General features: G+C 29.0%; 4 protein-coding genes, 1 long non-coding RNA gene and 1 other non-coding gene across 10 annotated transcripts; 4 read left to right on the forward strand and 2 right to left on the reverse strand.

The window, feature by feature from the left end:
* The first annotated feature begins 17,325 nt into the window (after positions 1 to 17,325).
* On the forward strand, positions 17,326 to 19,593 carry LOC114169855 (UDP-glycosyltransferase 74B1-like). Its single transcript, XM_028055187.2, has 2 exons — positions 17,326 to 18,039; positions 18,678 to 19,593. The coding sequence occupies exons 1-2, from the start codon at positions 17,392 to 17,394 to the stop codon at positions 19,425 to 19,427; spliced, it is 1,398 nt and encodes a 465-aa protein (XP_027910988.1). The 5' UTR covers positions 17,326 to 17,391; the 3' UTR covers positions 19,428 to 19,593.
* Positions 19,594 to 22,366: 2,773 nt separating this feature from the next.
* On the forward strand, positions 22,367 to 24,109 carry LOC114168379 (uncharacterized). The gene is made up of 3 exons (XR_003600668.2): positions 22,367 to 22,502; positions 22,622 to 22,685; positions 23,839 to 24,109. It is a non-coding gene; the product is annotated as an uncharacterized LOC114168379 (long non-coding RNA).
* A 1,947-nt stretch (positions 24,110 to 26,056) lies between these two features.
* LOC114173622 (putative disease resistance protein RGA4) lies at positions 26,057 to 31,306 on the reverse strand. 5 transcript variants are annotated; one of them, XM_085669927.1, is made up of 4 exons: positions 30,944 to 31,206; positions 30,590 to 30,639; positions 28,077 to 30,474; positions 27,638 to 27,988 (listed from the first exon to the last, which is right to left on the reverse strand). In XM_085669927.1, exons 1-3 carry the CDS (start codon positions 30,946 to 30,948, stop codon positions 28,097 to 28,099), a joined length of 2,433 nt encoding a protein of 810 aa, XP_085526053.1. In that variant the 5' UTR covers positions 30,949 to 31,206; the 3' UTR covers positions 27,638 to 27,988; positions 28,077 to 28,096. The 5 variants fall into 5 exon arrangements, 3 of the variants coding, with proteins under 3 accessions (XP_085526053.1, XP_085526052.1, XP_027913912.1); XM_085669926.1 differs by having other exon boundaries at positions 30,590 to 30,654; positions 30,944 to 31,077; XR_003602531.2 differs by adding an exon at positions 26,057 to 26,313 and having other exon boundaries at positions 27,874 to 27,988; positions 28,077 to 31,306.
* A 6,431-nt stretch (positions 31,307 to 37,737) lies between these two features.
* Positions 37,738 to 40,815, reverse strand: LOC114168170 (RNA-binding (RRM/RBD/RNP motifs) family protein). The gene is made up of 4 exons (XM_028052912.2): positions 40,251 to 40,815; positions 38,935 to 39,142; positions 38,087 to 38,590; positions 37,738 to 38,004 (listed from the first exon to the last, which is right to left on the reverse strand). Exons 1-4 carry the CDS (start codon positions 40,777 to 40,779, stop codon positions 37,920 to 37,922), a joined length of 1,326 nt encoding a protein of 441 aa, XP_027908713.1. The 5' UTR covers positions 40,780 to 40,815; the 3' UTR covers positions 37,738 to 37,919.
* Positions 40,816 to 40,890: 75 nt separating this feature from the next.
* TRNAV-AAC (transfer RNA valine (anticodon AAC)) lies at positions 40,891 to 40,964 on the forward strand. Its single transcript has one exon. It is a non-coding gene; the product is annotated as a tRNA-Val (tRNA).
* A 20,904-nt stretch (positions 40,965 to 61,868) lies between these two features.
* CYCD1;1 (CYCLIN D1;1) lies at positions 61,869 to 65,678 on the forward strand. The gene is made up of 6 exons (XM_028058329.2): positions 61,869 to 62,279; positions 62,469 to 62,555; positions 63,421 to 63,519; positions 63,738 to 63,939; positions 64,218 to 64,348; positions 64,434 to 65,678. Exons 1-6 carry the CDS (start codon positions 62,025 to 62,027, stop codon positions 64,662 to 64,664), a joined length of 1,005 nt encoding a protein of 334 aa, XP_027914130.1. The 5' UTR covers positions 61,869 to 62,024; the 3' UTR covers positions 64,665 to 65,678.
* The last annotated feature ends 6,411 nt before the right edge of the window (positions 65,679 to 72,089 follow it).

Raw genomic sequence — 72,089 nt, forward strand, 5'->3', positions numbered from 1 at the left:
AGAAACAACTTTTGTGTGAATTTTAAATCTCCTCATAATTTGTTATCTACGAAGAGTTTGCAAGGAAACAAAATCTGCAAAAATAAATCTACCTAGAACTTATTTATTGTGATTTTTTAATATATCAAAATATATATATATATATATATATATATATATATATATATATATATATATATATATATAAAACTTTTAATAATGATATATAAAGTTGAATAAGTAGCTTTGTTGTCTTATCATTGATTTGCTTATAGGCAAAATAGATATATATTTAAAATTAATAATGTTTTAGTGTATTTAAAAATCTAATATAGTCAGAGTTAACACTAAGAGTAGATTATATACTATCACTCTCAATCTATTAACTTTTATTATACCAAAGTAGTATAAACTTCCAAAGCAGAACATCATAAATTAAATTTTTAAGCAGCAAAAGGCTATAACCTGATATGAGATAAAGAACTAATATTTATAAAATCCATTAATTCTGAGTCATCCCGTCAAAGGATGGGCAGGTTGGTCAAGGATTTGTTCGTCATTTTTTTTTTTTTAATTTTGTATATGGACGTATATATTAAAAGTGTGGTATAAATATTTTTTAAGTCTTAATTAATTAATATTTTTAATAAAATAAATTAAAACAGTTATTATTTGCATATAATTTAAAAAGAAAAAAAATAGACATTAAACCCTTCCTTAATTATCTTTTTTTCTCATAAATCTCTTCAAAATTTTCGAAGATCGAATTCAATTTTTTATCGTAAATCACCGTCTTCTTTTCTTCTCAAATCATGCAATCCAAACAGAAATCAATACATATTTGTGAACAGAATTTCTCTTTACAAAAACATAATATACTTATTACACATGACATGGCAAAATGTTGACAAAAGATCCTCCATATAAATTTAAACAATATACTTATAAAATTCCTTCATCCCATCTTTTTTTACTTTCATCAAAATCTACTTTCTTTAATAATCAATAAATATAAATATTAAACATCAAGTATAAAAAGAAATATATATATATATATATATATATATATATATATATATATATATATATATATATATATATATAATTAAAATATAAAAGAGAGGTTAATAATTATATCTAACTCTAATAAATGACAATTTAACTATCATAGATTAAATAACATAAGAATTCAACAAAAACATAAAGAAGAAATAAATATAGAACTATGAAAAAGTTCTTAGGACGGATATGTTCATAAGTTTTTTTTTTTTTATTTATGTTTCATGTTCGAACTTCCAAAAATTTATTCATATTTAAGATCTGAAGTTAATGAATAAATATATTACATGAGTGTTATCAGAACTTGAACTTAGTATGTTAAAGACTTTTAAATCATGTTTTATTGCTCTCTCCTAACCTCCTTGTTGGATTGGGCTTAATTTGAGACTTATTGATTACAAAAATTTGCTCTAGCTTTTTTTTTTTTATGGGATGGTTGAGCAATCTGTACTTCATACATCCACATATTATTATAAAATTTTTTAAAGAAATTGAGGGCATTACTTCAAAGTCCCATGTTGTTTATAAGTTAAAACCGAGGAAAGTTTACATTTAAGTTTGAAATGAAACAGCAACCGAATTGAATGGAAAGTCCAAAAGAAATTAAATTCTTAATTAGAAAAAATGTCATAACCTAATAAATAAACAGACAAGACTTATAGAACAATTGACGTGATGTAAGCAATGACAACATGAGAAGTTGACATACACACCTCAGTAGTATGTCGTCAGTTACGTTACGTAATATCATTTTGGTCAACTCTTCTTCATTTTATGTGTTTTGTTTTTTTTGTCTAACCACATGTGGTAGCATTGTACTAAGATCAAATATTTATAAATTCATGTAAAACTAAGACTGGTCTATATAGATGACATTAAATATTAACTTTTAATAGTCTTCATTAATAAGTATAAAGGTATGATATAATAACTTGAAATGTGCTAATATTCATTATTTATTTCATTTGTTATCTTAAAGTTTATATCATATGAAGGGATTATATCATACATAAATTTAATCATTCTACATTTTAAAAACTTTTGTCAAACAAATTTATTGAATTAAACAACCTTTTTAAACTAAAATGAATTAAAACGTAACTTATATACCTTATAAAACACAACCTAATTGAACAAAATGAAGTTTCGTGTTCGAAAAGTGCAAAAGTAGTGCAAGTTAACATTTTCAAATTTTGGAAACATTTTGAAATTTAACATTTTGTGTCTTTGACTTGTACACTGCAAAAGGTTGTGTGTTAGATGAGATTATATATTCCAAAAACTAAACTTCTAACATTTCACGTACACAATTCAACAATCTGGCACTATTTTTCGTCCTCAAAATACCAAAAAATGTTATAAATAATTTTTTTATGACTAAAAGAACAATTTAATATTAATAATCACAGCCAAACTTATATAAATATGATACAAAAAATCCTGTTAATATAATTGATGAATAAAACTAAGATATAACTTACTCTAGAAAGACTCATCACTAGCAACGTTTAGTTAGATCACAGATCTAATTTGACCGATTCAATATAATTTAAATTTAATGTTTTTTTTAAATAACATCACGCATAATATTTAACTACAAAATCAAGTTGGCTGAGAGTAAATAATTAAAAACGAATATATAATAATAAGATAGAGTTATTTGTTCGAGAAAAGAGAACTTTAAACATTATTATAAAAAGATAAGGTAGTGACAGTTAAAATTTACTTTTCAAACACAAATTTTGTTCTTTTATACTAACTAACGTCATCAACATTACAATATTACTTTAAATGAAACGAAATATCTATAAAACTATAACTTCTTTTTTATTCATCCGACATTAACCATTTATTCATCGTAGTGGTACGGCAAGTGAATATCTTTTTCAACGTGCAGATTCAGTCGGTTGCAGATTTATTTTTTTCCACACTTACTTAAAAAAATTAAAGAATTAAGATTTTTAAAATTGTGATGTAAGCAGTGACGATGCTGAAAAGTTGACAAACCGTCCTACACATAGTAATATGCATACGTCACTGCTATGTCGTCAGCTCTGTTACCTCATCTTCAACGTCATCACCTCTCTCTTCTATTTTATGGAGAGTCAATTTTATACGGATGACATTGGAAATTAGCTTTTAGTTTTAATAATAAATATGAAGTCAAGATAATTACTTGAAATGTGATAATTTTATGTCTTAAATCATTATTTATTCTACGTTTAAATTTATTTCAAATAATTTGTCTTCTTAATATTTATATCACATATGAATGGGACTATGTCCTATATAATTTTAATCATTCTACGTCATCAAAATATGACATTTGATGGTTTCGTTTGATTTTCCTCTGTTATTTGACGGATATATAGATATCTTGTGATTGTAGTATTTGGTTCTACTTTTATAAATATATTATAATTTAATTTGATGAAAAGAATTTATCTAATTTAAATAGATATTTTTGAATTTGAATGAAATAAATTTTTTAAATAAGATTAATAAATAATACAATAAAATCATAAAAGAAGAATTGCAATAAAATAGTGAAAATTAACATGAGAACAAAAATAATTTAAAATAACACTTAAGAAAATAGAAGTCGATAAAAAAATATCTATTTTGGATAAGCAAAAGGTTCAAGTTTAACTTATATTTGTCGTTAAACGTATTGAAATTACGTGTTAAATATAAATAAGTAAAATAACAGGTGTATTTATCAAAGAGTTTTATTAAATTGAACAGCCTTTTAAGCTGAAACAAATTAAAAGGCAACTTTTATATATGCTGAAACAAATTAAAAAGTAACTTATATATATATATATATATATATATATATATATATATATATATATATATATATATATATATGTGAGGATAAAATTTATTTTTCATAAATTAGTGAGGTGATTATGTTTATTTATTTTTTAACAAGACTGTTGAGATTATGTTTATTTATTTTTACCACTTTTCTGACTATTTTTTAGTTAAAATATTATTATTATTATTATTATTATTATTATTATTATTATTATTATTATTATTAGCGTAACTGTCACGTTTGTATATACATATTTTTTAAATATATGTGATATTATATTAGTAGGTGACGATAATTATAAAATAATATATAAAATAAAATTATGTTTGTTAAAAATAAAGTTAAATATATCAGAAAAGATGAAAGAATAATTATTGATAAATTAAGAAGGGGATTTTATATAAAAATTTATAAAAATAACAGTCAAATTTTAAAAATTTAATAAATAATAATATTTTAAAGAATAAAATTAATATTTTAAAATATAAATACAAAAGAAGAAATCTCTGTTATAAATTATTATAAATTATTATTATTATTATTATTATTATTATTATTATTATTATTTAGATACGTCGACAACAAGTTCCTGCTACCCATTACCCAAGTGAACATGTTCCTACCAGAACTCTATCCAACTTTTACGAAAAATAATTGCGTTGATAAAGAAGGAAAATAATTGCGTTGAGAATAGATATATAATATAACTATTGTGCTGGTAAGATCCGACCTTTTTTAAGTTTAAATACTAACATTTATATTATATAGAAAATAAATATTATTTTCAAAATAAATTACAAATGAATTTAAAAATTTTCAGAAAATTTTATTTTTTTATTTGTTTAATTATATTTTAAATCATGATAAATTATAAAAAATTTAATTAAATTCTAATAAATTTTTGTGATTTATTAAATACTTACTAAATTTAATTTTTTTTAATTGAGTTTCCTATTAATTTATTTCATTATTTGGGTGATGTCGTAGTTAGATGATTGGTGTGAGATGATTGGTGTGTGATTATTATTTTATAATGTCATTTTGTTAAGTCGTCATGATATTTTATTATTTTATCATTTTAAAATTTCATAATTTATAATTTATGATTTTATAATTTTATAAATTTATAATTGTATATTTTTATATTTTATAATTTTAATATTTTAATTACAAATAGTATAATTATAAAGTTATGATTTTATGATTTTAATACAAAATTTAAAAATATATCGTAATTTTATATTTCATTCTAAAAACATAATATCATAAAAACTAAATACTAATCATAATATTCAAATCCAAGCACTATACGATCCAGGATGGATCTTCTACTAGGGGGGAATTTTTCTCCTTTGATTTTAAACACAATATATATATATATATATATATATATATATATATATATATATATTAAAAATATATTAATAATTTAAAATTATATTTATAAATTATTATATTATTTATATTAATTTTAGAAAAAAATTCTTAAAATCTATAAAACAATGTGCAGTCACACTTTTTTTTTCTTTTCTTTTTCATTTCCTTGTTTTGTATCTTTATATCTTTTATATTTTTTTCTTTCTATCTTAATTTTTACACTCAATCTTTTAACATTTTAAAAAATCAAATTGTATCGATGAAATTAATAAATTAAGGAACATTTTAGACCAATCAATTTATTCTCGTGAGTAAGTTCATTTTTTATATTTATTTGAATCAATACGTTTTTCTCATGCATATGATAAATTTATTTAATATGTCCCACTAAACGGTGATAAATTTATTTTTTCTAAATAGGTGAGAGACGTAAAAGTTATATTATTTTGAATTCTATTATCATATAGGCTTATTTTGAGTAGATAAAATGAATAGAGAAAAATAAATAATTTTTTTAATTAAAAAAAACAATTTATGTATAAATATTCTAATTTGGTACCCCCAAGATTTTTTTGTCTATGTTCTGCCATGGTGTACAATGATATTTTTGTGATTCCAAATCTCTAAACCTCATAATCAAATGTCTTTCACGACCTTCACACAATTCCAACTACACCTTTGTTGTATAATATTATATATGTTAGTAAGGTCTTATATATGAAGACTCTATAAGTGGTATCGGGTTTTTATGGTGCTATGTTTTTTAAAATATAATATAAAATTATAATATTTTTTCAATTTTTAATTCAAATCTTAAAATCATAGTTTTATAATTATACAATTTTGAATTAAAATAATAAAATTAAACAATTATAAATTTATAAAATTTAAAAAATATAAAATCCAAAATTTTAAAATTTTAAAATAATAAAATAATAAAATGATATATGATGACAAATAACGAGGTGATATGACAAAATAATAATAACATTATTAAAATTAATTGATGGGTTAAATATGTTTTTAGTCCTTTAAATTTCAGTGAATTTTGAAATTAGTTCATTTCGAAACTTTAGACCAATTTAATCCTTCATCTTTCGAAACACGTGGATTGAGTTCTTTTGATCTAATTTTGTTAAGTTTATTTGATATTTCAAATGCGATTCATAATAGTATTTGACTTAACCTTAAAGCAAAAATGTGTCAAACAGTATAAACAACTCAAATACAATCCTGAGATGCGTACGAAACATCAAATAAACCTAATAAAATTTGATTAAAATGATGGACTAAATTCACGTATTCCGAAAGATGAATAACTAAATTGGTCCAAAATTTTAAAATGGACTAATTTCAAAATTCACTGAATGTTAAAGGACCAAAAACATATTTAACCCTTAATTAATTAATTTATATTTTTTCTCTTTAATCTCTCCAATCCATTATTAAATTAATTGACAAGTTAAAAAATATAGGAAAAAAATGAATTAATCAACAAATTGAAACAAACAGACAAATAACAATCATTACATCATATTAACCAAAATAAAATAAATTTTTTAAAAGTAAAATTTAATTAAAAAATACAAATATACGAAAAACTAAAAATTTAACTAATATATATAATTCTTAAGTTTGACGATATTAAAATTCCAAGAAAACATTCACTAAAATATGAAAAGCTAATAACAAATTATGTAAAGAAGCCTATATTTTATAGTTTATAAAAGGAATAAGCAAAGCCTTTTTCCCCCTCAAAAGTCAAAAGTAGCCGCAATACAAACACAGAGTTTGCCGCAATAAAAACATAGTAAAAGCCGGAATAGAAACAGGGAAAAAGAGAAAATAAAAAATGTAAAGTAGGTTGTTGTAGTTGTGAAGTTCCCATTCTTTCATTGATTGAGCAATGTAAAGAAGCAGACCCACGTTCAAGGGTTTGCATCAAACAAGTGTGACAATTGTCTATCACCGTCACACTTAATTTATCTTTATATCAGTCATGCAAACGAATATGATTCCTACGAAATAGGACGATTTCTAAAGCAATTATTCATCACACAAAAATTTGACTCCCCACATTTTCATCGTATCTTTTTCGTACATTACCACTATGTATTTTCACAAAAATCATGTCTTCCTACATGTGTCTCTAGCATCTGAAAAATAAATAAATCATTTGATGTTATAAATGAATAATAATAATAATTAAATGCACAATATAAATATTTTATTATATGAATATTTAATGAGTTAAGTGCAATTATAAACACAGTAAAAAGATACGGCAGAGGAAACCGATTATAAATTTTTGGATTAAATATGTTTTTTACTTGTGAAAATTAGAATTAATTTATTTTTGAAATTTTTATCAATTTAGTCTTTATTTTCAAAAATTTAGTAAATTTAGTCCTTTTAACAAATTTTTGTTAAGTTAATTTGATGTTTTAAACGCTTTTTTCAACTAACATGAACGCAAAAATGAGTCAAATGATGTAAACAACTTAAATATTATCATAAAAAGTGTTTGAAATATCAAATAAACTTAAAATATTATGATTAAAAGGACTAAATACATATATTTCTAAACTTAGAAAACTAAATTGATCTAAAATTTTAAAAAAACACTAATTTTAATTCTCACTAAAAATTAACAGACAAAAACATATTTAACTCTAAATTTTTATACAATTTATTTCTACAGCAACAAAAACTGTATATCAGAGGGTCTAGAGCATAAATACACGGTCACTCCAAATCAGTCATAATCATGTGAACACAATAACATAAAGATATGTATAATATTTGTTAATGTGCCTAAAACTTCCATTTGATATTTTAAATTTGTGCATTGATGAAAGCTAATAATTTACAATCAAATCAATATAATCAAAACAGAAATAATAAACTAAAAAAAATCTTAGAAAAAGAAAATGAACATTTGTCAAACGAAAGAAAATGAAACTCCACCAACTATGAAAGTTATTGAGAACATATACTATTTATCTGAAGCGAGGAAAAATATTATTTCTTTCAAAAATAAGTCTATTAAAAGAAATTAAAATGTTTCGTCGAAAATAATAAAAAATTGCATAGCACTCGAATATCTTCTTCTGAATATAATAACCAACTAAATTAAAAATATCATATTAAATCCCCCTTTATTAATAAATTATATATCATCTCATTACTATTTTCTTTGGTTCAGTCACGTTCCTCTGCTCCCTAACCCACATACTAATACCTTAATGAATATTAAAGTCCAGATGATCCACGAGTACTTTTATCACTTTTATTTTATTTTATATAAATTCATTTATATATATAATTTGTCAATATTTAGTTTATGACACTACATGTTGATCAGTTTTGTTTTTTTTTTTCTATGTATGCTGTACAATACATTTCGTAAATTATATGGTTTCGTAAATTGAGAAAATGTCGACCAACATATTAAACAGCCTAATCAATTTAGTAGGTGCAAACATGTCGAGAAGTAATAACTAAAATTAAGAACTTTCCGACATACTAATAAATAAGGATAACATATGACTAAGTTACTTAAATCATAACACGTGTTTAAATAACAATCAAAATAGGATTAAGGATATTGACTCATCTTCAAATATGCGTGCAAAAAGTTCATTAAAAATAATATAAATATATTGCATTAATTATGATTCTTAGATACTAAGTTGAACGCCAAAATATATTCACATGAACATGTGTTAATAATTTTAGATTTCCAGTTTCTGAATTTTATTAGATTAGTATTAGCTCTTATTTCTTAATAGCGATGCTAGCTAGAATAATATTTTTTTACTCTTATCTTTTATTTAACGTAATTTAGTGTAGATTATTAATTTTTTTAAAATAAAATATAGTGGTACATTAACCAATAATTCACTTCACACTGAGTGACATTAGTGAGTAGAGGATGATAATTAAAAAATAAGAGTCATAATATCATTATCCAATAATATATTATCACAATCACTATATTTCCATTTTTTATAATAGTAAAATCTTGACAAATTGTTCAACTGTTTTTTATATTTTTAATTAATACATACTATATAAATATTTCATTCACATTTTAATTATACGTGCACGCGTTTTATTGTTGACAATTAAACAAAAATTTGAATCATATTTAATTTTAAAACAGCACTAAACTTTAAACTAAATAAAAACATTGAATAGAAGAATCGAAGTTCCTAGTAAAATGTTTTATAAAGAAAAAAGAAAAAAAATAAAAATAAATAAATAAATAAATATATATATATATATATATATATATATATATATTTCCAAGTTGATAGCTAATATTTTAGATTAATTGATGTTATAATTGATTGCTGGTATCTTGGGAAAATTATGTGATTGATGATATCTTGAGAATTTATGTGATTGACCGATAATCATGTAATTCATTTAAGTAGTTAATATTCTTAAGCAGATTGGTAGATAGAAATTAATGAAAAGATTAGAAGATCATGATCAGGCTTATGAGAAATTAAAAGGCCAAATTCAAAACTTACACAATCTAGTCTTAACATTGTCGCCTCCTGACCATCATGCCCTTCAACAAACTCAGTCCAACCTAACACTGTCCCAGCAGTAGCCCGCAGCAGTCCAGCCCAGCCCAGTCCAGCCTGTAGTAGTCCAGCCCGCACCAGTCCATCCCGCACCAATCCAGTCTAATCCAACTACTGAGGACTATTCTGATGACTACTTAGACTATTGAGACCATATGTCAGAGTTATTAAGGATTAGTTTTTAGTTTGATTGAGTAATAAGAATTTGATACTTTTACTTTGTGTTTACATACATGTACATATTATGTTTAATTAATATCGTGATATATGTTTACGTTTAATGTTAGAGTTGAACTAGATATGTATTTGTTTATAATGGATCAGATTTTATAATTGACATGTCTGTTTCTGAATGTTTGTGATTTGTAAGTCTGGTTTATTATGTGTGGTTTAGCAAACATGCAAAATAGGCTTTGCATTCTAATTAATATACACTAATGACATTACTGACGGACATATCCGTTGGTAGTAGTCGTAATTGCCATACCGACAGATCTGACATCTGTCGGTAATATAAGTAATTACCGACAGATTAATTTGTCAGTAATTACCGACGAATATCAGATTCGTCGATAATATTTACAGACAAGTTTGTTACCGACAGAATTTTAGCCGTCGAAAATCTGTCAGAAATTACAATTTACCGACTGATCATGTCATCGGTAATACACGATTTTCTTGTAGTGATTAAAGTTCAAAAGATACAAGATCTATGTTAAAATTTTATTATTATGTGTATTATTTTTTCTTTTCATTATTTTGATCAAGTGATGTATTATAACTTTTATTAGTGTAGAATTTAAAAAATTGAAGTAAACAAACATTTAAAATATATTTTAGTTTGAATATTTGTTTTCGTTTTATATATTTTTTTAAATATTTTTAAATTTTATTAACTAGATTTCATTAATGTTTGCAAATTTGATAAATATTTTGGTTCTCATGAAATCTTATTTGGTATTATAATCTAAAATGTAAATAATTATAATTTATCTCAAAGTATTTAATATCGAATAAACAATCATCTTTACGGTAATTTTTTTATAAAAATTAATTAAAATTAATATTGAAATAATAGAAGAACAATTGAATATGAATACAAAATTATATCTATAAGAATGAGGATGGAATAAAAATTTTATATTTATTAAATTTGAATATGTAAATAAAAATAATTTTTTTCTTAAAAAAAAAAAATGGAATAACAAAATTTATTTCCGTGTCGTGCTCATCCTTATTCTCCATTGTCACAAACTTTTGGGGGTTTGAAACAGTTAAAAGACGGTGGTTTAAAGAAAAGGGAAAAATGAGATACACGTAATAAGTTGAAAGTAACCATTCGGTGGGCCTTGCAAAAGTGAATTAGAAAATTAGATACGATCATTACTAGCTCTTTCAACACCCTAAAATATTCAAATTCAAACTAATAAACGAATAAATTATTTCAAGCACCGGATCTTTCAACGTAAACAATGCATCTTACTTTATCCATAATATTATATTGACAACAAACATCTACTTTTTCAATATTTTATTTGAAAAGACATTAATTTCTCACAATAGTTGTTTTTAAGGTCAAAGTACGTATATAAAATGAATTTGACTACTCAAAACCGTATCAGAAAGAAAAATAATTTTTTAACTATTAAATTTTAATTACTTTTTTTTATAATTTTAGGTTACATCTTTTAAGTGGTTTTTCGTTTTTCTATTTTTTTCATTTTTAATATTTCAAAATCATTTAGAAAATAACACATCATATTATAAGAGAAAGTTGTCAAAATTTAATAATCAAAATATCATTGTCCATTTCAAAAAAAGTGAATTTAATATTTATTATTGACAAACAGGAACAATTTAGGGATGAAGTATTTCTTATAAGTTAGATGAACTTCTTGATGGGTTATATGTTTTTATATGGTTATAGTCATTGAAATTATGGTTATATATATATATATATATATATATATATATATATATATATATATATATATATATATATATATATATATATATAACATTAGTTCTATCTATATAAGATATTTGACACCATTTTTATTTCAAAATTTTAAGACAATAGTATTATGGGTTTTTATTCTTATATAATGTTTAATTTTGTTTATTTTATCTGAGACTTTTATATAGTGTTTAAGTTTGTCCCGAACCATCGATTATATAGTGTTTAACTTTGTCCCAAACCATCAGCTCTAATACCACTAATGGATTATATTTTTTCATATATGGTTATAGTCATTGAGAATGTGGTTCTATATTTATATGACATTGATCTTACATATATAAGGTATTTGACACCACTTTAACCCCAAAATTTTAAGACAATAATGTTATGACCTTTATTCTTATATAGTGTTTAACTTTTATTTATTGGATCTAATGTGAGATTTTTGACTCACACTTGATCTATTCCCAACACTCCTCTTGTCAAATATTTAATATATTTACTTTGATATTTCTCTATGCTTATAAGTGATTGTTAATTAAATTCAAAGCTAAACTTAAATTCCAAATTAATGAGTCCTAGTTTAAGTTTTTTTTTTCATAAATTCTCAATTTTATATTTTTCATATTTTTATAAATGGCTGTAGTCATCAAAAAGCTTGATTTTTGAAAAAATAATTTGTATTTTTATTAAATATTTTACAGTAGTATTTTATCTCATGTTCTTGTTATTTTATATTTATCTTCCTTTCTCAACATTATCAAATTATTTCAAGTTAACATACATCAAATTGATGAGCAGATACACAACAAATCTATTTCATTTATTTTTTGGAATTACAAAATTTAAATATAACATATATAACAACGGATATAAAACTCAAGTCAATGAAAACAATTAAAAATTATTTAAATTTAAATTCAACAACCTTTTAAAATGAAAATAAAAAATTAGAAGAGCCAAATTAGAGATAGTAAATATATAAAAAGTGAAGAGACAAATTTTTTTTTCATAATAATTTTAGCAAAAATAAGACCAAATTAGTTATATATATATATATATATATATATATATATATATATATATATATATATATATATATATATATATATATATATATATATATATATATATATATATATATATATATATAACTCTTATTTATTAGCTTTCTCCCCGGTTATTGACGGTTATTTCTTCAACATCTTTATCATGCTTTCCATTTATTCTTTACAAGAACGTGTTCATAAATCAGCTTAATCTTAGTTAGTCAACAGTTTTTGTTTTTTTTTTTTCATAAATCGATTATATATGCTTGTCGACTTTCATGTCAATTATATAATATAAAACTTCTTGGAAGAGAATGTGGTTGAAAACTTTTCTAACATCTAATCAAATATTTGGAGAAAAATAAAAAATAGGTTTACTAGCATTTGCTATCTTACATTTGTAGATTCAATATTTTTTTTTCTTTATTTTTATCATTGTAATCCCTATTCTTTTTTCAAAAAATTCAATGTAATTTCATATTTGTTTTAAAGAACTCAATGTGATTCGGTTAAACGAATGCTAAGACCATTTATTGATTTTACTTATAGGATTTAACGATCAATATATAAAAAAAAGAGCGAATAATTATATAAAAAAACACAAAATTGAAATTCGTTTATTTTTAAAATTTTAATATATTTTGGTCTTCAAGTTTTAAAAATAAATAGATATAGTCATTTCAACCTAATTATATTTATTTTGTTTTGACATGTCAAACATGTTTGCTAAGTGGAATGTGTCAATCAATGTAAACAACTCAAATATTAACCTGAAACACATTGACATGTCAACAAAAAAGATAATATAATTTGGTTAAAAGGACTATATCTATTATTTTTAAAGATTGATGACCAAAATTTATCAAAGTTTCAATCAGAGATGAATTCCAATTTTTTGTCAAAATTTAGGGATTAAAAACATATTTAACTCATACTTTTAGTCTCACTTCAAATGGAAACTAAAAATAGGTTAAATTAAGCCCTTCCTTCCCATTTTTGTAGAACAATTTCAAATAAGTCCCTTTATTTTTATGTGTCTCGACTTGGTCCTTATTTTGCAAGATTTGATACAATCAAACCTTTTGTGTTAGTAATATACTAAGAATATTAAATATGTGTCATGTGTAAGTTTGTTTTTTTTTCTAAAGTAAAAATTTGTCATATGTCAAGTTAGCATTGTGTCATGTGACAATGTCACGTGTCGCTGTCACGCCAAATGTCATTGTCTTAATCTCAATTTGATCTATGTATTTGTAATTTTGATTCAATTCGTTTTTTTCTTTTTAAAATTCAACAATTTTGTCATTTTCAAACTTAAGACCAAAATTATTTTTTATATAAATGATATACTAATAATTTTATTAAATTAATATTTTTATTAAATATTTTTAACAAGATTAAGCTTATTTAAACTTATATTTTACATTAAAACTTTATTTTCTTTTAAGTTGTAGTTTACATTGAACTCTATTTGTATTGATATTTTATTACATCATAGTGTAATATATATTGTTTTAATTTATATTTTAAATAATTATATATTTTTAAAATATGTAAAATTCAATAATTTCTATACAAAGGTTAAAGTTAGTTTAAAAATATTATAAGTTCAAATATAAAATTTTAAAACAATTTTATAACAATTTAAAACAAATAAATTTAAAATTTTAAAATAATTTTAAATAAAGTTCAATATAAAATATACATTTAAGTAAACTTAATTTTCTTAAAAATACTTTAATAAAAATGTAAACTTTAATACAAATATTAATATAACATTTATATAAAAATTAAATTTGATATCAATTTGGAAGGAGTAAAATTACTCAAATTTTAAAAAAATTGGGACTTAAATTAATTAAAATAACAAATTTAGGAACCAATTTGAGATTAAGATCATGATACTTGGCATCACAGTAACAAGTAGCACATCTATTGCCAATGCTACAATACTAATTTAACATGACAAATTTTTATTTTCCTTAAAAAAATGTGAACTAATATGTGACACATATATAATATTGTTAGTATAATACTAACGAGAGGACCTTATTGTATCAAATTTCTCGAAATTGAAACCAAAATGAGATGCATAAAAATAAAAGAACCTATTTATTTAAGATTTTCTTTCAAAATTATGAACAAAAGAATAATTTAACTATAAAAATGATATATATAAAAAACTTAACATTGGAAATATGTATAAAATATAACTTAGTTGTACATTTATTTTAAGTTAGAAAAAACAAAATTAAACAAAGTCTATATAGTTCTTATGAATAATAAAAAAGATATTATCCTAAATATTTGTAAGTAAAATATACCGGTGATACTAAATAAATATATTTGATAGTTAGACATAATGAGTGTATTTTAATTATTCACTTATTGGTAAGGTGTGTATACTAATTATTGTTAATAAATTTTAGTTTGATATATTTTTTTTATAAAATCAAGTAATCAAAATGAAATCATTAAAAATATTAAATTATTTAGAATTTAATTTGTATAGATTTATATTTATTATTTATATTTTTAAAATTGAAATTATTTTTAAAAATATTATCTTTTAAAACATATTTTATGATACAAAAAGATCAAAGTTATTTATATTAATATTTTATTATGTAATATTATTTAAATTGTGTTTTAAAATCATTTTTTTATCAAAGAATTATTTTGAAATAAATTATTTAAAATTAAAAATAGATAAAAAGTATTCATACATATTTGTAAATATAAAATAATTCATCAATATATTTTCATAAATACTTAAAGATAAGGGAACCCATAACAAAGCAAGTTATTTTAGCTTTTAACCACCTCCGCCGTGATTAGTTGACATCCGTAGTTCTGTTACCAGCAAATCTATGTTTATTATCTTGTTTTTCGTTCTTGTCGGCAATTACTGTATGTGATCGAGTTTATAGTTAAAAAGAAAAAGTACATATCATGAGAAGTTACAAATGTAAATTCAAATAATTTATATTATACAAATGTAATATTTTTGGAATTATATAATTGAAAAATAATTTTATATTTAAAAACAAAGTGAAAACAAGGTGAATGGTAGAAATTAAAAATAAAAGTTTAAATATGTTTATTATCAAGAACTTTAACATAAAATTAGAATTTTTTGTTATTTGAAATTTTGATATAATTTATTCTTTAAAATTTAAAAATACTTGACATAGTCCTTCTAATTCAATTGCATTAATTTATTTGATGTTTGATGTGTTTTAATTTAAATTGTGACAGATTTTGACCAAAATTTTTGATAAAATCAAAATAATATACTCAAAATTTATATATTTAATTATTGTTACTAATTCAATAAAAATAAATACATAATTTAATATAACTATAACTATAAAAGAATTTATAGATATCCAAAAGGTTATTTACAGTTCGGTTAGATCCTTGAATTCGTTAATAATTGAATTATAACTAAATTTTTCAATTTTTTTTCAATGTAAATAACCATAATATTTATCTTCCATTTCATTCAAAAGTCTTCACAAACTTTCATTTCATATTTCATAATTATAACGAACGACTATATTTGTCTTCTCTATGTCTTCACAATAGTTTCTATTCTTTTGTTACTTAAAAAAATGAATTTATTATTTTGTTCTTCATCAATATAACTATCTAAAAAGAAGCTTAAGATTAAAAAATAATTTATGATATTTTAATAAAAAATTAAAAGACATAATTATTACAAAAATTATAATAATCAAGTCATAATCAAAATTCGGTTATAAAAAAATATATAATACATTATTTCTTTTTTTTTTATATTTATAAAAAATAAATATATAAAAGGTCATAAATTAAAAAAAAATACTAAATATGAAATTAATATCTTACTGTTAAGTAAGACAAGAAAGTATTATTTTGAGTTTTCTTAAGAATGAAAGGAAAAAAATGAAATATAAAAATAAAAATAATAAATTTATGTTTTATTTATTTTTTCAGCCAAAAAAAGTACTACCGAGAAACTCAAAAAATAATAATAAATTATATCCTCATAAATGCTTTTTATTATATTTAATTTTATCTTTTATTATTTATCAACAATTAAATATTATATTTTATAAAAGAAATAAAAAATATATCTAATTTAACTTTTATTAACTTTCAATATATTACCTAATTTAAAAAATACATATAATTTAAAAAGTTTCAAAATAGATACAAATTAAAAAAAAAATCAAAATGTTTAGGAACCATGACATCCCTTTACCCTTATATCCTCTGTCACTGTCACTCACTCAACTCAAGTATTAATTTCAAACACCGTTTAACACCAAAAAATAAAAAATTACAACATTTAAATCAGGAGATATAAATTCTTTAATTTTAAACTTAAGAAGAAACCTAAAAACATTTAATAAAAAAAAAAACATGGTTTATCGTGTAATTACAAACCCAGCCGACTTAGAAATCCGTGTCCCCCTGCGTGGCTATAAATACTGCTATTGAAGAAAACAAAACCACAGCATTCCATCTCATACAACAAGAACAAAAATAATAAACAAAAAACAAAAGATGGTTCAGCAGAGTCAGAGCAACGTGCACGTTCTTGTTCTGCCATACCCAGCCCAAGGCCACATCAACCCTCTCCTGCAATTCGCGAAGCGGTTAGCCTCGAAGGGCGTAAAAGCCACCGTTGCCACCACCCACTACACCGCCAACTCCATTGCCGCCCCAAACATCACCGTCGAACCCATCTCCGACGGGTTCGACCGAGCCGGCTTCGCCGAGGCCAACAACGACGTTCAACTCTTCCTCTCCTCCTTCAGAACCAACGGTTCCAGAACCCTGTCCCAGCTCATACAGAAGTACCACCAAACTCCCTCCCCCGTCACCTGCATTGTGTATGACTCGTTCTTCCCGTGGGCTCTCGATGTGGCCAAGGAGCATGGCGTTTATGGGGCACCGTTTTTCACCAATTCAGCGGCGGTGTGCAGCATTTTCTGTCGCATACACCGTGGCTTCCTTGAGGTTCCTGTTGCCGCGGAAGACCTTCCTCTGTGTGTTCCTGGGCTTCCTCCCTTGGATTCTCGTGCTCTCCCCAGTTTCGTGAGGTTCCCACAGAGCTACCCCGCTTACATGGCCATGAAGTTGAATCAGTTCTCTAACTTGGACAAAGCAGATTGGATGTTCGTCAACACCTTTGAAACATTAGAAAGCGAGGTACAGGCTCAATTCATTTACTTTTGGTTTGGTGACCTAAATGTTTACGTGGGCGAAGTTGTTTTTCTTTACCTGTTTATTAGGCTATTTTGGTCAACTGGGACACCTAATAAATCGTGAAAGTTGTCACTTTAGGTAGATATTTGACACTGGGTCATGTACTTTGTCGTTATGATTTATCTGATCTAAAAGAATCAAGGATGAAAACTTTTTAAATTTGGGTAAACACTGTACTTCAGTCCCTAAACATACGGACAGACATAAATCAGAGTTAATCATTTATTCTTTTAAATTTAGACGGAATCTACAATTTAAAAATAAGACGAAGACAAAAAGTGGAACCGAACCAAACTTCAAGTACAAAAATAAAGATAGAAAGACAGAAGAAAAAGGTGGAAAAGGACCCACTAAATAAGATGAGTTCCAAAAATTGAAGAGCATTTTGTATCATATTTTCTGACTCTGCATAGATAATTGTATTACATGTCTTTTTGTTTGTTGTTGGCACGGTTTAATGGTTTATCAAACTTTTTTCGTTAACAATCTTGAGTTCTTGACTTTTCTTGTTTTAGTATATTTTGCGTTGTCTGATTCATCTTGAGATTATGACATTGTTGATGATGGTTTCCTTGTGGAAGGTGGTGGAGGCCATGGCGGAGCACTTTCCGGCGAAGATGATAGGGCCAATGGTCCCTTCTGCATACTTGGACGGGAGGATTAAAGGGGACAAAGGGTATGGAGCAAGTCTATGGAAGCCACTGAATGAAGAGTGCAGAAATTGGTTGGAAGAAAAGGCTCCTCGGTCTGTGGTGTACATCTCCTTTGGAAGCATGGTTTCATTGACAGCAGAACAGGTGGAAGAGGTGGCTTGGGGGTTGAAGGAGAGTGGTGTGAATTTCTTGTGGGTTTTAAGAGAATCTGAGCAGGGTAAATTGCCTTGTGGATACAGAGATTTGGTAAAAGATAAGGGTCTGATTGTGACATGGTGCAACCAACTTGAATTGCTGGCTCACCAAGCCACTGGTTGCTTTGTGACTCATTGTGGCTGGAATTCCACACTTGAAAGCCTTAGCCTTGGTGTTCCTGTGTTGTGTTTGCCACAATGGTCTGATCAGTTGCCTGATGCTAAATATCTGGATGAAATCTGGGAGGTGGGGTTGTGGCCCAAGGAGGATGAGAATGGAATTGTTAGGAAGCAAGAATTTGTGAATAGTTTGAAGGTTGTGATGGAGGGTGAAAGAAGTGAAGAGATAAGAAGGAATGCCAGCAAATGGAAGAACTTGGCTAGGGAAGCAGTTGGTGAAGGAGGAAGCTCCGATAAGCATATTAATCAATTTGTGAATTATTTGATGAGTGCAGATAAGAATGGAAGTTTGAATGTACATTGAGTGGTGGATGCATGTGTTTTGGGCTCATCTGTCTTCATTTTTCAATGTGAAAAATGAGTGACATCTTCGGTTAATTTCCTTCTTTTTAGGCAGTAATACCTTTCTTTTCTAGTTTATCATGTATCTGTTTCAAATTCTTGATCATAAAGATGCATCAGTTCTCATATGGGAATCCAGAATAAAAGAATATGCTAATTCGTTTCATTTGTTACAGGAAAAAGCAACAATGAATCTTACAGTAATCCACATAACACAAAAAATATATAGAAAAATGACGCGAGCCAACTGATTAAATGATAATAAAATAATGTCGATCTTGTAATTCCTCAGCACATTACTCAGACTGTATTCACAGTATTGATGAATCTGGGTCATAGAAAGAGGGTTATGTACAAACGATTGTGAAATCAATCATACGTGTTAATTTCTGCTTGTTGAACATGAATATACATATATCTGAGAAACAGATGAACGTACGTAGAGGTAAAGCTCTTAAAACTCCTTTTCTCTAGATATTATAAAGTCCTTTTATCGACATGATGGTGCCTTAAAGCTTTGAGTGACGATCTGAGGTCCTTTAGCTATTGTGATTGAGAGTTTGCCATCAAAAAATTGAAAGTTCTGACAAGATAAGCAACCTTCCATCGGTCGGTAAATCTATGAAACATCATGTGACTAAGCATTATGTGCTACGATACTATTCTGTGAATATTTTTGTGAAACTTTCAAAATAGAGGTGCATAATTACTGGTATAAAATAAAGGTGCATGTTGTGTAGTTATACTGGTCATCCATACAGGTGGATGGTTTAGTTTAGCTGTAGTTTCTGTGAGACGTGACATAATTCCTTAAAAAGTTTGTTATCGGTGTATCAAGATGATTCTTAAGACATTGAATCAACGTACTTTCTAATAAGATTAAAGGAAAAGAATAGTAAAAATTCCATGCTCTCGCTCAAAGAAAGTAAATTAAAAAAGAAGTGACTTTAAAATGACATATTTTGTTTTGATCTGTCTCCTTTGGACTGTAAAATCAGGTCTAAAATTTGTATATGTGCAAATTGTGCTCTGAGATATTATCAAAGAATAAAGATTTACTTATGTATCTTGTTCTTTTTCTTTTTCATTGATGATGACACTATAAAATTCTCCATTATAAACGGCTACAGTAGAACTGAGGATACGTAAAGTTCGATCGTCAAGGTGATTGAAAAGACTATAATGTGTTCCCTGAAAAACTTAAGCATACTCAGCAATGCTTATCAGTTGCGTAATACACAAGACAGAAATTGCTTTTTGAAAATATGAAATTATAAATGTTGAAAGCAATATAAAGATAGAAGAGAAAATACTCTATGTTCAATAACGTCCATTCCAGTGAACTTGACGAAAGAGATCAACTTTTGATGTATTCATAAATAAGATGGAAATATTGAGTTCACGTCTATAAGAGAAAAAAGAGAGAAAAAATATATAATATATTTGAAGTGTTAAGCTTATATATAAATATTAAGAGTAATAAAAAATCATATAAGAAACTATCAATTCTTTGGTTTTGGTAGTTTAAATAATAGATGAACAGATGCAGAGTCCTTTGTATTAATGTATTCACTTCACACATATTCATAAATATATTTAGGTTAAATTACTCTTTTATCTCTCTATTTGTTAAATAATATCAGTTTGGTTATCAAATTTTTTGGTTGTCTCAATGTGGTCCTCATTTTTTTTAAAATGATTTAATTTAGTTCTTACTGTTAGTTTGACCAGATGGTGTTAAAGTCAATGTCATGTGTCAATTTCTGTTTTTTTTTTTTTTTGAATTTTTTTAGTAATTTTTTACACATGTCACTTCACTATTGTGCCACGTGTTAAAATGACTCAATTTGGTCCCTATATTTGTTTTTAGTGTCAATTTAATCCCAATTTTTGTAAAAATGAAATAATATTGTCTCTCACACTAAATTTACTTTTTTTATAAATCTTATGGTGATATTCTTACTAAAATTAACATTTTTATTAAATATTTTTATAAATATTTTAAATTAACTTTAAATTCTATACAAAACATTAGACTTTGGTTTTGTTTTGAATTTGAAATTTAGTTCGTAAACTTATGTGTGACAAGTTATTTGATTTTTAATCTTCACTAAGTTTGTATAATATGATATACTTCATGTCTTTATATATGATGACAAAATTGTTAATTTTTGAAATTAAGTTTGGGGTTTAACTTTGTTTAATAATAAAACTAAAAAAAAATTGTTTAAAAATATTTCTAAAATATTTAATAAAAATGCCAATTTTATTAAGAATGTCATCATAAGTTGTATACAAAAATTGAATTGAGTGTCAATTTAAGGAGGGACAATATTCTTCATTTTTACAAAAATTAGGACTAAACTGAAACTATAAACAAATATAAGGACCAAATTGAATCATTTTGACACGTGGCACAACTGTGAAGTGATACGTGTAAAAAATTAAAAAATATTTATAAAATTTTAAAAAAAAATTTAAAATTTTAAAAATTCAAAAAAACCAAAAATTGACACGTGGCGTTGATTACCATATGGCCAAAATTAACGGCAAAGACCAAATTGAATCATTTTTAAGAAAATGAGAACCAAATTGAAACAACGAAAAACTTGAAGACCAAACTGATATTACTTGACAAATAGAGGGACCAAAAGAGTAATTTAACCATATATTTATTATTAGATGACACTTTAGTTATAACATTAGTAGAGTCATCTATTTTAACACTATTAAACACATCATTCTGTAGAATATCTTCCATATTCTTTTTACACAATGATTCAGAGTCAAACCTTACAATTCCGCATTGTAAGCCCCCTTTTCTGTCTTAAAAACGTTTTGGGCCTGACCTTCTTAGATAGGTCCAAGGGCAGCCTACCAAATTCTCTAGAATCCCCTCCCCCTTTCCAACTTCTCACTCTCATTCTGCCTCATTTTCAGAAACTGATCCCTTCCCCCTCACAATGTTGAAGCAGAGAACTCTGCTAGGGCATAAGCTCATTTTCCCTCCGAGCTAGCTGAGCTCATTTTCCTCCAAGTAAGTTAAGCTCAACCTTTCCTTTCTTCCTTATCCCCACTCAGTTGCCTTGGTGCAGTCTTGGGTTTGCCCTTAGAGACTCATTCTCGCCCTTACGTTCGTACTTTACAATTGTTTAGTTCGTCATTGGAGCTGTGGTGCTCTTCTTTGGGTGTCAGTGTTGATTGGCTAGCATTTGTCCAGGTAAGGGAAGCTAAGGTTTCATGTTTTTAAGATATTTTGTTTATTTTGTTTTTGTCTGTTTTATGTTCTTGGTGCTTGAATTATGCTGGAGTTGGTGTGAAAATATCTTGTATTTTTTGGGTTGGTGTTTAAGGCTGCATTCGTGAGTAGGGGGAGGAACCTGCTATTTTCGCCTAAACGAGCAAGTTTCGTCTAGGTGAGAATAGCAGAAACTCTTGCAGGTTCCTACTCAAGTTGTGGCTCAAGTGACAAACTCTAGTTTTAAGTGAGGGAAGTCTCGCTCAGGTGAGGAGGTCTCGCTTATGCGAGAACTCGCAGAAACCTATAGTGCTCCCTATCTGCAATCTCGCCTAGGCGAGAGATTTTAGCTTAAGCAAGAGGCTCATGTCGTCTAAGCGAGAGCTCTTTTAGCTTGAGCGAGATTGACAACAGATTGATTTTGAACCATTTGATTGCTTCCACGATTGATTGGTTTACTTTTAAAGCTTAAAGTATGATACTATGCATGTTTTATGGGATGTAATGAGACTGAAATTGATGTGTTGGTATAAAATGAAACATGACTTGGTTGGTTGGTTGTGCATTGACATGAGATTTTAATGCTTGAGATGGCATGTGGAATGATATTGGTATAAGAGTTCCATGGGAAACTCTTGGTGATGGTGTGATTAGTGTATACCTTGATATAAGAGATGTCTAGATAAAGGAAGGTATCCTGACCTCTAAAAATCATTCACAGTCACGTAAAGTAGAATGATTGTGAATGATTTATGTGGTGAGAGTGGCAGGAGGTCACAGTCTTTGGTAGAATAATGGCATTAGACAATCATGGGATTAACCATGGGGTGTGGTTGGGTGATAACCCCTTGTGTCTAAACTATGTAGAGTTTAGAAACCAGCACATGTGCATACTTCCTTTAGAATTATATATCAAGAGTATAATCTGGATAATTGAGTTAGAAGGTCTTGCATTTGTTTGCTATCGAATAGTTTGGGTGCCTACTGTTTTGCATGTTTATGATCTGTTTCAATTATCTGCTTGCAATAACATGTCCAAAATTTCTTTTACTATAGTTTACCCTTTTTGCTTGTGTCTGTTTTCTTGTGTGGTTTCTCCTTTTTGCAATAATCACCAATTATTTAGTGTGAGCAGATGTGAAAATCCCTAGTGGTCATCTGGATGATGAGAACGCTGCAGTTTAGTATGCATGAGTTGGATCCTGCTCTATGGAGCATCTTTTGGGGCATTGTCGCCTGTGTAATTTCTTACTCTATGAGCAGTCTTTTGTAAATAGTTGCACTCTTATGTTTTGTTTATTGACATCATGGTATGCCTTAGTTCCTTTCCGAGTATGTTTATAAATGACTGTATCAGGGAATCCTTTTATGCTCTATTTTATATTATACTTATATGATATTTTATTTAATAGAATTATTCTATTTAAATGGGATGTCACACTCGTCTTAACTTCAAATCATAGGAGAAAAATCTTTTGTCATTAATCTTTATTCTCAATCAAAAAATTAATTAACTATATGGAACATTTGAACGTAGATTATGGTTGAGAGAATTAGTAAGCATATTTATCCTATGAAACTATTTTCATAATTTTGATTATCCTAAACTCAAAATCTCTAATAAAGTGTAGTTTAAATAACAATGTGTTTTGTTCTCTTCTAGTATATCAGATGATCAATTTTGACTATCATAATAAATAATCACACAATTTAATTCATGCACAATATTTAGCTCGTCCTTTAGAACCTTATTTATAATTAGGTAAAAGATAAAACCACCACTAATTGTAAATTGTTTTTCCAAAATAATTTAGTCTGGAACAATGTAAACACGTACACAAAAATAGATTTTATTGTATCAACATTCTATCACTACTAATAATTCTCATGTTACATGAAATTTTTCTTGCAAATTTGTTAAAAAGAATTGGAAGAAAAGACTTTTTCCCGATATTTTTTCTAAGAATCTTGATTGACATGTAATCTATTCGTCCTACAAAATTATAAAATTTGTAAATATTTCTTACAAAATTTATTATGAAAAGTGTTTTATACAAAATATTTTGTAAAAAAATTGGCTATAATTACCTGCAAATTTTTTTTCATAACAAAATTTTATAAGTATTTTTTTTAAAAATAAATCAAAGCAAAATTAGTATGATATATGAGTTTTTTTAGTAGTATATGCTTAATCTTTGTCCACAAAATCCTTAATGTCTTCTCCTCCATGAGCAAATTATTTATATATCAAACTAGATGATGTAGTTCCATTCTAATGTCCGTAAAGAGATTATGAAAAAAAAAACTATCTATATAATTGTTTCAAATTCTCAGTTTGCAAAATTATTAGATTAACACAGACATCAACAATTAAGTTGAAAAAAAGTTAAACTTGCTTCGAAAAAGAAATATATTATTTTCAATTTAATTTAAAGAGAACTACTACAAAAGCATAACCTTGTTTATTTCTTTTAGAATTAACTTTGTAGCTAAGTACAAAAATTAAAATCTCAATTGCAAAAATATATTATCATTAGTAAAGAAATTAACAAATAACAAATTAGAGTATGATAGGATAAATTAAATTAAGAGATTTAAAGTAATCTATCATATATTGATACAAGCAACTCATTTGAATAAAATTTTATTGAAATTAGTTCTTTATTAGATACCAAATATCGAAATCAAAGATTCACCTTTGAAATTATCAAAGTGTTATTGAAAAAATACAGACTAAACACCTGAACAACTATGTAAACGAAGAATTGACATAGTGATCTTTCCTGATGAAATTATTTTCTTCTCTTTATGTTCACTACTACAACCCACTCATCCTACGGAGAAAACAATTAATTGCACCCTTCCCCACTTTGAGAGTTTCTATGCCTTTTTCTATGCAATCCTTAGCTAAAAAAGAGGATAAGAAAGAGTTAATTTTTTAGAAAATTCAAAAATATTAAATTAAAATTATTTTCATTTTATATTAATAAATATTTTAAATATTTTATTTGGATAAAGTATAGTAACCGTACATATCCAGCCCAATAATTGTAAGGTTCAATCAACCTCATGATAAGAAAATATTCTCAAATTCACTTATTGTAAAAAATATTAACACTCATGATAATTTTGATAGTTTGATTACATTCTTATATTAAATATCAGAATATTACATACTAATATTTTTTCATATTAAATATTAACAGAATATTTAGTGTATCAGTTTATATATATATATATATATATATATATATATATATATATATATATATATATATATATATATATATATATATATATATATATATATATATATATATATATATATATATATCACAATTGTTATTAGGTAAGTTGTGATATCGTAAATGATACACTATTATCATATAAGTCTAAGACCCATAGAAGTATTATAAATACACATGTCCATACAATACTTACCTTGAAAATAATAAGTTAAAATCATTTTTTCTAAACTTTGAAAGTTGGAGAGTCATTTATAGGTGGATTTTTCACGTGTTTTGGCCTCCAATGGATCTTCTCCGATCTTTTCTTGTTCTAAGAGCATACATCACGCCGGGTAAGAACATCAACCATCACCAAATACAAACTTTGCTATCAAATATACCAAATAGCATTAGAAACATCAATAAAGAAACAATTATTGCATGCATAAACAAAAGTAACCTAAATAATTCAATGAAAAGATTCTTGCGAGCATCTATAAAAAAAGAAAAGTCTCATCAGCACTAATAGAGAAAATTCTAACAAATTTAAATCAAGAAATAACTTTGATTTTACATCAGTAGATAAATAATATCAATAATGTCAACCACAAAAATAGTCCTATCGAAGTTAACTAATACACAATGGTTTATCCATGAAAGATAGTATTATCGACGTTAGTTAAAAAAAGAAAAACTGGCTACATGAACATTGGTTAAAAAACAATTTCAACTTATATCAACTAAAAATAATCTGTATTAACATCAATGGAAACAAATTATATTTGACATTAATCGAAAAACAATATTAATATTAATAAAGAAAATAATCCTAATTAACATCAAGAAATAAATAATTCTTATATATTAGCAAAAAAATAATCTTAACATGACAACTTTATCATTGTTGAAAAAACACGGTTGAACTTATGATGTACTAACCTCAATAAAATCAAAAAGAATATAAAAAAAAAATAGACATATTTAAATTCACAAGTTTTAAATAGTATTTGAAATTCTCATTTAAAACAATTAAATTACTCTAATTATTTTTAAAATTTCAATTTATTTTAAAAAAATTATATCCAGAAAATCATATCTATTCACACTGTAAAGGAATTTACCAAGTTTATAAAAGTGGTTGTAGGTGTCTTGGAACACATCTTAACCTTTCGATTAAATGCTTAGCTTCTAAATGAACTTTATGTACTTTTATATTTTGAAAAGAATGGGCTGTGTCCAAGAAAAATATTAAGCTTTTATTTTCTGCACCTCCATAATTTTTTTGCACACCCTAAATCTTCAAAATACCCGTTTTCTTTCTGTAAGGGTAACTTTTGAATTAAGGAAAATGATTTATTGACTACTAAATTTTGACAACTTTCTCTCACAACCTTAGGTATCATCTTCTAAGTGGTATTTCTCCTTATCTCATTTTCAATATTTAAAAATCACTTAGAAGATAACACCTCATGTTATAAGAAAAAGTTGTCAATATTTAGTAGTCAAAATATCATTGTTTTTGGATTAAATATCCTAAAACTTTTCCGTAACAGTTTTCCAAAATTTCAGGAGTAAGGCTTTTTAAACGAGATTTTTGGAACAGAATTTTTAGAATATATGAAATGCTTTTGGAGATGTTTCTGACCAAATCCCAAAATATGCACAATTAGACTGTTTGTGGCATAGGCAAGCACTGAAGACAACCGATGAAGAAACTACCCGTGCTGAATAAGAAGGCACCAGGTATGTAGAAACACACTTCATTGGCTAAAGGGAGATTAAAAAAGCTTTTCTTCAACATTTTTCAGAAGCAAACACAGCAAAAGATTAGAGTGTTCCTATGTTAGTGTCAAAAGACATAAACAACAACTATTTGTTAGTAACTGAATCAAATACAAAGATCAAAGCTAAAAAATATAAGACTTTTCTATGTGTAATAGTACCTTGGTCTGTGTTATAATCACATTCAGATATTTGTTCTGTTGTTTAGCGATTCTTGATATAGAAAGTATTTCTTTACCACAATGGCCGCAGGAGAGCTTGATATAGCGGAAAGAACTGTTACAAGGAAAAAAATAATTATATTCACACCGTACAGAATGAAATCAGATGAAAATCTGAATTCTGCAAAGAATCGAGAAAATACCTGCACTGGAATCATAATATTCATCTCCGCATTGGAATAACTCTGATATTGGGGATGGTAGATATGATTGGCCAGTCCTCTCCCGTGTATTCTTGACATCGTTTCTCTAACTCCGGGCAACCTTGAATATCCAATCTTTTCAGAGCGCAAAACTTTAGGCTGGCTGGAAGGCACTTCAATTTTGAACAGTTATACAGAGTCAATTCGCGAAGCAACGCAAGTTTTTGAAAGCAGTCAGGCAAAGAAGCTAGGTTCGGAAGATGCTCAAATTTTAAGGAGTGCAGTGCAGTCACATTTTGTAAAGCCTCATGCAAACCTGCAGACACGAACTTATGACACCCCACAAATTCTAATTTCTCAAGAGAATCTGGCAGTTTGGTTGGGAATATCTCGAGTTTGAAGAGCCTGTGAAAATATAGTTCTTTCAGAGAAGTAAGCCCTTGGAACATCCCATCTGGAAAAAATCTTAACTCTTCGTTATCTTCCAACCACAAGTCTTGAAGACTACTTAGTTTCTTAACTGAAGTTAGTAAATGTTGGTTGCACTTCCCCTGTATGTGTAGATCCCTGATAGATGGAAGACTGGGCAAACCCAACAAGTTAGGACATTCAGCAATTTCAAGTTTGTTAAGTAATGGGAACATGTTTTCCCCGTCCTCCCTCTTCAGTAATCTTTTTAGGTTTGAGAGCTCCTTTAGGAACAGAAATTCTAGAGCAATGAAAACTGCTTCACCATCATAGGAATCCTCCTCGTATAGGTACTCTACAGGAGTCATTTTTGATATACTCAGACTCTTCAAAAAACGTAATTTCCCCAACTGTGGAAGTTTTGAACACATTTTACAATCCTCCAGTTCTAGATATTTGAGAAAAGAACTAGACATCCATTGTGGGAAGCAGGCCCCTTTATATCCTACCACACTCAAACTCGCAAGTTGGTTGGTACTGGGTTCAAGCACTTGAAGAATTTCTTCAACATTTTCTTGCAATTCAGTCGCTTCATTGTTGTCCCATGACAATGACAACCGATTTAGTTGCTTTTCTGACATCTTGGCCTCTTTGGCATCTTCAACACTTCTCACTTTCTCCATATGCTTGATGTCGAGATCTCCTTTAAGCTTGAGTGGTCCCAATTCTGCCAAAAGAAACCCTTTTTTCTCGCAAACTATGTACATGCTTAAATTCCTTAGGGAAGTCAACTTCCCCATTTGACGTGGTAAGCTTGAAAGTGAGCTGCAGCCATTCAAAGATAGCTTTTGTAGAGCTTTCAAACCTATCAAATTTTTAGGCAACTTTTGGAGACGATGACAATGGTCTAACTTCAATATTTGCAAATTCCACAATCTACATAGAGATTTTGGAATAGTTACGAAGTCACCCCCAGAAACATTCAAGTACCTTAGATGTTTTAAACGACTAATTGAAGACGACAAAGTTTCCGTTGGTTCATATTGAAGCACCCGTAAATTATAACATTTCAATACCTGGGGAGAAAGTTGCCCTGTTTTGTACCTTTGTGGTGGCAATAAATAGGTCCTCAGAGATTCGAACCGAAACTGGGCTGAATCTAATTTACTCCTCCAGCTATGCTCCGAGATATGGTGGATTCTCTCAGGCACGGTTACATCATTGTCATTTGTAATGCAACAAACCTCTTCTGCAGCAAACTTTAGAAGATCATGAACGATGTTATGTATCTTGAAACTTGTAACGTGGCTAAACTCATCTGTCTCAATATCCTGAAAAAATGATCTCCAATATAATTCATTCCACATACTATCACCAACATCTAATGTTTCATTGGGTGGAATGAATCCATTCGCCATCCAATGTTCAATTAAATCTTGCTTCCTAATTATTTCATCTTTGGGAAAGATTGCACAATAAACAAGACATTGTCTGACTTTGTGTGGTAAGTTTGAGTAACTTAATATCAGGGCAGGCATTATAGAGTTTTCTCCCTGTGATGATTTCCATGTGTCGCTATTCTTAACATTGGTCCACGTACTTTCTTCCCTATTGAAACGTAGGAAAGCTCCTAGCACTTTTGCTGCAAGCGGCACTCCCCCACATTTCTTTACTATGTCCATTCCAATGTTTACAAGCTCCTCCTGTTCTATTTCGCCTGCTTGAAAAGCTTGTTCTTTAAACAATTTCCAACAATCGTTGTCAGACAGATAAGATAATTCATGAGGTGACACTGTTCCCATCATTGCAGCAACCCTTAAAAGACGAGTAGTGATCAAAATGGAGGCACCCATCGCTCCACAAGCCAAAACCGATTTCAACATCAACCATTTCTCTTGTTGATAATCACACACGTCGTCCAAAACAAGTAGATACCTTTTATTTTGGAGCAGATCTTGAACTTTTGTTAGTAGTGACTCTAGTTCCAAATCTTCACATATCTCAAGAGACAATGATCCAATGATAGCTTTAGTTATTTTGTTTAAATCAAAATCTTCAGTAACACATATCCAAACTCTTGCATCAAAGTGGTTGACTACACTTACATGATTGAAAATGAGTCGGGCAAGTGTTGTCTTTCCAAGTCCGCCTAGTCCTACAATTGGATAGACTGATAAGTTATTAGAACGAGAAGTATGAACATCAGCATTAGCCATTAAAAAGTCTACAATATTTTGTTCATCTTCTTCTCTCCCGTAGACTCGACTTTCAACTATGACTGAGGTGGTTTGGAGTCTTTCATAGACTCCACCACTCCTAGGAGGCTTCGCCGTTAACTGAAACATGTGTCTTGCTTCCGCAATTGTATCTAATCTCTCACATATACTTTTCATTCTCTTAGCAATGGTGTAATGGAAGGCAGCATGCTTGGGACGAAAATAGGATAAGCAAGAACATACCTCATGATATGAACCACACTTGATACCTTGGTACTCCAAGGTCAATTCAGCACACTCGTCTAAGATGTCATTCAGCTCATAAGATGCATCTTTTAGCATCTCCAGCCAATACTTTACTCTTTGGCTTGAGAACTGTTTCTCTGCAGCATCATCAAGGATAGCCTCGATTGAAGTGAGCATGACGCGAAGCTTTTCCAAGTCTGTATTGAAACCCATAAATGATCTCAGCTCTTCTACAGCAAGAGAGGTCAACTTTTCAAGCACAACTCCAAGAATTGCTTCAGCCATCTTCCAAGATCTAACTCACAGAAAAAAGTCAATGCAAGAGAGTTTCAGAATGGGGATGCAATGATGGAAGGCAGAGAGAGAAAAGAATAAAATACACAGGAGAAAAGGTCGGGGGTGTGAACTTAAGAAAACAGGGTGTGAGAAAAAGAAACTCCCATTGCTTTTAGGTTGTATCATTGTGAGGTACTTCACACTCATCAAAACACAAAAATCAACTTTCTGACGGAGAGCTAAACCTATTTTGTTGGGGGTAGATGTAACCACTAAACTCTCATGTATTTGCAAATGTTTTGAATACATAAATGCTTCTTCCATTAATTTTTAGTATTTTTGTTTCTTTACTTAATGTTTGATTTGTTTTAATCATTCATCGCATGACATTTGGGTCATTAGGTATTGAAAAATATCTCTTGAAACCTAGACTTGGAACAAGATATCTAATGGAACTTGTATCTAGGAATGGAGCTTGACCCATTAGTTGTCTTAAACCCTAGTTCGTAAAGCGGATTTACTTATTTAGGGATTCAAGGAATTGACTCTTAATAAGGAAACCTAGGCTCATTCAACTAAGGGATTAGGGCTTGAGTAAACTCGTGGGTTGACATTAATAATTTAATGGAGAACAGTTGAGTGTTTTATATGCTTGATAGTGAAGTCGATGAAATTTAACCCCAACAATATCATTCCACTGCATTTCTTATCTTTTTCATATTCTAAGAGTTTCAAATATCCAATTTCACCTTTTACTTGTTTACACAATATTTACTTTCATGCACAAAAACTCAAATTATGGATTTATTCTTTAGTTTAAATTAGTTATTAATTACACAATTATTTAGTATACACGAGTCTCTTGGGAAACGACATCTCGGTCTTATCGGTTACTACTTGCGCGACTTGGTACACTTGTTAAAGTCTTAGCAATTTCAAGGCTGATAAATTCTTTAATTACCACAATACACCAGATTCAGAACATGTTGAAATTGCATCTATGCATTTCGAAAGAGACGTAGTGCCATGGTTCCAAATGCTCTAGAAGATTGAGGTAGTTACGACTTGGTTAACACTAACCCGAGCTCTAGAATCTCAATTTGGCTCATCTCTCTTTGATTGCCCTATGGCAGAACGGTTTAAACTACAACAAAATGGGTCAATTTTGGATTATTATTTGAAATTCATGTCTCTTGCAAATAGGTCAGAATGATTGACTAAGGAAGCAATACTCAATTGTTTTGTAAGTGGGTTAAATGTTGGTATTAAGCGGGATGTGGTTGCTTTTTATCCACCAAATTTATTATGCGTTGTTGCTTTAACTAAGCTCTATGAAGAAAACTACATGCCTAACCAAAAACCCACTGGGAATTATCCAACCAAAAACAACCATTCACCCTTCGTTGGCTCATCTAACCTCTAAAATTCTCCTAAAAAACACATTAGCAAACACCAAGCCCACTTTACCACTTCTATTACCTACCCCTCTAGGACCATTGTTAAGACTTTGGCAAGTGTACAAAGTCGCGCAAGTAGTAACCGGTAAGACCGGGATATCGTTTCCCAAGTGACTCGTGTATGCTAAATAATTGCGTAATTACTAACTAATTTAAACTAAAGAATGAATCTATAATTTTTACTTTCGTGTAAGAAAGTAAATTTTGCATAAATGATTAAAAATGAACTTTGGTAGTTAAATGCACTTAGTCGATGGAATATATTAGAAATGATATGAATTGATATTGTCGGGGTTAGAATTTGCCAACTATGCTCTCATGCAACTACAATTTTACATCCTCTACATCAATATGCTAATGTCAACCCACAATTCTACTCAAACCCTAATTCCTTAATGGATTGAGCCTAAATTTTTTTATTAAGAGTCAATCCCTTGAACTCTTAATAAGCAAATTCGCTTTATGCATTAGGGTTTAAGACAACCAATGGGTCATGCCCCATTCGTAGATACAAGCTCCATTGAGTTTTCTTGTTCCAAATCAAGGTTTCAAAAGATATTTCCACACCTAATGAACCAAATATCATGCAATAGATGGCCAAATCAATGCAAGCATTAAGTGAAGAAACAAGAAGACTAGCATTTAATGAAAGAGACATTTATATATTCAAAACATTGTAATTACACAAGAGTGCAGTGGCTACATCCAACCCCAACAAAAATAGGTTTAGCTCTCCATTGTCATAGAGAGCTCAAGCTTACAAATGGAAAAGATGAAAAAGAAAGGAGATACAAAGAGGAAGAAGGAGTCGTTCCCATAAGCCCTAACACACCTCCGAGCTCTAAAAAATGAGTTTTCTCGCGCCTCCCACATCTAAAGATGTCTTCCCCTCGAGAATCTAGAAGAAATAGGTTAAATTTTGCCACATCAACACATGTGCCGCTCAGCGCTATCCCCGCACCACTCAACGTCCAAAAAATGCAAGCCAATCAGCGCTCATCGTTGGCTTCTGGTGCTTAGCACCCAAAAATGCGAACCGAATGGCGCTGAGCGCTAGTGCTGAGCATTGGCGTTGAGCGTCTAGAAATGCAAATCAACTAGCGCTCAGCGCTGATTGTGGCGCTTAGCGCTGGAATTTGCGAGACAATTGGCGCTGAGCCTTGACTTTCTGGCACTCAGCGCTGGAAGCATGATTCAGATCTTCAATTTTGGTTTTTTTCCTTTTTCTTCTCTGGTTGACAACTTCTTTGGCTTGAAACAAAAGCTTCCTATCATGAAATTGGACACAAAAATAGGGATTAGTGGTATAATTAGATTTATGTAATCCATATTGTATTTATTCGCAAAAGCAAAGTAAAAGTGAGGATTAAGTGGGTTAAAAGCTCAAGAGGAGTTGATTATGTTAGCAAAAGATAGCCAAGTTAATGGTAAAAATCTACATTATCAACTCCCCTAAACTTAAAACCTTGCTTGTCCTCAAGCAAAAAGGTAACTTGGCCTAGATGAACAACACAATTGCAATGATCTAACAACTCAAGAGAACATATTTAAACAACCAAAACAATTGTCAATCATGCTTGCTCTTATTTGAAAGATTGTTTGGCACATGTGTTTCATTAGCATGGCAAGCTTAAGCTATGGTGCTCACAAAACAAAAGCTTCACAAGTGCATGCTATGGTGCTCATATTTATTACTTGCTACGTTCGACCGGTGCACTTGTCGTTTTCCACTAAGGAAGCAAGAAGAGAACAACAAAAGCCTATAAAGCAATTGATACCATCACAACTCTAAAGAGAGGATAAAACGGAGCAAAAGATCAAGAGATGAAGAAAACATATGGCGGAGAGAAAAGGTGAAGAAAGAATCGAGAGAATAAAATTGATTTAGAATATGTGTTTATGTGGCCAAGGAAAAGAGAATATATACATATATAAACACAATAACATAAACAAAACTACTTAGATGCATTAAACGAAGATAGGAAACGCTTGAGCCCAACAAATAATTGTTATCACTCTTTCCTCGCCAACTAAGTATGTTGATAAACTCCTCAAGGAAGTTAATTTCCCTGTATGTATCGTGAAACTCTTAACTTTGCCAAATTTATTTTTCTCAAGGTCTTGAAAAAGTGATCTTTAGTATAATTTATTCCACACACCATCACCAACATCTTCAGCATCTAACTTTCCATCAGATGAAATGAATTCATTAGGCATCCAAAGTTCAGTTAAATATATATTTTTTTTATTATTCTTTCACCTTTCGAAAATATTGCACAAAATAAGGAAAAAAAATGTGTGAGAATCATTAGGTTATATGAATGATATATATATAGCAATTAATACAAATCCTCTAAATACTAAAGTAAATCTCTGTTCTTCTATTTAAATAGGAATAAGATCCATTATGTACCTGCAGTGCACAGGGCACAGCAATCATAATATGCAGAATGAAGAGACAGAGAAACGGGGAATGTGAGCTATTATTGGCTACTCCTTGGTTCTCTAACCTCAATGCACACTCGTCCAAAATGTCATCAAGAATGTAAGAGGCTTCTTTTAGCTTTTGTAGCCAATCCTTTATAGACCTGTTGGAGAATTGTTGCTCCTCAGCATCTGCAAGGGTAGCCTTGATCGTGGTGAACAAGCTGGCAAGCCTTTCCAAGTCTTTATCAAAATCCAAAAACAATCCCAACTCCTTTTCAACAAGTGTGTTCAAATTGCCTACCACAATTTCAAGTACTGCTTCAGCCATCTACCAAATTCTTACTCACGAAATGAAATTGCAAGAGAGATTGTATGCTTCAGAAATGGAAATTCAATGATATCTTAAAGTGGTAAAACGAAAAGGCAGAGCAGATTTAGAGCTGCATTATTGAAAATTTGAAGATTCAGTGTCTTGCAAATTGACTTGTGGAATTTTATGGTCCATCCGCCGTGAGAAGAAGAGTCATCGATACTTTATTAATAATTGATTTGAGTAGATTTGAAAGGAAAGTTTATGTTATTCTTTTTAAAGAGATTTGAAAGTGATAATAGAGTGAATTTGAGAATAAATTTTATAAAAATTTATGAAAGATTTGACTAATGTGATAGATAAAAAAATGTTTTAATAAATAGAAATTGAAGATTACTAAATTATCCTTCATATAGTAAATATAATATAAAATAATTTTTGAAGAAGTTAAAATAATAATTTTTAAAGAAGAGGTTAATGAATAGTTTTGAAGAAAAAAAAATTATTATAAAAAATAAAGAATAAAATGCATTTGCCATAAGAATAAACATAAAACATTTAGATATTAAATAAAATAATGGTTAAATTAAAATGTAAAAAATAATAATCACATTTTATTATTTATTTTGTATTTTTAAAATAGCTTTGTTTTCATCTTGATTTACTTATTTTTCCATGTTATTTAGAAATTAATATATGAATAAAAAATTCAAAATTTTTTGACAATGAAGGAAATTCCTTTATGGGAAATGTTTGGTAATCTCACAGAGTCTACCATTTTCATCTCATTGTTAGCGTGCATGATCCATTGAGGCTACCATTTTCATTTTTATCTCAATGTTTGCACTATAATATGGATCTATTTTCATTTTCGTTTTTCAACTCTGATCCATCATTCTTGTTGCTACCATGTATAGGATAGTCACCGCAAGATCCATTTTTTCCGCTTTTTTTCAAAAGAAAATCACACTTCAGTCTGCTGCATTTTCCACATCTTTGCTTTTCGAATAAATTCAAATACAAGTTCTTGTTATTCAATGTTTCATTGAAAACTAGTGGAAATGGCGTTCTCCACAATTCTGTCAACCATTGCACACCACCTTCGATACAAAATAACGACTTTAAAAAAGTTTCAAAATAATTGGAACTGGTTCCATGGATAAGGAAATGGGTTCCAACACAGGCATGGGTTGTATTTAACCACTCAAAGATTCAGTTCCAACATATCCATATCCAATTTCCAATACTCCAATTTCAGAGTCCTGTATCCATTGCATTCCATAACACTATCTTCCCACTGCCTTAGTCACCATGGAGGTGCGCAACCCATCCCACCCTTACTCCTTCTCCACCATCAACCAGAATCTTTCCTGCATACACGTGAAAATAATATGATTATAAAGCAGGATTATTATGATAAAATGTGATTTATCACCCTTAAATATACGTCCCTCAAACGAGATGGGAATAATCTCGCAAATCGTTAAATACGAACAACCATACTAAACACAAATTCATCTTCGCTAATTCTCTTTCATAGTAAATAAATCCATAAGAACATGGTCTAAATGTTTATTAACTTTATTTTCTCTATTTTATACTAAATATCAACTCATTTATTATAACCACGTTGTAAATTTGTAAAGACATGCTTTTAAATATATTAAAAAAAATATTTAATTGATATTTTACTAAAAAATAATACAATAAGTAAAAATGTCAAACATAAAGAAAAGTTATAACGAGTTATAAATTGTTATTTGTTTTAAATAAAATAATAATGTACTTTTACCTTTTTCTTTTTTCTTTTTGCTGGTTATTGTGCTTTTACTTTATAAGAAACTTCATGGTTTTTTCCTTTCAGCATTGATTATTATGTTTAACTATCATGTAAAGACTCATAGTTGATCAATGTATGATAGGACGGCTATCAAACTAGCCTTAGGATTAAAGGCATATAAAGAAATATATTATATATGAAATTTACAAAGAAAATACAAATAAAGATTACACACAGCAAAGTTCGTAGTGAAAATTAAAAATTTAAGACTTGCATTTCAAAAAAGAAAAAGGAATATATATATATATATATATATATATATATATATATATATATATATATATAAATAAAACTACCTTTGAAGAGAAAATGCTGATATAGTGCAGTAGTATCAACTAAACCATTAGCTTAGCATATGCTTAGGCTTATGAAAAACGATTATGGTTAGATATTCAGTCCAACTGAAATATTTTACTTATACTTCTCTTTGCATGGAACTATGCACTAAAACCCCTCAAATCCCACCAATAATACATTGAAATGCCGACAAAGAATGCTTTGATATTGATAAAATCAATAATATAGGATCGCCAATTTATGGACAATACTCTTATGCTACAATTTGATTGTGCACTAACATGGTCAACTAGAAAGTCCCATCGCATGTAATACCGAACGTGTTTGAAGATTTAGACTCTGCCATTCTCCGTCATTACCTAATTCCTAACTATCTTTTGAAGGAAGTGTAGCTTTTGATCCGTACTTGGAGAAAACATCACTTAATACAGCCTTCTCCCTTATCTTTAACCTGCGCCATAATCAAACAAGTACACATCAGAAAACAACACCAAAACATGAAAGTGGTGCTATAAAATGCACAGGGATTTCACCTTCTTGAGGATCCAGGAATATCTAAAGGTTTTTTGGCTTTCTCTTTGGAAGTTGATTTTTTCTTCCGGGCATTTTCTGGTTTAACCTTGGCAAATGACTTCTTTTCCTCTGTGGAGTTTCTGTCAACCTGCTCTGAGGGAGGTAAATTAGTTTCAGAATGGATCCTCAATTGCGCACTATCATCACCATCCACTCTCAAAGCAGTAACGGACTCTGAAATACCCCCATCATCTTCCTGTTCTTCTCCATCCACCAGATTGTCCAGGTCATCCAAATCATCTGAATTGGTCTCATCCCATGAATTGAAGGGAGAATCATCATCGCTGTTGGAATCCTCATTTGAATCTTCTTCAAATGTAGTGTCCATGTGCTGTCGAGCAGCACTCAGGTTTTCACTTATTTTTAGAGATGGAGATAAAGACTGTGCATTTAGAATCTCGCATTTTATCTGCTTCTGAATTTTCCCAAATGTTATAGTTTGTCCCGTGTATAACTCCACAAACCTGAGGGAAAGAACAATGGAATTGGTAAGATACTAGTATGGAATTAGTAAACAACTCTGACATCGTATCCCGGCAGGATATTCTTTCAATAACAAAAGCGCAACAACAATTAAAAATAGCACAGATCCTTATGCCCCACATATTCGCCAATTTCATTTTAGCAAGTTAAAGTAGCATGAAGAAGCTTGAATGAAAACAAATCACCACCCTCATAATTTTCTTATAACAAAACATCTTGCACTGCATGTAATAGACAACTTACTCTTCCCATATGCTCCATTATTATTTTTCTTGGGGTTGGGGGTTGGGGTTGGAACAGACACAATATTGAGGTTATAACGCACCTAACTGCATCTTCTTCACGCTTGAAATCAACAAAAGCAAAACCTTTGCAGATTGGATCCCTTGTCTTTTTGTTTCCAATGACAGCTGGGGCAATATTAATTATGCCCGGAATCCCTTGCAAAGCTGATTTCAGATCTCTAAGGATGTTTTTCTTCTTCGGTAGGTTCACCAATCGCACTCGACTTCCAATTGGAACCAGTTTGGTCTCTGTAAAATTCCATGTCAATAAATAGCCAAATTTCAAATCATAGGCTCAATGTAATAAATTAAAAGCAAACACTTTGCAACTCAATAGTTCGGGCATTGGTTTGTTATTCATTCAAAAGCCAACAGACAACAACACAGAATATATGATACTAGACCCCAGCATTTATTTTCACGTCTTTAAATTCGTCTCACAATCACCGTAAAACGATGTAGTTAGTGCATTCCTCAATGAATAGATTATTTAGGGGTAGTAACTAATCAAAATAAGCTTTAAATGTATACAAAGAAATGTTAACAGACTCGCTGTTTAAAACACAGCAATATCAGGTGAATTCTACCTTGTTCAAACAACATTTGATCTTGTTTGAAATAAACTTCTCCATGAGCACTTACGAGAAAAGAATAAACGAATGTAAAATGAAATAAACTTTTCCTCTGAAAGAAATATCTTGTACATAAATTAGAATAAAGTTTTGAAAACGCTAAGTTAATTTGAGCTTGTGAAAAAGTCCCCTTTATTTCACCTCTTTCTTTTCTTATTAGTAATACTATGAAGAAGTTTATTCAAATAGAACTAAAGCGAAAATTCTATGGGAGTAACAACAAAATTCAGTGTCCAGAAGAGAGTGCCGACACCATTCTTCAATGTATATACATTTACTCATGTAACTAACCACATGGATAAAGGCTTATCTAGCCATACAAAAAACTTAGATATAATTTCTTTCTTTTTAAGTGTTTCTGTTATTATTCTCCCATTATAATTAGAATTGTCTCGTGCATAACAAATTTTGTGTTAAAGGTCGATATAACATCCAAAATTAAACTTCAATTCTAATTAAAAAACAGTAGCAAAACCACCTAAGCAGTTGCATTTTGCAGTAGCCAGTCACACAACAAAACTCAAGCAGCTATATCTACACAGGTTGACATGCACAAACGAAAAGTAAAACAAAAACGCTTTACACATACACTGGCAAGAAACACGACACATGACTAGTGACATGAACATCATCCCAAAGTAAATAACAGAATAATTTCATCAAACCAATCAACTATGAACTAATTTGAACACAACAACCCAAAAACAGAGTTATTGGCGGCTAACCTTTCTTCTTTTCATCTTTTTCAGTGGAAGCATGCTTCACAGGGTTGCTCTTAAGCCTCTTCAAGTTCTCAGCCTGAGCTACTCTACTCTGACGAATTTCCTCGAGCAGCTTATCCTCAACCGAAGTGTCGTACACTTTCCCCTCACCAAATCCCTTCGGTCTCTTCTCGAACCATTTACTCATCTTCTCCAACGGAAGCATCCCCTCATCATCGTCATCATAATCAAATTCTTCTTCTTCGTCATCGAATCCATCACTTAAGTCATCGTCGTACTCCTCTTCGTCTAAATCATCGTCTGCCACGGCCACTTCAGAGCCTCCGGGCCGCTTCTTCTTTGCGGCGACCGCGACAAAAGCGCGGTCGGAAAGCTTCGCGCAGGGTTGCCGGAATTGTCGGAACACGAACTTCGAAACGAAAGAGAAGTGAAAACTAACGGCACGTGAGGGTGCCAGAGAGTGACACGTGTGAGCGCGAGAGAGAAGAGGCACCGAATTGTACGGTGCCGGAAATGCAGTTGAACGGAGCATTGTTCTCCTACTTCGTCTTTTGGATACGTTGCCAGCACCAGAATAACTTATATAACCTTTTAATTACAGTTTTGGATATATATAAATTATATAGAAAGCAAGAAACAACAAGGTGTCGTGGTGTAGTTGGTTATCACGTCAGTCTAACACACTGAAGGTCTCCGGTTCAAGTCCGGGCGACGCCAACTCTTATTGTTTTTTTGTTGTATATTTGTTTTACACATTTGAATGGTTTCCATTAGTTTACATAATTTAATATTTTTAATTTAAATAAATTTCATTTTAATATATTTTGAATGATAAAAAATAGCATGAGAAATATTAGATAATTTTTTTTTCATCATTAATAAATTTTTTAATTTATTAGTATTTTTATTATAAATTTAAAAATAACTTTTAAAACAGAATGGTCAAGTAGAAGTAGGGGTAAAATTTTCTACTTAACATTTAACAATGAAAATTTCACTCAAAGGAAATAATATATATATATATATATATATATATATATATATATATATATGAAAATAAAAAAAAACTAATTAAAAGAGTGAGCAAAATTCTATGCAATCAAAACAAGAAAAATCTCTATAATATATACTTAAATTTATTATATAATATTTATTGTAGATGGGCTCTGGTTTTTTATTTTGTTTCCAAGAGTTTCTCATCTTTTTCTAAAAGCCCATTACATTTGACCAGAAATGTAACATCGAATGTGGACCGGGTCATATTGAATCAAACAGTTAGAGGTGGGCTTGCCATGAGATCTAGTTCAATCTCACACAAACATAGTCATTTGAGCAGAAACCAAGACAAAAGCAGAATCTTGAAGAGTTGTTGTTTCAGTGATGCCAGCACAAATTATTTCAACAAGAAGATTTTTCATTTCATCAACTTGAAAATGATAAGGTCGTTGATGATTTCACCCCATGTATGTGTGAGTGCTCCCAATAACGCTCATCTTGACTTTTGCCAACATCATAGCCTACCCCTTTTGGTCACATGCCCATTACCACACCACCTGCATCATCTAATCTCTCTTCATGTGTCTGTCCATTTCCACATGTCTGCATTTCACCATTTTCTCATTATACTCTCTCTCTCTCTCTCTCTCACACACAACACTTCATCACTACTTAACAGCCATGCATCTCTGTCGGCTGATACCATACGATTTCACTTACATTTTTCTGCTCCCTACCAAACACTATACATCCTGGTCCATGTCTCATGTCTTGCTTCGATACTATTAATAATGAACGCTCCTTTATCTTGATTTGATTTATCAAACACCTTCTAAGCATCAAGAATTTAAAGGTAAATCTAAATCTCACTCTCGAATAAAAATAAAAAAGTTGAATATGAGAAATATATTCATAAATTTTTCATTGTTTTAAAGTATTTTGTTGAGAGTGACGTTAATTTTTTATTTGAATTAGACTAATGTCTTATTAACATTAGTGTCATATTTTTTTAATAAATTTTTTTCAAAAAACTCATGATCAAGTAATAGAGGTTGTGGATTCAACTCTCCGTACTAAAACTTGAAATATAAAGTTGGTTTGATAAATCTAAAAGTGGGGATATAAGAGGTTGTGAGTTCAACTTTCTTTGATAACAAATATTAACGATTAACATGCATTATCTCTGATCGGAAACCTAAACACATAAATCAAAATCAATAACAAGTTGGATTCTTAACCTTTTCCTAACGTTAAACAGCGACAAGCATGAGTGACACCATATATACACTCAAACTATGCACGTTTGTGGGGGCGTTGGAACTATTATTCATGCATTCATATGCATACATATATTGTAGTTAAGTTAGGTAGAGTTTTCCATCAATGAGTTTAGTGTTTGATAAAAAGAAAATTTTATAGTAGGTTATGAATTATGTGTTGCATAAGATGGATGAGTGGTAGATATAAAGAACCCCATCAAACAGTGAATGCATCTGGGGTTGGCTTGGTAGTAGCACTAGTGGACAAGTCCATGTACCTTCCTGAAAAACCCCAACCCTTTACTCAAATTCTAGATCATGCAACCTTTGAATTTATTATCTTACTTCCTTATCCATCCAGCTTGCTTATGCTACATGTTTGGCATATATAATATATTATTATTTCTTTGTCTAATAAAACAATCACCATTCCATATGTTCAAAATTCACACATCACTTCAACTTAAAATTAAGACTTACTTTACTTCAAGTATAATAAATTAATTTTATTTCTAATAGATGCAGATTTCGAGAAATGTTTAAATTATAAATATTCTATAACATTTTATATATTTTTGTAAATGGATTATTCGGCATCCCACATATCTTTTATCTTATGTTTCATTTTAGTTATTTTTAATAATATCTTCGCATTTAAATTAAAAAAATAACGTTATATGTTTCATATATTTTTTTTTAGTTTAATTTTACGTGCTACTTGCAAATAATTAATATTGCTTTATATCACCTTTTTAATTGTTTGTTTCACATGGAGAATCAAAATTGTTTGTTATTTACCTCATACCTGTTTGTGTAAAGCGAATCATGTTAATTGTTTGTTTTACACGGAGAATAAAAATTGTTCTTAATTACCTTATACATGTTTTATTAAGGAATTTTGGGCAGAAATAATGTAAACATAATTTTATTATATGTAATTATTTAAAATTATTTATCTGTACTTCAAAAGAAATAGATACTAGGATTCTTGATTCATGCCAGTTGTACATATACACGGGACGATCCGAAACGTACAGGCAAATATGATGACCAAATCAGAATCTATCATTCGTGTCTTCCATATAAAATAAATTTATTTGAGTTAAACAGATCAACAATTGATAATAACACTTTAAAAATATTTATAATTTAAATTCAAAATTTAATTAAACTAAAATAGTTACTTATCTAATTGAAATTACTATTAGTTTATCAAAATTTAATAAATCATATTGAAATTTTAATCTCTCACTCCACTTTGATCTATTTTATCTAGTCCGTCAAAATCCCATTTAATTTATCATATTTTTTACGCAACTAATGATGAGATGGATTAAAATGAATCGATATCACTCGTTTTTTTTCTCTATTATTAACTCATTGGTATATATAGAGTGTAGTGTGTAGTGTATAAGAATTTGGGAACTAGCGTCAATCAAAAGCTTAAATTAAGCCTTTAGGTTGAATTCATGTATCTAGCATCATTGAAATGTGTATACATAGTGACAAATATTACAACATTATTTATTGAAACTTCCATAATTTCATATGACCAAACCTTAAATGGTGCTAAAGAAAATCATAACGTGAGTTTGACATTCAATATCCTACTAATACCTAAATTATAGTCTTAGCCTTAGATTCATAATTATATTCGCACATTTAATTAAATCGCCAACCCACAGTTTAAACCACACAATGGGTCATATATATATATATATATATATATATATATATATATATATATATATATATATATATATATATATAAAGATGTTTCAATTTTAAAAGTTCTAAATTCATCTATATAGAAAAGGAAAATATAGAAAGAATAATGAAGGTATAATTAACAGAGAGATATGTGTGTGATGTGAAATTAGGGGAGCATTGACATACAATTATTAAATGCTTAATCAAACTTTATTAAAACATTTTCAAGATCTTGACACTTATGATAACCCACAAATCAATAAATCAAAAAAGAAAAGAAAAGGAGAGGAAAAACAAAGAAAACCCCATGACATCACCTTGACGCGTTTATTATATATATAACAAAGGCTATTGTTTTATATTTATTTATTATTTTTCCAAATCAATTATTTGGTCAGACATCTCATGATGAAATTTGAGAATTTTGCAGTAAATATCATGACAATGTTTATATTTAATGCTGTAGGTTAAATAATAGCAAGCTAGTAGATTGTATAGTGTGACCTATAAAGTATTAATAACACATTTAATTTCCATATTATTAAACTTGTTCTTTTTTTCTCTTATCTTTAGTCTATTGTTTATCTTTCCCACTAAAAAAGTGTATTGTTTATATTATCTAACTGCCCCCTTTTAATTAGTAGATGCTATATTATATTGAATCATTTTACTTCAAATATAGCTAACACTACAAAAGTATAAAATGTCATGTAAAATAGAAGTTAGTAACAAGTTTGTTTATCTTAATTATACAATATATATATATATATATATATATATATATATATATATATATATATATATATATATATATATATATAAATTCTTGTACTGATTTATTCTTAAAATATAATATAAAATTATTTTATTCTGTTGTACTACTTTTTTGTCATATACAGATAGCATATACGCTGAATGTAAATGATTTCACCGGTGGCCGATGATTGAAGGGACAGGGGTGACATGCGCCCAAAAGATTTTTAAATTTTTTATATTATATATTAAAAATTTGATTTTTTGAAAATTTTGAAATTATATGTATGTATTGAAATTAGATAGATATTAAATTGAATATTCTTTTTATAAAATTCAATATTTAATGTTGATAAATATTAAAATATAATATCAAATATAATAAAAAATAAAAATATTTTTATTTTTTTATTGTCTTTTAAGTTTCTTATTAATTATATTAATCTCTTACTTTTACATATTTTATTTTTGTTTCTAAAAAAAAAAAGTTATTTGTTTAAAATTCTCGTATGTTTTCTTTTATTTTTTGAAAAATAAAAAAAGTAACTATCATATCTTATTTGACAGTAAAATATTAATTTATTAGTGAATAATTTTTTTATCTCATGAGTTGTTTGTATTTTGTATATTTTTTTATTTGGAGTATATAAGATAATGTAATTTATTATGTGTTTTTTTCATAACCGATCTTTAATTATGACTTGATTACCGTATATTTTTCTTTTAGTAATTACATCTCTCAATTTCTTATTAGATTATGATAAATTATTTTTAATCTTAATTTTTTTAAAAAAAAGTATATTGACGAAGAATACAAATACAATGGTAGATTTATTTTTTTAAAATAATAAAAATGAAACTACCATCGAAGATGAAAACATGATGAATTCGACTTCTTCACATATTCTGAAGCATATGATATTATTGATCCAATTGTTCAATTAGAGGAGTCATTTCCTAAGATGCAAAGAATTACATGTGAGGAGTCCAAATGTGAGTCTGAGTCCTACATTGAGTAAAAATATGAGAAAGTTAAGCACCATTTAAGGATGAAGATCCATAAATCTACCACCTTAAGGTTTTGGATTAAGAGTGGTGTCAATCTCTTATATTTTGTATCTTCCAGTAATCCTCTCTCGAAATACCTAACAATGTGAGGTGATTGACTTAGACAAGGCTCTGTAAGTCAAGAAAGACCTAAGAACGTGTGGTGGTCGGCTTAGACAAGGTCCTATATTGAAAGTCTTCTTGACAGTGGGTCAGGTCTTCAAATATTAAATGAGTCAAGAGATGAAATTAGAAGAACTTGTTTAAAATAGGATCCATATTTTTTAAATTTTAGTCAGCAAAGCAAAAGAAGATTAATTTAAAATTTCAATATCGACATTTTATTATTGATGTTCCTAACTATTTAGACTTGAACAATTTATTCATCATGCTTGAATTATGTCAATGTTTTGCAAGAGTTGGAAAATCAAGGACATGCATTGATCATATGGTTCGTCTTATTTCAACGCTTTTTACTTCTACAACTATAATAAAAAGATAATTTTTTATATCAAAATGAATTTCTTACTGATAATATAGTTATTTATGTTGAAAAAAACTAGTTGAAAATTTTAATTTTAATTCAATTATTAATAAAGTCAAGAATCTGAAGGAATGAAAGACGATATTTTATATATTTGAGATTTCTTTTATATTTACGAGGAAATTTATTTCTTTAAATCTAAACTTTTAAATTAAAAATAATCCACCTTCTATATTCAATATAAAAAACAAACACATGTTCAAAATATATAACTATAACTTAGTTGACGCTAATTAAATAAATATAGATGTATAAATATTAAAAATAAATGAGGTTAACATCTGTTTAGTTCATATTAACTTTATTTATTTTATTTTTTATTAGTGTTTAATATTAATTTAAATAAATAAAATATTAAAAATAAAAAAGGTTAAGATTTGGTAATTCCACACTAAACTTATTTATTTTAATATTTTATTTATATTTAGGTTTGCAACTTAAATATTTAAAAATTAAAAATAAATAAGGTTAACATTTATTAAGTTAATACGCTAAGCTTATTTTTTTTAATATTTATTTTAGTTAGTATTTGTGAAATAAAGGAAATATTATTTTGTATTGTATTAGAGTTGGCTAAGCCGGAGAACCTATGCTAAAAGTTAATTTATACTGCAGTGTTTATTTGTAAAATATTTAGTTTTCAAATTTTAATTTTAGTTTTCACAATTTCTATTAAATTTTAGTTTTCACAATTTTCTATTAAATTTTAGTCAATTATCATTTTTGAATAAAATAAAAATATAGGCATTACTTTATTAAATATATAAAATATGAAATATTATTTATTAAAAACATAACAAGGTAAATATTTATTTAAAACTAAAAGCATCTAAATATAGTATTATTGAAGAGAATGAGATGAGTGTGAGTGTCTGCTTTAAAAATAAAAAATATATAAATATCATTTAACATTTTTGCATTAAATATTTCACTTTTATTTGCTAAAAAGTTATTAAACCAGTAAAAAATAAATCTAAGTTATTTTTATAGCAGAAATACAATATTTTTTAACAATTACTTAGTTTATGCGCTGATAAAAAATGATTAATAAAATTCTTTATAAGGACGTTTTTATTTTTTATTTTTTACTCTCTTATAATTTCCTTTTATTTTCTTACCGTAATACATATTTTATTTTCACCTCAGATATTTTCAAATAAATCTGGTCCATGAAATTACATTTGTTCAAGGACAGACGGGATACCCACAATTACTTTTATTCAACGGTTAATGTATTGTTATTGATTAATGAAAAAACAGAGAAAAGTTATATATTTTTGGATAAAATACTCCAATGATTCATGTTTTTGTTGAAAAATCTCAAATAGGTCATAAGATTTTTTTTAATCTCAATTAGGTCCATATTTTTGAAAATGTGTAACGATTAGGCCCATTCCGTTAGTATAGAGTTAACGGTGTTAAAGATGTGCCACGTGTCAGCTCCACATTTTTTTGAATTTTTTTAATTTTTTTTTGAAAATTATTCATGACACGTGTCACGTCAATATTGTGCCACGTGTCAAGTCAGTAAGGTGACACGTGTCAAATCGTCTGAATCTCAATTTTGTCCATATATTTGTTATTTTTATTGCATTTCAGTCCATTTTTTAAAAAATTTTAAATATATCTATTTTAACTTTTTACAAAATTGCTTTAAAATTTTATATTTAAATTTATAAAATTGTTAATTTTAAACCAACTCTAACATTTGTATATAAATTATTTAAAACAATTTTGTAACAAGTTAAAATAAATATTTTAAAATTTTAAAACAAAATATAAAATAAACTTAATATTATTAAAATGTTTAATAAAAATATCATTATAAAATTTATATAAAAGTTAAATTTGATCTCAATTTGGAGTGGATGAAATTGAAAATTAAAAAAAATGGACTGAAATATAATTAAAATAACAAATATATGGACCAAATTGAGATTCAAACAATGACTTGACACGTTTTACCTTACTGACTTGACACGTGACACAATATTAATGTGACACGTGGCGTGCATGAATAATTTTCAAAAAAATATTAAAAAAATTCAAAAAAATTCAAAAAAGTTCAAAAAATTCAAAAAAAAATTTCAAAAATTCAAAAAAATGAGAAGCTGACACGTGGCATATCCTTAACACCGTTAACACCATACTAACGGAATGAACCTAATTGTTACACATTTAAAAAAATATGGACCTAATTGAGACTAAAAAAAATCTTAAGACTTATTGAGATTTTTCAACAAAAACATGGACTAAGAGGTATTTTAACCTATACTTTTTTAACAGACAATAAAGTCTTATTTTCAAACTTTTTTTTTTTACGGACTTCATTTTAAAAAAATATATATATAAGATTAATTTGCTTACGCATAATAATAAATGTACCCCTTCAAAGCTAATTCCACAAAGAATATTTTGCCCCATTCAAAAGGCTCGAAATATATTTACTCTAAATTCAATTGCTTCATTATTAGTCAAGGTTGGTGGCTTAACAATTCAATTTATACTTCGTCACTCACGTTTAATCCTTGTCAAAACATATTATAAATCAACAAAAAATAGTTATCCAACATTTTTATTTATGAAAAAATTAATAATATAGATCAAATTAAACTTAAACTTGTAAACGTCATATATTTGTTATATGTTTTAGTAACGTAACTTTCCATTTTGAACGGCTTAAAATTAATCAAATAGAATATTTCATCATAATATTCAAAATAGGTGGTCTAGTATATAAAGTATATTGATACAGTCTTACAGAAGATAGGACTATAAAAATATATGATTTATACATGCAACTTAAGTTAACCAACCCTATACAAAACTAACCACTTACTAAAATTCTCCTTGATCTTCCACTACTATAACAAATAGCTCGTCATACTCCAGAGGTGCCTCTACACCTGCAACTTCATCTGCTCCCACCAAATATGTGATCATCACAAAAGAAGAAATGAACAATACAAGAAGACACAAAACACATAACATAGTAAACTAGTGTACAAAAAAATATTTATACATATATTTATATCATGCCAAAAACCTTCAAGCATGGTATATAACATCTCTATATCTATAATAACACAAACAGTTGACACTAAACTTCAATTATTTGTATACATACATTGATATTGGATCCAGGTAAGTTGTACACTTGTTGTGGCATCTCATGCTGTACAGAGCGATAAACAGAGAATTATACTCTACCACCTAAAAGATTAGCTCGTTAACACCTTTGGTCAAGGCTCCTGCTCCTCTCACCATATACCCTATTCCTCTCTACTTGAGAATTTGAATGGTTATTAAAATGTCAGGATAACTTCCAAGACGATCCCCATATCAATGCACACACTACTACAATCCACAACTAATTTTCCTTGAATTAGTATGAAAAAATTCTAATTCATCAACTATCTCTCAAGCAATCATAATGAGAACCATAAACATACTTCACATCAACCACAAAACACCTTAAAACAGTCAAATAAGAGTAATAGACAAAACAAGGCAAATAATGTTGTACATAAAGTACATCAAAGCGGTGAAAACCATTTCTCTAAACACAAATTTCAAAACAAAGATCCCACTAGTCAAAGTGAAGAATCACATGTCTAGGATCATCTGTCAAAATTTTAGCTCGATCTGACGGTTAACAAAGTGAAAATCCTCATTTTACCAAGAGGTACCATACCAAAAATCAAGGTGGCGTCCGACGCTGGAAAAGAGGCGCCTAGTGCCTAGTACCTGGAATACACTGATTTCCAATGCCCAACAGTCCAAAAGTGGCACCAGTGACACCAAGTTAGTGATTTGGCACCCGACAGCGCTGTAATGGGGTCTAACGTTGTATCAAAAACAATAATTTCGGAAAAAAGATGATCCTATACAATTGATTGATTGAGCTCCTTTCCTTTAGTGTTTTTGATTCCATATGGTTTTAAAGAGTTAAAGAAACTGATATCCAATCACTCAAAACACAAATTTAGACAGTTCCCCAAATCAAGACCAAACACATATCAAATATCAAACAATTCAACATACAACTCATCAATTCAACAAATCACATTAAAAATAACTATCAATATTATCTATTATCAATTCTCACCAAAATTTAACACAAAATTAGCTTTCCTTACTTGACAAAGTGGCTAAATTGACCCACACAGCTCAACATACTCAAGGAACACTAAAACACCTCTAGCTCCACAAGATTCTCTATCTATACCTAGGAACAACACGAGAACGATCATGACTTACTATTATGATCACCAACCAACAAAGACTCATATTGATGATCCAAATGTCACATGAAACCAAAGCAGGGTCACATGCATTGCAAGCTAGTACAGAGAAGACTCACAAGAAAATAAGTAGAAGTTCAACTTACACGGTTGAAAAAACTAATCGGATAAAAAGGAAAAGCTCGCCGAGAGGATCACCCTAGTGGTCTTTGTTGGGTATTGGGCTCCCTTCCTATGTGGAGAAAAGGTCCAAAACTTGAGAAGCCCATGTCTCATTTAACCTAGTGGAGAGGGGGCTATAAAATAAAGAGAGAGGCAGAACAATAGAGTCAGAACACACTGAAAGCCCTAACACATAGAGGGAGAGGTAGAGGGAAAATTCTGTTCACGTTTTTCACAGAGCTGTCACAGTAGATTCGTTCACCGTTGGATCGGGCTGAAATTTTTACAGCAGGTTCGGAACTCATTGCTCTTCATTCTGACCGGTCGGATCTTCGATACAGGTCTGAGTTGGGAGATATTAATTTCGCACTGCAGCAGTGATAGTATATGTTTTCCTCTCTTGTTCTTCTCTATTTTGAAAGCTTTGTTGCTTTGCTATTTGGTCGGGTGTTGGCACTAATTTGTGCTATTGATTGAGACTCTTTTGTACTCTTGTTGATCATAGTGGAGCTATTTATTTGGTCTGAACGACTTGTGGTTTTTACCCTTGATTTGAGGGGTTTTCCACGTTAAAAATCTTGGTGCCTTTATTTGTGCTTTTGGTGATTTATTATTGCTGCTCTTTGATTATTGCTCTTCATAGATTCTTGCAAGTTAGGGGAAATTATATCCGCTGCATTCTCTGGTATATTGTTTGTTGTTGTTTTCCCCATCAGTCTTTGATCTTCAAACAGGTGAATATAAGATGAGAACTTCTAGAGAGAAGTTAGAGAACTCTAAAAAAGTGGTTATTAGGGAGATGATGTATTTTAGAATAATGAAACTCGTTTATAACAAAATTATTTATATAAAACCAATAGATCAAGACGATCAGGACTTAATGTTATGATCACTAACCAACAGAAACTCATGTTGATGATCCAAACGTTACATGCAACCAAAGCAGAGTCACATGCAAGCTCATGCAGAGAAGACCCACAAGAAAACGAGCAGAAATTCAACTTACACGGTTGAAGAAAGTGATTGGTTAGAAAGGAAGAGCTCGCCAAAAGGATAATTCTAGCAGTCTCTGATCTTTAAACAAATGAATAGAAGATGAGAACTTCTATAGAAGTTAGAGAACTCTAAAAAAGTAATTTTTAGAGATATATTTTAAAATAATGAAACTCGTTTATAATAAAATTATTTATATAAAACCCTTTTAATATTAAAATAATAAAATCTCACTATTTTTAAACAACAATTACTTCAAAATACCATTTTCTAGAATTTTAGAAGAAACATCTTAAAGTGATATTATTCATTCCTCTTGTTTATAGCTACCACCAGCATACTTTTTAAAATTTTATTATGAATTGTGACATTTATGTGGTGGCCATGCATCCATTATCTTCGAGAAATCAAAACACGGTGCTTGCCGTACCCATATGCCAATTTGCAGTATGTTTCATAGTTAATTTGGGTGAAAAAAATTCCTTGCATGAATCACGGTTAAACTCGTTATAACTCAGCTATGTTAGGTTATTTGAAGGAGAATAAAAGGAAATTTGAAAACAAATAATGATTTATTTCTGAATTGTGATTTATTGTGGGGTGTATGGTCGGTGTGAAATAAATAATTAGTCACCAATTACATTGAAAAAATAATATTTAATTTATTTGTATTATTGATCCATGTTTTTTATATGGAAACTATTCATATCCTATTTTTGTACAAATAATATATTTTTTGGCGACGTTAGTTTGAGAATTAGTATCAAAGTGCTTGTGAAGTTTGATTTTAATCGTTATCAACTATATCAGGCTTTTCATACATTATCAGTGATATATTTTGACTGATAATTCTGACGAACCAAAATAATTTATTTTGTTGAATGTTTTGAAAGAAGATTTTAAAAAATACAACATCATTCAAACCTAACATCACCTTTAATTTAAAATTTTAAAATAATAAATTTATAAGTCTTTATTCATTTTGAAATTTAAAGTCATAATTGAATATAAAAGATATTCAAATTAAATATAGTTTTGATCTTTAATGTAAATCTACTGGTTTCTCTTCTTCCTACGTACATTTTGCACCATTCTTATAAACAAATGATATAAAAAGATTGTATCATTTTTAATCACAACAACACTGATCATAGATTCTAGTCTAAAAAATATATTAACAATGATAAATTTGACGACAGAATTGGAAGGCTAAAGTTACCCCACGGTGTCATTTAAGCTCCATTAGTGGATAATATAATTGGTAGTTCAAATCTACTTAATGTTTTCTTTTATGTTATTAATGATGATGGTTCAATATGCACTAGTTTTTATGGATGCAACTTCATTTGTTTTGGTACATTTTCCCCAAATTTTCTTTTAGAACCTACAAGACAACTTGCAAGCTCTGTGAAAAGCTTCATGAAACTCTACATGTGTGGACATGTTCCATTATTGAATCAAGTTTTTCCATCAAAACTTTTTGTAGTGCTCTCTTTGAATTTCTTGAACATAAAAAATTAATGAGATGTTTCTATTTTTAATGCATCTCCAAAGATGTTATTAAACAGTTAAAGTTTTAGGAAAGTGTTACCAACCCAAAAAACAAACAAACAAAAAGGACAACCAAATTCTAATAATATAAATTCTAACAAAAAGGACGCAACATAAATTAAGGAAAAGGCACAACAACGCGTAATGGATCACTAACATTTGACAAAATTCGGACGAGAAGTTAATGATGCTGACTGAGACCCATGTTTCACACTCACCAATCTTCCTCCACTCATCAATGCCCAACATCATCAATTAGTATAAATTATAGAGAGTACTAAACAAATTCTAATTGAACCATTTTTAATTCTTATCTAATTTCTAAAAAAAATTAATTTCATGCTAAACGTAAACTTGACGCTGTGGTAGTTTGGTGTATCTAACTAATCTTAAAAAAATGGAATGAGTTTGTTAACTAGTTCGTCATATTATCACTAAAAAAACAAAATTTATATTTTTTGTTGAATTTTTTAAAATTAATTATGTATGTAGTCCTTCAACTTTAAGTAAAAATTATAATTAATTTTCTTTAAAATTTTATTTCATTTAGTTCTCTAATTTTAAAAATGCACAAAATTTAATTTTTTAATTAAATTTTATTAAATTTATTTGATATTCTATGATAATATTTAAATTATTTATATAACATTAAAATTAATTATAAAACACATAAACTTCTAGAAAATAGATTAGTTGAAACACGTGTCTCGTCGTCTTCAAATAAGTATTTGTGCTACTTGTTGAATGGCATGTAGATACATTTCAAATAAATAATCAACCACCGGTCAATATAAAAAGAGACAGAATAATTAATATTTCTGGCCATTGTGCGGATATGAGTAGCAACCTACTTATATTGTGCTAAAAAAATGTTAAAGCACAATTATATTAAAGAATGAGTAGTTTTAAAACATATCATTTTACTAAATATAGTTTACGATTTCAGTGATTGTTAAGTGACAAATTTTTAGCTGATAAGATCTCAGTGTATAAGACTTTCAAATTGATAAACTAGTTTATTAAATTAGAGATAATCTTAATTGGTAAACATAAAATTATATAAAAGAATATAACTACTATTATATAAATGAAACTTTTGTTTTTTAGACAAAAATATACTGTTATATAGGTAGGTACTGATTTGATTATTCATCCTCCTAAATAATGAATAAAACATGATATTTTGTCATTACTTTCGTAATCTCAGTGATAATAAATATATACACGTTTCCTTATAACTTTTTCTTTTTGTACTCCTCATTTTATACATAAACTCTCATCTCCATTGTTTCATCTCATAAATATCTTTATACCAACATATTATCTATATAAAGTAGTACAAACTTTATGGTACATACCGTATTATTTTCTAAATCTTTCTTGTATATTTTATTTCCCTTTGTTTTCTCAATCTCTCTAGAATTTTATTTTAATTTTGGTCCGTTCCACTCTTTATTATCATGTTCTGAAAATCATTGATATTATCAGTGATATGGTATACTTTGATTTTTTTATTATTATTTTTTTTCAATTTCAAGTATTACTTGCCAAAATAATATAGTCACTACTTAGGTGAAAAAAATAGACTTTTTGTTTTAATTAACATTTCCGCAACTGTTTTTTAAGTTAAAAATTAAGGCATTTGATGAGTTTTTAAGGAGAAAAATTATTATGAAGATTCAATAATAATATAATTTGAACTCAAATTAACACAATGTGTAATTAAAAACTATTTATAGATCTTTTTTTTTTTTTTTTCTCTATCCAATATAAGACTTCAGGTCACGATCCTATTTTCAACCCTATTAGATTAAGTTAATCTCAAACCATAATCACAGATGAGACAAATCTGTGACTCAACCTTCACAGACTCTGCTAAATTTAAGTTCATATACATTGATGTAATCATTGCACACTTGTCATTATCATGCTTGCTTAATCATAGGAAACTAAAATCCTAGTGGCACTATCCTTACCCTTTTGAGTTAAAAGTTGAATCATCTTCCTATTTTCTTTACATTTTACCTTAATTGTTTTGGTTTTTAATTCAATTAAATTTTGGTTTAATTTATAACATCTCAATTTTAGCAGATTAAAAATTAATAAAACAAGATGTTTTATACTAATGTTTAACACATCGTATAAAGTATGTTAATATAATTTTATAAAAGATTGAACTATAAAAATATAATTTACAAATCAACTAAAATCATATTCTATCTCTTTGCACATGTATAGACTAACCACTTACAACAGCTCCCACTAAAACCTTCCACCAACTTAATAAATGACTCCTCATCCTCTAGAGATGTCTTTGAAATTGCAACTACATATGCTCCCACTGAATAGGTGATTATCGCAAAAGAAAGACAGTCAACACAAAACAGAACACAAAAGAAGGGTAAGCTAATGAGCTAAAGAGTTTTAATCAAGAAATAATACAATCACTTAATTTGTACATAACCAATCATCTTATTTCATACAAAGACTAAATCTACGACTCAATTATCTGGATACAAGCATTCATGTCGGACCTCCTGGTAAGTTGTGCACTTGTGGTGGCATCTGGTACTCTACAAAGCGATAGACATTACCACACACAAGGTTAGTCCGTTAACATCTTTGGTCAAGGTAAAACTCCTAGGCTAGGACCTCCTACCCCTCTCACCACATACCTCATTCTTTTCTACTTGGGAATTTGAATGGTTATTAAAGTGTCATGATAACTTCCAACTAGGCTCATACATCAATGCATGCACTACAACACTTCACTACTAATTCTTCTTGAATTAGCATCAATCAATCTCAAATCAACCTCATATTAATAATCTTAGTTACATCTCATATATGAATCATTTAATAGGCAATAATCCTCATTTACCACATAACACCAAAGTTTTAGAATAGAAAATGACTACCAGATTTTGATGTATTCGTTTAGCGAAATCATTCATTCGCTTAATGAGTAGTGCCTAGAGCTCCATTCGCTCAACGACTAGAATAGCTTGCTCAGCGAATAAATCACTAGAACTCACAGAGATAAATTCCTTCAAAATTTGCTCAGCGAGTGTATTCTTGCTCAACGACTACAAACTCAATAAGTTCCCTAACTTTAGATTCACTCAGTGAGTATATTCTCACGCAAGTACTACAAAGTCAATGAACTCTCTAAAATTGGATTTGCTTAGCAAGCATATTCTTGCTCAGTAAGTTTGCATAATTATGAGAATCTAATTCTGCATAATTATATTATCCAGTCTAATCTAAGCATTCTAATAGTCATTACAGATGCCAAAACATACCAAACTCAATTTTGTCATAAACATCAATGCCAATTGATCTCAAATGCAATACTAAAACATCAAACATTTCTAAACAAGTAGAATTAAACTTAAATCCCATAGTTTCACATATCACAAATCATTCCACGACTCAAATACAATGGCAATTCTAAGTACACTTATACAATTAATAATTCTAACATGTTTGTAACGTAAAAACAATGTAATTAGTTTTCCTTACCTGTTATCTAGTTTAGACAACTCTGTAAATATCAAAACAGAAAAAACCACTATTTTATATATGTGACCACTCTAAAGATTTTTTTTTTTTTAAATGAGTATTAGAGGATTAAAGTTAATCAAGAATGATGCTTATGTTTACAGTTATATCAAAGGTACGAATAGAAAATTGAATAATTTTATTTGTACATTTTTAAAATTATTATTTTTCTAAAATATCAAATTGTCTTATTTATCTTTAATTTTTTATTTCCTTTATTTTTCTAATCTGAACCCAGAAGTCAGGCGATAAATGAGAGTATAGTCCAACTTAGTTAAAGATTTTAGTTAAAGAAAACTTTGATTAGGGTAAATAATTTTGTTTTTTTTTTGGGACCTTAAGTCTCTCATCTCTTTTTTTTAATATGTAGTATTAAATTTTTCATATGTTTAATCGGTTGTAAAAAGATAAATAACTTATATCTAACTTTACGTGGTGTATTTGTTATATTAAAAGATAATAAAGTAAATTAAATAATAATTATATTATTATTTTTTTAATATTATTTAATAATTTTAATCAAGTTGGGTTGTGTTTCACATTCAATATACAAGACCTGTTATTAACTCATAGATTGTTTGATTCAATCACACAAAAAAATCAATCTAATATCTTTGAGTTAAATTGAATTGAATTTGATTGTTGAACTATTCCATCCAATAAACATCCCTAAATAGACATATGGGGATAATAACAAAAGATTGCTTATAAAAATTCTTAAATATGCTTATATAAAGATTTAAAAACATATTATATAAATATATAAATTTATTTTTGTTTTTAATAATGACAGTGGAGTGTTATAAATATTTATCAAGTTATCCAAAATAAATGCTTTGAGTATTATTTTGGATAGGGTGTAAGATTAAATAAATACTTTTTAAAAAACTAACATAAAAATAAATATATTTTATCCATATGTAAAATAATTTACATATTAGCAGTAAATTTGTGTATTTTTAGATTTAAAAATGAGAAAAACTTTCGGATAAGAAACTATATGGGATAAAATGTATTGTAACCTTAAAAAAAATAATGTAAATTCGTTGAATAATTATACAGAACTCCTATTCTAATTAAAAAAATCACATGCTATTTACAAAATTCTATTTATTTATTTTCAAATAAAATTATATCAACTTCACAATCGCAACATGTACATGGATGCATTGAGAGTTGGTGCGATTAGGAAACATTTTTTCCCCAATTATTGTTCACGCATGTGACTCCACATAGATAATTCTGCTACAAACCCCAAAAAAGATTTTTTCCGCATTTTCACCAAATGCCTCTTCCACATTTTTAAGGAGCACCTTCAAACTTTTTCAAAGATTATATTTGTATTCAGTGAATAAATTAAGTTCAGTTCTAAAAAATACAAGTTATTATGATGTTTTTAAAATAAATTGAAATTTGAGATGAATTATATATTTACTTTAAAAAGAAAATTGTTTAATAAAATAAAGTTTTGTATTGTGATTAATCTTGATTTGAGAAGGGTGTAAGAAAAACAAGGGTTTTGAAGGTGAAAAGGGAAGGGTCAAAGTGTTAAAGATTAGTAAGACAAATAATGTAAGGTGGGTTGTTGGAAAAATGTGACCTAATTTAGCGGCGACTTAGTACAACATTTTTTATATATTGCATCTTCTCTGACCAAATTTACCAAAGTGTAATGCTTATTTTTTAAAAGGCCCTCAAATCTTTTATGCATTGAACTATATATTTTTAAAAATTTCATGTGTATTCCACACAATTCAGTTTGTATTAACATTTCTTCAATCATTATATCACACATCACATAAATTAAATACTATATAATGTTATTTTTATTTATTAAAAATACTATGAAATTAAAAAATATATCATCCAGAAGTAATGCAAAATTCAATACCTAATATTTAATAAGAAGTATTGTATTATAAGTATTCAAGTATTTGCATGTATGTAAGGTACTGTCATATCTGTACTCGCCTACGCTTATAGGTAATAGATATCTGGTCACATTTCTCCGTGCAGGTACTTTGAACTGTGGGCATTTATTATTCTTATTGCTCGTATATTTGAATATAGAAAAATATTTAAATGTTCTCTTATAATATTATTACAAAATTATATAGCAGAAGAAATAAAAAAGAAAAAGAAAGAAAGTGTAAAATAATGAATGTCGATGAAGTGTGTGAAAAAGTGAGTTAATAAAGAACATTAATCTACATTTTATAAATTTGCTGTAATGGTAAATTGTTTTTGGTTCTTAAATAAGAAAAAGGAGATTTCATTTTGTTAAACTGAACGATTAGTATCTGCGTTAATAAAAATTATCATATAAAAACATAGTTATCTTTTTATCATCAATTATAGGTTTTTTCTTACCATATAAGTACGTTTTTTTTTTTAATTTATTAAAAGAGATAAATTTTAAGAAATTATATTAATGGATAAATGGCGTTTTTTAAACATATCTTCAATATGAGAAAGTGAAATAGTGTTCTCAAAATATGATTTATATGTTTAATTGTTGTTATATAAAAATATGCTTTGAATTCACAATTAACTCTTTTTTAATTAACTCGTACTTTACTGTGAGATTCGAATTTCTTTTTAATTTTTTTTATCTTTTAAGTTTTTTATTTTAGTTTAGATATACATTATTTTTTATTTCCAAATGATGTTTATAATTAAATTAATATATATTTTTTAAAGTTTCATATATATATAAACATTTTAATAATACATTAATCAAATTACTGAACAAATAATTTCAAAATAAAAATATATTTATTTAAAAAATGAAAAACATAAAATTTTAAAAGAGAAAAAAAGAGAATACATGTCAAATACAATTTTAAAATTAAAAAACAAGTAGCAAAATTTTAAAAATTAAAGTTTTGTAATCTTAATTTATTAATTAAATTATAAAAAAAATCTAAAAAATAATGTTTATATAAAAATTAAAAAAAAATCATTTTTTTCTAATTATGTTACTTAGTGAGTCAATCCAACCTGACTAACTTATTAATGAACAAAAAAAAAATTTGAACCCGTTCGGTCCACCATGAGTTGGTGGGTTAAATGGGTTAACTCAATGACTCACTTAATTGAAAAAATACAATTTTTTTCTCTAGTTCCAAAAAAAACTAAATTATAATTCTGATTAAAATATAAATAAATTTCAATATAATTTAAAATGATGTTAAACTCCAAATACAAACCAAAATCACCAAAAAATTACCAATGTATTGGCTAAAAAAAAAACACTAAACTCGACCCAAATGAAAAAATCAACGTAATAAAAAACACTTGTAAAAATTAACCCGGATAAGCCAGGTTCCTGATGGGTCGGATCAAAAATTAACCCATACTAAAATTTGTAAAAAAATTTAACCCAACCTAGTCCGGACCCATGATAGACCGAGTTGACTCATAGATTCTAACCTATTTGACAACTTTACACGCCGTTGACCTTGGCGATGCCATCTCCTTTCTTCTTTTCTTTGTGTTTCTCTGTTTCTCGCATGTTTAAATTGGTTGTATTTTGAAAATGTGATTTTCACTGTTGGGACAATTTTTTCTCTATGAAAGTTGTGGGTGTTATCACTTTTGCACTGTGGTTATGTTTTTCAGATACAATTATGAGTCAATGGTCACAAAAGATGGAGATCATTCTATGTGGAGATGTTGGAAATGAAGAAGGTGACTGAATAGGCGATGACCGATGCACATAGATTCTTTGTTTACATGTGAATGATGTTGAGTGTGAATAATTGAGAGGAGGATAATGGTGATATCAAGAATGATATTTGTGTTGTGGGTTGGATAGAAGACGATGATGGACTCCCATAGTGTGTGTTGTGTGTTTTGGAGTAATAAGAAAGATGGATAGAGATGATAAAATTATGGAGTAAAAATTGAGAATACACTTTCTATGTTAATTGAGTCTATAACCAACATTACTTTTTATGACACGTTTAGAATCAACATAAAAAGTTTTTTTTAACTGATATAAAAAATCTTCGTTACAAATAAAATAAAAGTATCCAGTACGAACCAATTAAATTTTGTGTTATAGTAATAGATAAAAAATATATTTAACATATACTAAATCTTAGTTTTTAAATTAAGTTTATTGAAATGGAACTAATTAAGAAAATCATGAGAGAAATTCATTGAAGTGGTTTATATATATATATATATATATATATATATATATATATATATATATATATATATATATATATATATATATATATATAATATACTGCTTTAGTCTAATGAGAATAGTAAAGGAGACGGAGAATAATTTTTTCCCGTTGAGAATTTAGTTTTTAACCAATGTAAAGAAAATGTTGGTGGGTAATGACACCGAATGGAATGGATAAGACTTTTCTTATTTCTATTATTATTTGAAACTTGTCTAACTTTTACTTTTGATAGAATTTTATACTGAAATTTTAATGCTTCAAAAATTGTACGGAATTAAGATGTGCACATGACATAAATGAAATGCATTTATTTTAAAATAAAAATGAATTATTTTATCTAAATAGGATATTTAAAAATGAAAAGAAAATGCATTTCAAAATTCAAACTGTTTAGAAATCTTAAGCGAGTTCTTTTATACATAAAAAATAATAATTAAAGGGAACTACACATGTTTGTCCATATGTTATCATTAATTTTAAAATAATAATTTAAAATATAGCAGAAAAAATCTCACCGAAGTTTTATCTTATCAAATAAACTGCAATTGAGAAAAAAAAAAAAAAGCTGACCCAGGCATCGCATATTTATATTCAAACAAACATATGAAGAGCGTACCTGTATCTTTCATCAACAGATACACTCTCTCCCTCAACTCTCCACCGCAACTTCCACTTCCGGCGACTTCTCCGATTGTTTGCCGGCGAAACCTCATCGGAAGCCATGGCCACGGCCACAGAATGAGTCTCCGCCGATCGCCATGTCGGTCTCCTGCTCTAACTGCGTCCCCGACTCCTTCCTTCTCTGCGGCGAGGACTCCTCCGGAGTCTTGTCTGGAGAATCGCCGGAATGTTCCTCCGACCTTGATTCCTCGCCGAGGTCGGAGGAGGAGTCCATCGCTGGATTCATCGAAGACGAACGACACTTTGTTCCCGGATTCGAATACCTCAACAGGTTCCAATCACGCTCTCTCGACGCCTCGGCCAGAGAAGAATCCGTTGCATGGATTCTCAAGGTAACTCACTCTACGGCCTAGCATTTATTTTCACCTAACGGGACACGCTGTTGCGTTCTTATTACGATATTGCCACGCGCGTGGAAAACCGAACCAGGAAGCGCTATAATGCGCCGCGCGCAACTGTCTTCGGAAAATGGTTCAGTTTACAGATCTATTCTTTTATCGGTTTTAATCTGGTGTACGCAGGTGCAGGCTTATTACGCTTTTCAACCTCTCACGGCTTATCTTTCCGTTAATTACATGGACCGATTCTTGAATTCTCGGCCGTTGCCGGTGAGTTAGATACCTCAAGTTCGATTTTGGATAATTTAAAGATTAATAAAAATCGGAAATGGAGAAATTAATAAAAGCTAAATGATGAACCTGTGACTTTGGGCGATAGGTATTAGTGTCACACATGTGCGAGAAAAGAAAATAGTTCTACGCCGTAACTATGTATTGACTTTTCAGTCTTTTATTTGATGCGAAAGTGTCACCGCGCATTATCACATCACAAGAAAAACTTTTTTAAACTATTAACTGAGAGTAAAAATATTCCTTACTGTGTATACAATTATAGACTTTCATCCAATCACAAACTTTTATGAATAATGTGTAATAGTCAATCAACTTTCTAATCTTAACTTAAATATGTATATTTGGACAGTGTTACACAGATTGACTATATATACGATGCAGTACTTTTATTAGTTGAGTTATGTTGTTAATTACCTGAAATAATATTTTATGTGCCTATATATTATTTATTATTCGCGATAAATTTGATTCTTTTAAGATTAAGGCATCATAATGATTTTCTTTTGCAAATAGAAATAACTATTAATGACATAACTTTTGATGTTTTTTCGTTATTGATTAAAGTTCCAATCCAAAGATATCACGAAAATCTTATTTACGGTGACTTTTGTAAATCTTATTAATAATTAATAATACATATTTAAAAATATGTTGTTACTATTGCTTTTCTTTATTATAGGTTGCTATAGATTCTTGTACTCTAAAACTCTGTGTGTACGTGCATTGAACGTGGTAGTATGTGCAAAAGAGTTTGATTAGGAGTGTACTCGCAATAATGATCTGATAATAATGATTAGCTTTTCTTTAATTTACTGTTTGATATTTATAAATATATTTACAGCAAACCAATGGGTGGCCATTGCAACTTCTATCAGTTGCGTGCTTGTCTTTGGCGGCAAAGATGGAGGAACCTCTAGTTCCGTCACTGTTGGACCTTCAGGTATGTGTCCAATGTGTGTCAATCCGTGATTGAGTGAGATAAAAGTATATCAAAGGCACATTCGTGATAAAGTTTCCTCTTTAAAACATTACTAGAAAATGTGGATACATTGATTAAAATATTAATTCCTGTACTTCCTCTGTGATCGAATCAATTCTCGCGAGTAATGTAAGTCGTAATACATGACAAATACATCATCCCTTATTTAATGTATACAGGTAGAAGGTGCCAAATACCTATTTGAGCCCAGAACAATTAGAAGAATGGAGCTACTTGTCCTGGGCGTCCTGGATTGGAGGCTAAGATCGGTTACTCCATTTAGCTTCCTCGATTTCTTTGCGTGCAAGTTAGATTCAACTGGAACTCTTACGGGGTTCCTCATTTCACGTGCTACGCAAATTATCTTGTCTAATATCCAAGGTATATGCATTCATTTTGTAGACGTGTAGAGGAAAATTATATTTTGATATAATTGTGAAAAACCAAATGCTTTACAATATCGTTTTAAAAATATAATAATATATAATAGTACTTTAATTTTAAAAATTAATTAAAATATTAATATAATAAGTTGCCAAATAATTATTTCACTTTTAATGACATATCAGGTATCAATGAGAAGTTTAAGTTGCATTAAAATCTATCGGAAAATAATTAAGGTATGAATTTTCTGTAGTAACTTCTTTCTGTTCTTCCAGAGGCTAGTTTTCTTGCCTATTGGCCATCATGCATTGCTGCAGCGGCCATTCTCCATGCAGCTAACGAAATTCCTAATTGGTCTCTCGTTAGACCCGAGGATGCCGAGTCGTGGTGCGAGGGGCTAATAAAGGTAAGCAAGTTCAAAGAGTCCGTTGAAAGTTCTTAAGTGAAAATATGAATCAGGTTGTCAAAATACATTTATCTGATTCTTGCAGGAGAAAATTATAGGATGCTACCAATTAATGCAAGAACTTGTTATTGACAATAACCGGAGGAAACCCCCTAGAGTGTTACCGCAGCTGCGAGTGACATCTCAGCCCCTTATAAGGTCTAGTGTCTCATCATTCTCAGCATCATCCTCTTCTCCTTCATCCTCATTGTCTTGTAAAAGGAGGAAATTAAATAACTGTTTGTGGGTAGATGATGACAAAGGAAACTCCCAGTGAAGAGAAAAAGAGCAGTAATAAAGGAGGAAAAAAGAATGAAATAAGGTGGTGGTCCAAGTTGTCCAGAAGCCTCAACATTTTTTAGAGGGTATTTTTGAGTTTAAAATTGACTAGAGTCACGGTGTACATTATAATACTACAGACTATTTTATGAGAGTTGTGAACCTTTATTATTGTTATTATTGTTTTGTTGGTGGGTGTTGCCATTCATCAATGGCTTTGCAGATTCCCTAGGGAAGGGGATTTTGCAACATAAATATATTGTTGTGGAAAAGTGTGTATGTGAGAGAGGGGGAAAATATAGAAAGATGCATTTAATGGTTTGGTCGAGCAAGTGTGGAAGAAAGAAGTGGGGAGTTTGGAATTCAAAGATGCGCTGGTTATCGGTGAAAGAGAAGAGAATGGTGGGACAATGCTTCAGAGCTGGTATGAAAAAAAAAACAGAGTCGCAGAGCAAAGAAATAAATTGGGTCGGCAAATCCTAGGGTATTGAAACTTCGAAGTTAGGGCTGTTTCTTATAATGGGATCTCTAAGTCAAGCTTCTCATCTTGACCAGCATCTTCGCTTCTTCAGTTTACACGTTACTTTTGAAAGTGTGATACCACTAGAGTACAAAAACCTAATAGCAATAAGTTGAAGGTTGCCACATTTTGTGGACTTTTTTCTTCTGATACGCGTGAGACGCCTCTGGTGCGTGTCTCGCACGTGCGTATGTGTGATTTTTTTTATGTTTTAGTTATGGCGGGAACTGTTTTTTATTTCCTTTTCTTTTAGGCTTGAGCTTCGGCCTAACTATACAGGATCCATTACCTGGTGTCCACGCGTGATGGAAACACGTGTCTACAGTTTTACCTTTATCTTGGATTTTTTCATTTGTTTTCAACAGAGGATAACCCTCTTCTTTTGTAGTGCCTAATTGGCTTTGGGAGAAATGGGAGTAAAGGTCTTTGGGGCCTTTTCCTGTGTGCTTTGTATTGAATTCATTAATAATAATGACAATGTTAATTTTCTAATTTCTTTCATTAACATGTTCTTTTCACTCATTCTTCCGTTCCATGTCTAGGTAATTTCTTGACTCTTGTATGAATAATGGGATTGATGGAGAGTTTGACCGACCAAACCAAAATTGTTCAGCTGACTTTTATCTAATGAACTTAATCCCCCCAAGAACGTGACCCATGATTCGCAATTAGATACCATGTAGATTTGTCATTTGTTCTTATTACTGCATGAAAAGAAAGTTTAAGACCCTCTGTGGAATCTAGTGAGGCATAACTCTGAATAGGATGCACTAGACGGCCCCGCTAGCAATAAAGAGGGTTCAATCAGTGACTATGACTCCTCAATTAACCGGTGTCTGCTCGTGACTATTTCCAGGCTGTTCTATCATGCTGATATTATTATGCATACATACATACATACAACCAGCTACTAGCCCACTGAAATTTCAGACAGTCCTTGCCTCACATTCATGTGTTCATTCACTCAGACATAGATCTTCATATGAGAATAATTTATTTTAGGCACCTAAAGGTCTCAAAATTTACATCACATACCTCTTGGCCTATGGGAAGCAACTAGCCAAGCCTAGCTTTTGACGAAATTCATAAATTGAAAGCATATAATTACGTATTAATTCATAACTTAAAAGCAACAGATCTTTAAAAAGCTACTTTAGCATAGCTTGTTCTCTACAAATACTAAATTAAAAGGCCCGAGTCACAGAGAAGTTGTCATTTAGCCCCATATACCCGACACAAGGTATATTATTTTTGAATGCAGTAACACTACACACACCACAATGGCTTTATTCCCATGTCTTGGCAGAAAAAGTAACCATGCATGTTAGGCATTTGTCTCACAATCTTATCAGAACTTCCTTTGCATGACACCCGTATGGCCACTAATTGAATAAACATCCTATTCTCTCCATCTCATCCATGCATTTCTGTTTAACCCATGTTCATCTAACCATGCCACTGCATAGATGGACCATAGTGAAGAAAAATATGGTAACGTAGTGACAATCCAAGCTCAGTACCTCTTTCTATTGCTCTTGGATGCTTGCTCTGTGTAATTGATTATGCAATGGAGCAAGGACTAGTCATTGGACCACCTAATTCATTTATTATTATTTTTTTTTTTTAATTTATCCACCTGAATTATTTTTTACCTTTTATGAAGCGCATAGGAATTCATACTTGGACTAAAATATCAGGGGTCATCCTCCTTCATAACTGGCACCATCGTCTCTTTCCTATGTACTACATACTATACTATTCCTGCTTTATGAATGGCTTCAGGATAGTGCCACCAATGTGGATCCCCCAATCAACCATTTTATATTTCACTCATCAATTTATCAAGACGTGCAATTTATTAAAGGTAATGGAACTTTGCTTAACCAATTAATGCAATGCTGCAATATGTCAACTTGGTGGGAGCCATCAAAATTTGTATTAAGTGCTAATTAATCAGATCAACCATCTTCCCCTCTGACAGGTAATCCAGATCAAGGAATTGCAGAGCAGCTGGTAAATCCTGACCAAAATGGATCCATTCCTATCAAATTTTCATAAGTCATGCTGCAATTTTATACCCATTTTAAATATACATCCCGCCATTTAATATTTATTGTGATGAAAGAGATAGACATTTGATTTTATTATAACCTATCATTTCTGTATGTGTCTACATGAAGTAATGATATCTTTTCCAGTAGTAAACACAATGATAAATGCAGAGAGCCTGTGTGCGATAAAATCCAAACATTAATCAAAAGTGTGCTTATAATCGTTTTAATGGGACAGAAAGCCATGGCCAAAACTTTGATTATTGCTAGACAGAAAGCTTGGCCCCTTCCAAATTCTTCTATCAATTAAAGCAATGCACGTGCGGAGCAGGATTGATTTCTTTAACCCAAATGCAAATCTAATTTATAAACCAACACTGAGACTGTTGATGTAAGAAGAGAATATGCATGGCTTTGTGACAAAAAAAGACACAAAGAATTACTAATTGCGAATAAAAGTTGGTGTAATTGGTGAACAACTAAATTCTCTAAACATCTTTACCGATTCCTAGTCATATATACGGAGTCGATTTTGTTAAGAAAGGTTGTCTCTACTTTAACCTCTTTACCTTATAAAAGATTAATCTTTAATTGTCCTTAGTTCAAGAAAAAGGCTTTGATATTTTAGTATATATTACACAATATGTAAAAGCCATGAGAACATGATGAGTAAACTTTACGGGTCTTATTTTTTCACATCCTTAATTAATGGATGACATTTGTTTCAGGGTGCATGTGCGTGGGGTGCGTGGGGTTGTTTCTATTACTAAACAAAACGCTTCGTTTTACCAATCATATATGAAGTTTTATTTGTATATGCCTGACTTTGTGGTGATATTTCATCATAAACATGGTGATAATAATACATTAAAAATTAAAAGTGCGAGTTATTTTCTCAATTAAATATAATTTTGTATATCGATGTGAAGATTATCCCCTTTGTTGATACTAATATCTATCGAACTAATATAATGAAACTTTCTTCTCTCAATTATACTGTTTACCCTTAAAACTTAGATCTTAAGCACTGAGATTTGAATTCAGTTTCAACCAGCCACATGCTAATTCTCAATTAAATATATGAATAATGATAAATTTATGATTTCAAAGGAATATATTGATTGGGCAGTGAGATTTTCCATGTCCTTTGTGGGATCTATTAGCATATATACTAAGTGGACTTTCCTTTTCCACAGGATTTTCTCCATATAACACCAATCAGATTCAAATTTCTATCCTCATTATCATGATCGGCTTGGGGTGCCTCCCAATTTTTTTTATCACTTTTATAATTTTATAAATAAAGAAAATATACATATATTATTTTTTATTTATCATATAAAAAACAAAATAATTAAATATATTATTTATTGTACACTATATTTGATGGTTTTTTTAAGGGGTATTCATCCAAGAGAATAATCATTGTGTTGTTATCGTAAGAAAAGTTTAAGTCGGCCATCAAGAGAAACCTGTGACTTTTATGTGAGATAGACTAATAAATTTATTTGTAGAAATATTAATTATGAAGAGTTTACATATATGTCACATGAGTCTATACCACATAAATATTAATACCAATCTAAGCCTCGAGATATTAAATTCATGATTTTTTTTTTATATAGTATTTAATTTTGTTATTTTTACGCTATATACAACTTAAACTTACACTTATATTATTCCTATCAATATTAGAGTTATGTTATAATAAACACTACTTACTACTTTATTTAATTTATGTGTAAGAGTCATTTTCATTATTTGTAAGTGTACTATTTTCTACTTTCATTTTTATTTTGTTTAAACATGTTTTATTTATTTATTTAATAAATGTCTTTTATTTTGAATTTTGTATAGTGACTTCAGGAAATTAAGTAAAAATAGGAAAGGTAAAATAACTTATTTATTTTTATGATTATTATAGTTCATTTAGTTATTTGAGAAAAAAATATTTAGATAAGATTGATTGGATTATATCATTATTGATGAATAAGAGTCAATCTTGTGTAATTAATAATATATTACGGATGAAAATTAGTCTAGCATATTGTTTTCATTTTCGACTTTTGTAAAGTTATTTAATTTATTTAGAATAATTTCTTACATACTAATTTTGCGACTTGTACACACTAATTTATATATATATTTTTTTTAAAAAAATTGAAATTATCTAATTTTAATTTCTTTACATAAACGAGATTTTGAAATAATCATTAAAAATATTTAATTTTAACAATAATTTTATTAATGGATCGGATATCCAAGAAAGAGTGTTACTACTAGATGAAATGAGTGAACCTTTTTCAAATGAATTATATACAAATTGATTATTTTTAATAAAAATTGTCAAATAGAACAATTGGTTTACACGTAATCAATCACAAATTAAAATATGATAAATTTATTGGTTTTTACATTAACGTTATAAATGTATTTACCATAATATATACATATATCAGATGTAACATTATAAATCTTTTTTTACAACAGTATGTAAAAATTAAATTAAAACTTGAATCCATACACAAACAAAACTTGTCAAATCCAACTATTTGACATACCTAAGAAAAAATAGTTTCCTCTTTACAAGTTTTTGAGGATACATATGAGAGACATGGTTAGGGCACACCGTCTCAGATTATTGGGGCAAGAGAAGAGATGTGAAACCTTCTCAAAAGTTTGTCATGCCATTAGTTCCCACCATTATATCCTCCATCATGATCCAGGGCAAATAATAGTATATAAATGGGAATTTGGGGTATTCATGATCACTTTCTATAGCTTATAATTTACCCATTATTATGGCATGCATGGAAATGAATGACCAGAGTAATTATGCTCACCAAATCTCAAATTTAAACAGTGATTAACATTGAAGACCCGTGAGAGGATTACATTCAACCAGAAATTATTACACGAAAATTTTAGGAGAAGTATATCTTTATTATGTAATAATTTTTTTAAGTGGACAGATAGATGCTTTTATCATATTTTTGTCTTGAATGTGTGTGCTAAATTATGCAGGGCACTTTACATGTCTTGCTTCCTTATCTCAGAAAAAAGAAAACCTCCCCCACGCAGTTCCTTTACATGTAAACAGAATGAGCATTAAAGTGGGAGGAATCAGGAATCCTAAGTATATAATCCAAAAGCCAAAAAAATCTTTTCCCCCTCAATAAATGGTAGGGCTTGGGGTTTTGTGCATGTAGCATGTAGAATCCACCTCTTTACCAACTCTTTTTGTTGAGGAATTTTCCACTTTAGGTGGCCATATGAAAAGGATATATATATATATATATATACAGTACAGCTATTGAAACTTTTTATATATATTTTTTGGTTGTAAATTTAGTAATATGGTTGTGGGGTAACTGCAAAAGGGTCTATTAAAATAGGTCCCTGAAGGGATAAAAGGTTCAAAAGCCGGAATGATTCTGAGTTCCCAGATATGGTTTCTGAGATTTTGATGCTGAATACAAGACACAGCACTAAGCTCAAGTCCTTGAGGCACTCATTGTCCCCATTCTACAGTCACTTTTGCTAAAAGACTACAAGACAGATAATAAAAAGAAAAGTAGTAAGGATGAAAAGCAACAAAAAGAGAAGCTTATACAACAAAAATCATGGCTTCAGAACTCAGAATCAATACGTACACTACTAAACTATGTATGTGTCTCCTCTCAGTAACAAATATCATGCTCACAAGTCCCATCCGTATCACCATTTTTTTGCTTCTGCCTAATAAATTTTGTTGTACACTACTATTCAAAATCAACAAGGCTAGCTAGCTAAAATGTACTTAGGAATAACTATACTCATTCATATATCCGCTTCACAATTAATCTAAATTTTATTCTTTCTTACTGTTAGAAGTCCCACATCGAGAGATAAGGCAATTTCATAGTATATAAGTGAGATGCAAACCTCACCTTATAAGCCGGTTTTGTGGGATTGAGTTAGGCTTAAAGCTCACTTCTAACATGGTATCAGAGTCAAGTTAGAGTCTATCCTAGCAAACTTTCTTTATAAAATAAGTTTATGGAGGTTGGTTAAAGTCTACTTTTAAGAAATTTAGGTTGTATGGACCAATTAGCTATTATAATTTTGTATAGTGTCGGTTTAAAATAGTGTTGCTTTTCGTCCCGTACTAGAATTTTTCTCTCTTTGGATGCCATAAAAAGGTGGAGAAAGAGGTAGCTAGAGTTTGAAGGAGGAGCGTCAAGCGTGGGTGTCGTGGCTTTCTTTATTCATGCTTTGTGATAGTGCCTGCCATGGACCTCTCTGTAGTGACAGAGTGGAGACAAAAGAGTCACCTGCTTAATCATCAAGACTCTATAGAGCCACCATCTCAATCTATTATATCACCCCACTTCATTACCACTTCTTCAATATCTATTTTTATTTCTCACCCCCATTACTCTCATCATATACATCTTATATATATGAAAAAGATTACTTATATTCACACAAAAATTACCATCTAATCAAGTTTCCTCACTTTCACAATATAACTATCAGAAAAGGTCAAGTAAATAATAATTTCTGATTTTTTTTATCTGCTAATGTTACAGCGGTTAGTTTTTTCAGTAGAGAAAGTTCACCCTCCTTTCCAAACCATTTAAAAATAATTCTTATAATATTAATAAGAAGAGTTGAATCCATAACCTCTCTCACCCTCCTTCTAACTTTTTATTTCTGATTAATTAATATTTATAATTTCCTACTTTATTTTTGTGACTTGTCACTAAGTCGATGAGATATGATATCATGTGAGGATCAATACAAGTTTTTTCACTGATATTGTGTGGTTACTAAACTCATATATATGTTACATGTCATGAATACACTTTCC

Source organism: Vigna unguiculata, chromosome 2 (genome assembly GCF_037176805.1).
Source record: "Vigna unguiculata cultivar grain cowpea cultivar isolate G323 ecotype 2 chromosome 2, ASM3717680v1, whole genome shotgun sequence".
Lineage (NCBI taxonomy): Eukaryota > Viridiplantae > Streptophyta > Magnoliopsida > Fabales > Fabaceae > Vigna > Vigna unguiculata.

Excerpts from the sequence above, each read along its gene's own strand:
- LOC114168170 (XM_028052912.2), bottom strand. The coding sequence starts at position 40,779 with ATGCTCCGTTCAACTGCATTTCCGGCACCGTACAATTCGGTGCCTCTT. Across the intron at positions 39,143-40,250 it reads AAAAGATGAAAAGAAGAAAG|AGACCAAACTGGTTCCAATT; the intron begins GTTAGCCGCCAA and ends GGAATTTTACAG. Across the intron at positions 38,005-38,086 it reads ATTCCTGGATCCTCAAGAAG|GTTAAAGATAAGGGAGAAGG; the intron begins GTGAAATCCCTG and ends ATTATGGCGCAG.
- LOC114173622 (XM_028058111.2), bottom strand. The coding sequence starts at position 31,231 with ATGGCTGAAGCAATTCTTGGAGTTGTGCTTGAAAAGTTGACCTCTCTT.
- LOC114169855 (XM_028055187.2), top strand. The coding sequence starts at position 17,392 with ATGGTTCAGCAGAGTCAGAGCAACGTGCACGTTCTTGTTCTGCCATAC. Across the intron at positions 18,040-18,677 it reads TTGAAACATTAGAAAGCGAG|GTGGTGGAGGCCATGGCGGA; the intron begins GTACAGGCTCAA and ends TCCTTGTGGAAG.